The sequence below is a fragment of the Lissotriton vulgaris genome, chromosome 7, assembly GCF_964263255.1.
Source record: "Lissotriton vulgaris chromosome 7, aLisVul1.2, whole genome shotgun sequence".
Classification (NCBI taxonomy): domain Eukaryota; kingdom Metazoa; phylum Chordata; class Amphibia; order Caudata; family Salamandridae; genus Lissotriton; species Lissotriton vulgaris.
The window spans coordinates 58,518,229-58,590,317 of record NC_141695.1 but is presented as its reverse complement, the minus strand read 5'-3'; the positions used below and the strand labels follow the sequence as shown (position 1 = coordinate 58,590,317).

General features: G+C 42.5%; 1 protein-coding gene across 1 annotated transcript; it reads left to right on the top strand.

The window, feature by feature from the left end:
• Positions 1-32,142: 32,142 nt before the first annotated feature.
• On the top strand, positions 32,143-67,304 carry LOC147700716 (olfactory receptor 5J3-like). The gene is made up of 3 exons (XM_086929194.1): positions 32,143-32,233; positions 65,651-65,719; positions 66,517-67,304. Exons 1-3 carry the CDS (start codon positions 32,143-32,145, stop codon positions 67,302-67,304), a joined length of 948 nt encoding a protein of 315 aa, XP_086785320.1.
• The last annotated feature ends 4,785 nt before the right edge of the window (positions 67,305-72,089 follow it).

Sequence of the window (72,089 nt, the reverse complement as noted above, 5' to 3'; positions counted from 1 at the left end):
ACGGGGAAGAGGGACCGAAACGTCCTTTGGCTGGAGCAGCTCTGGGAGGAAAAGGCAAGAGGCCCAGAAGGGGAGCAGCTGGGGGAGACATCCCGGTTCCCTGTTCCCCACTCGAAGAGCCAACTCCGGTGCCGGCAGAGGGGAATCCGATTCCCGTGGTAGTCACCCCCGTGTCCGGGGAGGATATGCCGCCCGAACTGGCAGCACAATTAGCAGCGTGGTTGGGTAAAGATAGCAAGGGCGCCACGGCTGACGACGCACGGGTGTTGATGAGGCAACTGCGTGAATCGAGGGAGGCGGCGAAGGCAGCATCGCCAGTTATCACGCCGGCTGCGGCAGTAGGAAAACCACCTGGGACAGGCTCAGCCGCAGATACAGCTTCCGGTTCAGGTAAGCAGCCATTGCCGATTGCGAGGGATGAGTCTGCACCTTCACGAAGGGAAAAGTTGGGTCAACATGTCCCTCTGGCTATTAAAGAGAAGATATGGGCAGATGAGTATGTAAACATCTTCTCGTTGCTTACCGATCATTATGAGATGGAGCACGTTAAGAGCCAAAAGGACCTCATGCATCCGAGTGTTTGGCGCGCAAAGATGGCCGCCTTTAAGGTAAATGAAAACATTGGCAATTGGGGCAAGGCGTGGGGGATTTTTACATCCATCCTGGGCGAACGTAGGCCCGAGTTGCTGTCTGAATTGCCGATTTATCAGTCACGGATCATGGGGTATTCTGTGTCATATGGGGGCAATCAGTGGTTCTGTTACGATAATATTTTCAGAAAAGCGAAAGAACATGATAAAAACTTAACTTGGGATTGTTACGATTCTGTGTCATGGTCAAAAATGGAGGATACTGGTATGTTGAATTTGCCATTGGTAGGGAGTAGTGTGGGGGAATCCTCCCGCCAATATGCTGGGACGCCTTTTCGATCAGGTACGAGTAACGACTACCACCCATGTGCAGAGCCAAAACGGGTGAAAACGGGGGTAGAGGAGGCGCCAAACAGGTCTGAAATAGTCCGAGGGGCGCCTTTACCTACTCCAATTGATACCATGGCAATGATTCCTTGGCTCAGCGAATTCCCGGATCACGCTTCCGCTGGGGTGTTGCGGAACGGGTTTTCGTATGGTTTCCGCATCCCAGTGGGGGAGTTTCAGGGTGTAGCGAAATGTAAAAACCAAATATCAGTCTTGCAACATACGACCGTGGTACAGGAGAAGATTGGGAAGGAGGTGGCTCGAGGTTGAGTCGCCGGTCCGTTTAATGTGCCACCGGTTGCTAACTTTGTTTGTTCCCCTTTAGGGGTGGTCCCCAAGAAGGACCCGGGTGAGTTTCGGCTGATACATAATTTGTCAGCCCCACGTGGTCTTTCCGTAAACGATGCGATAGACCCGGAAGTGTGTTCAGTGCGGTACGCATCCTTCGATGAGGCCGTAGCCATATTGAATCGCCTAGGGCCCGGTGCGCTGATGGCGAAATCTGATATCGAGTCAGCGTTCCGGTTGCTCCCGGTACATCCAGACGATCAGCGTCTTCTTGGTTTCATGTTTCAGGGTCACTATTACATGGATAAATGTATGCCAATGGGGTGCTCTATATCTTGTGCCTATTTTGAGCAGTTCAGTTGTTTCCTGCAATGGGCCTTTCCCAAGGAAGACGGGGTTTCATCAGGTTATGCATTATCTCGATGACTTTTCGTTTCTGTGGGCAGCCGGGGATCCGGAATGTGGTCAGGCTTTGAACGAATTTTGTGTCTTGATGAATCATTTTGGTGTGCCATTGGCACCAGGTAAGACTGTGGGTCCTTCGACTTGCCTCGAGTTTCTGGGGATCGAGCTCGACTCGGAGGAAGGTTGTTTTCGTTTACCAGGAGACAAAGTCCTAAGGTTCAGGGCATCCCTGGAAACGTGTATTAGTCAGTCTAAGGTTAAGCTACATCAATTACAACAATTGGTGGGACAGTTGAATTTTGCCCTAAGAGTAATACCGATGGCCCGCCCCTTTTCCCGCTCGATCGCTCAGGCCATGGTCGGCCTGAAGGAGGGTCATCATCGCACGAGGCTTTCGGCAGAGGTTCGCCAGGATATGCGCATTTGGTTGGCATTTCTGGCGGATTTCAATGGTCGAATTGTCTGGAACAAACCGGCGGTGTCCTCCGAGGAGCTGGGGCTGTGGACAGATTCGGCAGGGAGCATTGGTTTTGGTGCCATATTCGGCACACAATGGTCGGCTCAAAAATGGCCGTCATGGTGGCATGAGGGCGGGCTGACAAGTAACATTGCTTTTCTTGAACTTTTTCCCATTCTGGTGGCCCTGAAAACTTGGCCCGAGGGGTTCAGAGATCACTCTGTGGTGTTCTGGTCTGATAACATGACCGTGGTTGAGTGTATCAATAGCCAGGCAGCACGATGCAAATGGATTCTGAGACTACTCAAAGAAATTGTGTTATTATGTATGCAATTGAATGTGCTATTTAAGGCAAGACATGTGCCGGGGGTGATGAACCAAGCGGCTGATGCCCTTTCTCGTTTTCGTATGCAGGCCTTCTGGGGTTTTCTGCCCACAGCGGACCCGGTGGCGGCACCCTTTCCCGAAGCTCTCTGGTCTCTCGGTGCCCCGAACTACGAAACCTCGTGGGAGAGAGTTTAGCACCCAGGACGAGGAAGGCATATGAAGGGGCGTTCCGTTCCTATTGGGCCTTTTTGGGGGCTGCTAGGGGGGAGCTTTGGGGCCAGGAGGAGTTGGTAGTAAAATTTCTGCTGTCTTTACATCAGGCAGGCAAATCAGTGGCTACGGCCCAGAGGCATCGGGCCGCCATTTCCTTCGTGGCAAGGGCTCATGGGATCCAGGACCCGACAGCGTCTTTCGTTGTGCAAAAAGCGCTACGTGGGTGGCAACGCCTTGAGGGTCGCAGAGTAGATGAAAGGCGCCCGATAGGTCTGGATAGGTTGGCCCTGTTATTATCTGTACTCCCTGCAACGTGTTCATCGCAGTATGAAACAGTGTTATTCCGAGCCGCTTTTGCGCTGGCATTCCATGGGGCTATGCGGGTAAGCGAATTAGTGGCGAGGAACAAGCAGGATGCGATGGGGGGACTGTGCCGAGAGCACGTTCAGGTCAGAGGGGAGACAATGACTGTCTCGTTTGTCAGGTCCAAGACCGATCAGGGTGCGAGGGGGGACTGCATAATCATACAAAGGATTCCCGGGTCCTCCATGTGCCCGGTGAGTTGCGTAGAGGAATATTTAGCGCAAAGGGTGGCATCATGGGGGGGGACCTTGTTGAGACACGCTGACGCCACCCCACTGACGAGGTTTCAGTTTCAGCGGGTGCTTGCGATGTCGATTTCCGCCGCGGGCTTGAACCCCGGCGAGTTTGGGACCCATTCCTTTCGGATAGGGGCTGCTACAGAGGCTACAGCCAGGGGTCTGAATGTCGAACAAGTTAAACGTGTGGGGCGTTGGTCCTCGAACTGTTATAAAAGGTATGTGCGGTTGCACATGTTGTGAAGCTGTAATGATGTACTCACGCTTCTTGTTTTTGTTTGGTTTTCAGTTGCGCAAGCCTACGAGGCGGGGCGGACTGTGCAGTCGACCCAACACCGGGCCAGCGGTCAGACATCACCGGCTGTGAAAAAGGAGGTGTGGGTCGTGGGCCACTCATACGTGAGGCGTGCCGCGGACGTATTCAAAGCAGGTGACATGATTCACGTGGCTGGGGAATACGGGTACAGTGTGTCCTTCTACGGAAAGGGCGGGCCCTGTATTGACCAGTTTCGATCATTTTTTGAGGGTTTGTTAGGGCGGACGAGGTCACCGCCGGCTATAGTCATAGTACATCTTGGGGGCAACGATTTGGTGACCACTGGTAGACGACTTCTTCTTGAGGCGATGCTTTCCACTGTAAGTTGGTTAGCGAGAAGAGTTCCAGGGTGCACAATCGCATGGTCCCATATGATCCCACGAAAAGTGTGGCGGGGGGCTCTTTCAGTTTCTGCTCTGAATCATTCAGTAAGGAAGATTAATAATAAAGTGAGTAGATTGTTCCGTTCAAGTACACTGCATTCTATTTCGCATGGTTGTATTAAAGGGGACAGTATGTATTTGGGGGATGGTGTTCATTTGTCCCGGGTGGGGAACGAGTTGCTCATAGGAGACCTGATAGCTTGGTTGAGGACGTTATGACATGACCTTTAGGTAGGAGTGTGTGGGGGGTCCGGATAGCCGGTCAACTATCCGGCCTGTGGCGGTAAGGTCATGATCGGTGAGCACTAATTGGTAGATCCCTATGAGTGGGCGTCACCCATTACGGATGGGAGCGCTCGAGGGAGGTGGCCATTGGCCCCTCAACGGGTAGGCGGTCCCTTCTAAGGATGGGCCGCCGAAAGGAAAGGAAAGGCGGTCAAGGCCCCTTCCTGGGTAGGAGGGGCTACAGCCCCCTCCTGGGGAATTTCCCGGGGCCAGGATATCTGCGACGGCAGATGTGGTAAGTTGTGTGGGGTTTGGGAGGGGGTCTACGCTACCTTCTAGATACCTCACACGAGTCCTCGGACGACCTTTAAGTGGCGTCGAGTTTATTGGGGCCCCCGTCAAGTCAAGGGAAATTGGTAGTTGCACTTGAGGTACACCTCTGTGCGGTCGCCCCTCACAAGTGAGGGGGATATTTCTGGTTTAGGGATCTTGACACCGGTTACGACCTTGCCGTTGGCCCTTAAACGTTAGGATGTACAATTTCAAATTTTCAAGTTAATGTTTTGTAGGATGTTAGTTCGGCTAGGAGAACCTTTGTATTAGAGAATATGTTAAGGTTAGCCAAACATCGCAATGTGGTAATGAAATTGTACATAATATGAAACTGTTATTTTAATGTTTTAATTTTGTTTCATATTTTAATAAATACGGCCGGGAGGGTCACTCCCTCCCGTCTTCCAAAAGTTCAGAACTGTTTCCGGTTTCCCATCCTTGGGGAGTGTGTTGAGAGGGGGTGGCGGGTATCTCAGCCATATGGAAAGGGGCGACCATTCGGTCCCCCCGAACGTATGGCGGAGTACCACGAGCCCCCCGGGAAGCCATTTTGGGGCGGGAGGCGAGCCTCGGCTGGTATGCCCGAAGCGGCGTAGCCGGGGCGCGCTTTTTCCCGCCCTAGAGTGGGCTGGCCTAGACACTGACGCGGCCGGCCACGCCCTAGGGGCAGGCAGGGGCGGGTTTACGCCCGCCCTGAAGACGGATAAAAGGAGCAACAAGCCAAGAACGCATCCTCTTGTTCCTGTGCTCTGAAGCTGCACCTCTCGCTGCACGTGAGCTCGAGACGGAACGAAGAGCCAATTTTGACCCGCCCACCAGCCCCTGAGGACAGCAAGTGGTTTTTTGAATAAAGTTGATGTGCTAACGCGATTTCTTGCAGGTTGTGGTGATTATCGTGGTAATTCTGATTCTGCAATAAAGAATGGTCATTTCGTAGTATGTTCTCAAATAAAGTAATCCTGCACTAGTGTTGATCCGTGATCTTACGTGTCGATAAGCTGTAATTGTGTACTGTTTTTTAGGAATTTAGTCATGTTAGTAATTTAGCATTTTACTAATTTAGATAAAATTGTCGTATTTATTTTGGTCGGGCGGTAAGGTCATGATCGGTGAGCACTAATTGGTAGATCCCTATGAGTGGGCGTCACCCATTATGGATGGGAGCGCTCGAGGGAGGTGGCCATTGGCCCCTCAACGGGTAGGCGGTCCCTTCTAAGGATGGGCCGCCGAAAGGAAAGGAAAGGCGGTCAAGGCCCCTTCCTGGGTAGGAGGGGCTACAGCCCCCTCCTGGGGAATTTCCCGGGGCCAGGATATCTGCGACGGCAGATGTGGTAAGTTGTGTGGGGTTTGGGAGGGGGTCTACGCTACCTTCTAGATACCTCACACGAGTCCTCGGACGACCTTTAAGTGGCGTCGAGTTTATTGGGGCCCCCGTCAAGTCAAGGGAAATTGGTAGTTGCACTTGAGGTACACCTCTGTGCGGTCGCCCCTCACAAGTGAGGGGGATATTTCTGGTTTAGGGATCTTGACACCGGTTACGACCTTGCCGTTGGCCCTTAAACGTTAGGATGTACAATTTCAAATTTTCAAGTTAATGTTTTGTAGGATGTTAGTTCGGCTAGGAGAACCTTTGTATTAGAGAATATGTTAAGGTTAGCCAAACATCGCAATGTGGTAATGAAATTGTACATAATATGAAACTGTTATTTTAATGTTTTAATTTTGTTTCATATTTTAATAAATACGGCCGGGAGGGTCACTCCCTCCCGTCTTCCAAAAGTTCAGAACTGTTTCCGGTTTCCCATCCTTGGGGAGTGTGTTGAGAGGGGGTGGCGGGTATCTCAGCCATATTGCATGTGCTTTGGCCTACGCCCACTTTGCATGTCAGTAACTTACTGTGCGCAACATATTCAAAGTGGTCTTACGGCAGGCGATGTAATGCCGTTTTCAAGAAGGTGCATCAGAATATTTTCAAGGATAGGTAAAACATTAACGCCGCTTTTATCGGCAGAAAAGTGCAGATATAGCGCCGATAACGGAGTTGATAATATGCTCTATGAATTGCAATCGAATCTAATGTTAGATGTAAAGACAACTAACGTAGGTTTTGGTTGCAATTCATAGATCATATTATGTAAGCTATTATCGTCGTTATATCGGCAGTGTCCTGTCGATGAAACCGACGATAATGTATTACGTCTCCTTCATAATATGTCCCAAGTATCGTCGCTTTTTTGCATAATTGTCCCGAAAAAAAGCATCAATACTTCAGCTTGTGAATAGAGCTCTTTTTGGTACAATGAGTTAGTTCTGAAAAGAACTTTTTTTTTTTTTTTTTTTAAACAAGTGTTATATTGTTTTTAATTTTTAAAACTTGCACTGAAATTTTTAACTGTAAAACTGTGACACAGGATCAAAATGAAATGAAAAAAATTCTCTTTTGTCGGAGCATTGATGACTCTCAATTTTTATTTTAATAAGAGTGAGGCTCTGCTCTTCGTATAGAAGAATTTCTCCACACAAGTTGCATTTCATATGCACCTTTGAGAAATATGGTCTCAAGTCCATCTCTGCACTGGATGGAGATGGAGGTCGTCCACCAGAAGATGTGCTGTCCACCTCTGATGGTAGTTGCGTGGCCAGAGCTCTTGTCGATGCCTGTGCAAATTTCTCAGGATGCACTTGTCTCACATGCCTCATCATGGTATGTATGGAAAAGGAATACTTTTTTGACGGATTTCCTCTTGAAAGAAATGCGTCACATATTGTGCAAGTAACTTTTGGCGCATTCACTTTTTTTTGATCCTTAGGATAAGTGAAAAATTGCCAGATGAAAGATTCCTTCCTTTTTTTTAAAGGTAGTCGATAATTTTCTTCAGATTTGGAAGATGAATTCGGTGCGGCAGCCATTTCACCAAAGTCTTCGGCAAGATGTAAAACCGTGTTCTCCCTTGAGAGTACAAAAGATAGTGAGGGAAGTGGGTGGAGTGGTCCGTGAAAATTCCAGAATAGAAACTACTAAGAACCAATTGGAAGTGTTGTTTTCGAGTCACATGACTTCACATACGCGCATTAGGACGTGTACGTGCTGAGGGAGGGAAGTGGGTGGGATCTGTGAAAATTCTAGAACAGAAACTACTAAGAAGCAATTGGAAATGTTGTTTTCAAGTCACATGACTTCACATGCGCGCATCAGGACGTGGACGCGGTGACAGTATCTGGTCATGTACGTCATTTGGAAGTAGCGGTCTAATTTACTGAAGTTTCAAAACGTGAAAAGGAGTAAACGTAAACACATCCTGATTTTGTACATCTTCTGAGGGGGATTCAAGCACAAAATTGTTAAAGTATAAAATGTTTTATGTTTTTGAAAAAATACGGGGGTGTGTGCATCCGGTCACCCACGAAAGTTTAAAAAGATGTTCGGCTCCATTTACTGAAAAGTTTCAAAATAATAAAAAAGAAGGCTAGGTACAGTCTCTTTGACATACTATAACTTCTTTGAGGGGTCTATGAAGAAACTCAATGAGTTGGAATTGCAATGTTTTCTCAAAATATATAGGAGGGTGCGCGCACCCGGTCGCGCACGAAAGTTTACAAAGGCGATCTCCATTTACTGACAAATTTCAATACGTTCAAAATAAGGCAAGGTGGAGAGGGTGCGCGCATCGGTCGCGCACGAAAGTTTACAAAGGCGATCTCCATTTACTGACAAATTTCAATACGTTCAAAATAAGGCAAGGTAGAGACTTTCTAAACCACTAGCGCTTTACAAGGAGGCCCTATACAACTCTGACAGTCAAGAAAACTGTTTCTTTTCGAAAAAAATATTTGCAGAAATTCATTGACAAAAGTATAGGTTGCATTCACGATATAGTTCAAAATTAGCATTTAAAAAACCTATGAAATTCACTGAAAATAGTTAGTATGGCTGAGATACCCGCCACCCCCTCTCAACACACTCCCCAAGGATGGGAAACCGGAAACCGTTCTTGAACTTTTTGGAAGTCGGGAAGGGAGTTACCCTTCCCGGCCGTATTTATTAAAATATGAAACAAAATAAAAACATTAAAATTAACAGTTTCATGTTATGTACAATTTCATGAACACATTGCGATGTTTGGCTAACCTTAACATATCCTCTAATACAAAGGTTCTCCTAGCCGAACTAACATCCTACAAAACATTTACTTGAAATTTTGAAATTGTACATCCTAACGTTTAAGGGCCAACGGCAAGGTCGTAACCGGTGTCAAGATCCCTAACCCAGACATATCTCCCTCCCTTGTGAGGGGCGGCACGGAGGCATACCTCAAGTGCAACTACCAATTTCCCTTGACTTGACGGGGGCCCCAGTAAAACTCGACGCCACTTAAAGGTCGTACGAGGCTCGTGTGAGGTATCTAGAAGGTAGCGTAGACCCCCCCCCACACCCCACACAACTTACCACATCTGCCGTCGCAGACGTCCTGGCCCCGGGAAATTCACCAGGAGGGGGCTGTAACCCCTCCTACCCATGAAGGGGCCTTGACCGCCTTCCCTTTCCTTTCGGCGACCCATCCTTAGAAGGGACCGCCTCCCCGTTGAGGGGCCAATGGCCACCTCCCCCGAGCGCCCCCATCCGTAATGGGTAACGCCCACTCATAGGGATCTTCCAATTAGTGCTCACCGATCATGACCTTACCGCCCGACCAAAATAAATACGACAATGCTAACTAAATACTAAATGACTACATCTAACCAACAGTAGCAACAACAACTTTATTCAAACGCATGCGTACTGATGAACACTAAGGCAGAATTACTTTATTTGCAAAACATAACGCAAATCGACCATTCTTTATTGCATACTCAAAATCTTCACGATAATACCACAACCTGTAAATGAAAAATCACAGTTATCCATCAATCTTTATTAAAACCACTCGCTGTCTTCAGGGGCTGGTGGGTGGGTCAAAATTGGCTCTTCGTTCCGTCTCGAGCTCACGTGCAGCGAGGAGGTGCAGCTTCAGAGCACAGGAACAAGAGGATGCCTTCCGGTCTTGTTTCTCCTTTTATCCGTCTTCAGGGCGGGCGTAAACCCGCCCCTGCCTGCCCCAAGGGCGTGGCCAGCCGCGTTAGTGTCTAGGCCAACCCACTCAAGGGCGGGAAAAGGCGCGCCCCGGCTACGCCGCTTCGGGCATACCAGCCGAGACTCGCCTCCCGCCCAAAATGGCTTCCCGGGGGGATCGTGGTACTCTGCCATACGTTCGGGGGGACCGATTGGTCGCCCCTTTCCAGAAGTAGCATTCAAAAAACCTATGAAATCCACTGAAAAAACCAAAGGTTTTACACACGTTATAGTTAGGAAGTAGCATTTACAAAACCTATGAAATTCACTGAAAAAAACCATAGGTTTGACACATGTTATAGTTAACTGGACATTTTACTCATATAAAACTAATGAAATTCCCCCGTTATAGTTACTTCAGCTAACTATAACTCGCGCGCCCGCAATGCACTGCTGATGATGTCACATATTACATCACTCATGACATGGTCAGTGACATCACTTATGACATCACTGATGATATCTGAAATGACGATTCAGAAAAGGGGGTGGTGATGAACAGAGTGTCTGAATTGAGCAGACCACTCTTACCCAGTCCAAAGATCAGGGCTTGATCCATCACCGATATTTATCTCACTGCCCCATCCCAGCTCAGAACCTGGCTATATGCAAATCAGTCTGTCCCTGGCCCAGTGCATCATGGGAACAGGGCAGACTAAACTACCAAGCCAATTCTTCACCAGAAAGGAAACAAGCTACCGGGGACCGGTTTCTGGCATTTCAGCCGTCTTCGGCCCGGCTTGCTTGAATCCTGATGGAGCAGTGAGAAAGGGACTCATGTCTGAGTATACCCTGCCACACCTATAGTGGCCAAAATCGATTCAGAAAAGGGGGTGGTGATGAACAGAGTGTCTGAATTGAGCAGACCACTCTTACCCAGTCCAAAGATCAGGGCTTGATCCATCACCGTTATTTATCTCACTGCCCCATCCCAGCTTAGAACCTGGCTATATGCAAATCAGTCTGTCCCTGGCCCAGTGCATCATGGGAACAGGGCAGACTAAACTACCAAGCCAATTCTTCACCAGAAAGGAAACAAGCTACCGGGGACCGGTTTCTGGCATTTCAGCCGTCTTCGGCCCGGCTTGCTTGAATCCTGATGGAGCAGTGAGAAAGGGACTCATGTCTGCGTATACCCTGCCACACCTATAGTGGCCAAAATCGATTCAGAAAAGGGGGTGGTGATGAACAGAGTGTCTGAATTGAGCAGACCACTCTTACCCAGTCCAAAGATCAGGGCTTGATCCATCACCGTTATTTATCTCACTGCCCCATCCCAGCTCAGAACCTGGCTATATGCAAATCAGTCTGTCCCTGGCCCAGTGCATCATGGGAACAGGGCTGACTAAACTACCAAGCCAATTCTTCACCAGAAAGGAAACAAGCTACCGGGGACTGGTTTCTGGCATTTCAGCCGTCTTCGGCCCGGCTTGCTTGAATCCTGATGGAGCAGTGAGAAAGGGACTCATGTCTGAGTATACCCTGCCACACCTATAGTGGCCAAAATCGATTCAGAAAAGGGGGTGGTGATGAACAGAGTGTCTGAATTGAGCAGACCACTCTTACCCAGTCCAAAGATCAGGGCTTGATCCATCACCGTTATTTATCTCACTGCCCCATCCCAGCTCAGAACCTGGCTATATGCAAATCAGTCTGTCCCTGGCCCAGTGCATCATGGGAACAGGGCAGACTAAACTACCAAGCCAATTCTTCACCAGAAAGGAAACACGCTACCGGGGACCGGTTTCTGGCATTTCAGCCGTCTTCGGCCCGGCTTGCTTGAATCCTGATGGAGCAGTGAGAAAGGGACTCATGTCTGAGTATACCCTGCCACACCTATAGTGGCCAAAATCGATTCAGAAAAGGGGGTGGTGATGAACAGAGTGTCTGAATTGAGCAGACCACTCTTACCCAATCCAAAGATCAGGGCTTGATCCATCACCGTTATTTATCTCACTGCTCCATCCCAGCTCAGAACCTGGCTATATGCAAATCAGTCTGTCCCTGGCCCAGTGCATCATGGGAACAGGGCAGACTAAACTACCAAGCCAATTCTTCATCAGGATTCAAGCAAACCGGGCCGAAGACGGCTGTAATGCCAGAAACCGGTCCCTGGGAGCTTGTTTCCTTCCCAGTGTAAGAATTGGCTTTTGTAGTTTGGTTTGCCCTGTTCCCATCATGCACTGGGACAGGAACAGACTAATTTGCATACAGCCAGGTTCTGAAACTGGGATGGTGCAGTGAGCTAAAAAACGGTGTTGGATCTAGCCCTGATCTCTTAACTGGGTGAGAGCTTTCTGCTTAATTCAGAGACTCTGTCCCTCACCACCCCTTGTTGTAAATATTTTTGTCTATCTTAAGCGTGGTAGGCTATTCTCAGATGTGAGACCCTTGCTCATTGCACCATCAGGATTCAAGCAAACCGGGCCGAAGACGGATGTAATGCCAGAAACCGGTCCCTGGGAGCTTGTTTCCTTCCCAGTGTAAGAATTGGCTTTTGTAGTTTGGTTTGCCCTGTTCCCATCATGCACTGGGACAGGAACAGACTAATTTGCATACAGCCAGGTTCTGAAACTGGGATGGTGCAGTGAGCTAAAAAACGGTGTTGGATCTAGCCCTGATCTCTTGACTGGGTGAGAGCTTTCTGCTTAATTCAGAGACTCTGTCCCTCACCACCCCTTGTTGTAAATATTTTTGTCCACCCTAAGCGTGGAAGGGTATTCTCAGATGTGAGACCCTTGCTCATTGCACCATCAGGATTCAAGCAAACCGGGCCGAAGACGGCTGTAATGCCAGAAACCGGTCCCCGGGAGCTTGTTTCCTTCCCAGTGTAAGAATTGGCTTTTGTAGTTTGGTTTGCCCTGTTCCCATCATGCACTGGGACAGGAACAGACTAATTTGCATACAGCCAGGTTCTGAAACTGGGATGGTGCAGTGAGCTAAAAAACGGTGTTGGATCTAGCCCTGATCTCTTGACTGGGTGAGAGCTTTCTGCTTAATTCAGAGACTCTGTCCCTCACCACCCCTTGTTGTAAATATTTTTGTCCACCCTAAGCGTGGAAGGGTATTCTCAGATGTGAGACCCTTGCTCATTGCACCATCAGGATTCAAGCAAACCGGGCCGAAGACGGCTGTAATGCCAGAAACCGGTCCCTGGGAGCTTGTTTCCTTCCCAGTGTAAGAATTGGCTTTTGTAGTTTGGTTTGCCCTGTTTCCATCATGCACTGGGACAGGAACAGACTAATTTGCGTACAGCCAGGTTCTAAAACTGGGATGGTGCAGTGAGCTAAAAAACGGTGTTGGATCTAGCCCTGATCTCTTGACTGGGTGAGAGCTTTCTGCTTAATTCAGAGACTCTGTCCCTCACCACCCCTTGTTGTAAATATTTTTGTCCACCCTAAGCGTGGAAGGGTATTCTCAGATGTGAGACCCTTGCTCATTGCACCATCAGGATTCAAGCAAACCGGGCCGAAGACGGCTGTAATGCCAGAAACCGGTCCCTGGGAGCTTGTTTCCTTCCCAGTGTAAGAATTGGCTTTTGTAGTTTGGTTTGCCCTGTTCCCATCATGCACTGGGACAGGAACAGACTAATTTGCATACAGCCAGGTTCTGAAACTGGGATGGTGCAGTGAGCTAAAAAACGGTGTTGGATCTAGCCCTGATCTCTTGACTGGGTGAGAGCTTTCTGCTTAATTCAGAGACTCTGTCCCTCACCACCCCTTGTTGTAAATAGATATCTGAAATGACATCACTGATGATATCACTGATGATATCATCCTTGTGAAAGAGTGGTAGACCTCCTCTCAGTGTAATATAACCTTTGATACACACATTCAAAAATAGAGACTAAAATGTTCAAAGCATGAGTGAAGTACTATGTGACGTCATCAGCAGTGCATTGCGGGCGCGCGAGTTATAGTTAGCTGAAGTAACTATAACGGGGGAATTTCATTGGTTTTATATGAGTAAAATGTCCAGTTAACTATAACATGTGTCAAACCTATGTTTTTTTCAGTGAATATATATATATATATATATATATATATATATATATATATATATATATATATATTACCTACTGGCGGTCGCCAATAGGTATATATAGTTAGGATTTTTTTCCTATGGGATTTCTGAAAATTCTATGTCGAATAACTTTGGTGTTTGTGGACGGAATTGGCTGAAATGTTCAGGAAAATGGCACATTTTGTTTCTGACCAGCCCATTAAAATTTGGGGGGGTTTCGTCAAGGGGGGGGCCGAGAAAAAAGGAGGTCCCAAAACGCATTTTTCCCATGCAATTTTTCATAGGGCGGTTGGAATCACTTTTAGCTCGAACGGCTGAATGGATTTGCACAAAACTTGGCAAAATTGTAGGGACTGATAGCCCGATGTGCCTTTGCTAGGTCTCAAGATATGTGCTCCAGTGGATTCTGAGAAATTAACGTTCAAAAAAATATATATATCTGTGACAGCGTCCTGGTTAGCGTCCTGGTTCGCGTACCTGACGCGTAACGGAACTTTGCGAGGAGAAGCGGATTGGTTCCCCGGTGACTGTCAACATTCTAAACAGTTCGGTGTGGCCGCCATCTTGTCTCTCGGTAGGATCGAGAGACAAGAGGTGGAAAAAAACGAAGGGGGAAATGAATAAAAGGGGGCAAGGTACACCACTCTTGACCCCTTAGGATTGATGTGGGGCCTATTGAAGGGGCTCGCCGGGCTAAAAAAATGAAAACAAAATGTTTTCAATTTTTCGCGGTGGAAGCGCTACCCGGTACGCGAACCGGGTAGCTTACCGGTAGCGTAACGAGAGTCCGCCATCTTGCATTAAGGTCTAATTTGGACACAAGATGGATGCAAAACAATGCTGGGATTCTGTAAAAGGGAGCAAGAGAGACATATCCTGACCCCCTAGGTTTTGGGAGGGTGGATGGTGCCCCGGATCCCTTCCGGGGTGCTGCGCTTCGCGCCTCGGTTCGCGTTCCAGAGCACTTCAGGGTGCGCTAACGCGGCGCGTCATGAAATGGCATCGCGGCAACGCGATACTTCGCGCTTACGCGACGCGTCACGATGTTGATTTCTAGCATGGCAGTTGCGGAACGTTCACCGGTTCGTGGACGGGGTCGCGGCACCAAAATGAGCTAACGGGAAGCTACCCGGTGCGCGGACCGGTAGCGAAACAAAAAAAATGTATTAAAAAAAATATATACATTAAAAATTATAATAAAAACATATAAAATATATTTTTCCCTTAAAATAAGAATACATTTTACAGCTTTTGATATTTGCTATTAAAACACCATTGAAATTCACTGAAAAAACCATAGGTTATAGACCATATATAGTTAGGAATTAGCATTTACAAAACCTTGAAAATTCACTGAAAAAAACATAGGTTGTAGACCATATATAGTTAGGGATTAGCATTTACAAAACCTTATTTTACTCACACAAAACCATTGAAATTCGCATATATAGTTAGTTGCACTAATTATATATCGCGCACCCGCAATCCACTGCTGATGATGTCACATATTACATCATTCATGACATGGTCAGTGACATCACTGATGACATCACTGATGACATCATCCAGTGACTGTATGTTTCTGTAAAGTTAAAATATGTCTTACATATTGAAGAATGAGTGGATGTATAAGTGTCTGGATGAAGGATTTAATAGGTGCATGACTGACTGTATGAGAGAGTGATTAAATGTGTCTCACTGAGTGCATGGGTTAGTGACTAAACTGTCTTAATTTTTGCATCATTATATCTGTTGTTCTGTATACTGCTGCATGTGTTGATCAGTAGCTATATGAGTAACTATATGGGTTATTGATTGGTTGCCCAAGTATTTGTATGGGAGAGTCAGTGTGTGTGTGTGGGTGTCTGGGAGGTGTGTGACTCTGCATAGATGTGTGAACAGTTGATTCACTAGATGTATGGGTTCAAAACTGCATGTGGAAACAGCTGTATGGGTGGTTGACTGTGTGCATGAGTGTATTGGTGAGTGAATGGATATCTCAGTGCTATATTTCAAAGTAAGTACATATGTAAAACACAGTACATGTGAGAGTTGACATATATAAATTACTGTGTATAAGAGCCAGTGAAAGTGTGAGTGGCTGTATGGATCATTGTGAACTTCTATCAGTGATTGTATAAGAGAGTAACTAAGTGTTAGTATATGTTTGAATAAGTAAGGTGTGTATAACTGTATAGATGAGGAAATAGAGGTGTGATTGATTCTTTGCATGACTGACTAGGTGTATGAGTAACTCCATGAATGAGTGACAGTCTGTGAGTGTCTGTTTACACTGATTGTATCTAAGGTTATATTAGAGTCTGAATAGGTTCATTGTATTATCACATAAATGATATCATCAGTGATATGATCAGTAATGTCAAATGAGATGTCATCAGTGATGTCATCAGTGATGTCATCAGTGATGTCATTTGAGATGTCATCAGTGATGTCATCAGTGATGTCACTGACCATGTCATGAATGATGTAATATGTGACATCATCAGCAGTGGATTGCGGGTGCGCGATATATAGTTAGTGCAACTAACTATATATGCGAATTTCAATGGTTTTGTGTGAGTAAAATAAGGTTTTGTAAATGCTAATCCCTAACTATATATGGTCTATAACCTATGGTTTTTTCAGTGAATATATATATATAAATTTAAGTAAGAAGTGACTCAAACAGATAGATTCACCAAAGAACAAAAATATATTTCCACTACAATTTTTCAGCTTCCGCCTTCCTCAGGTAGTTTCAAGATGGTAAGCTCAGTGGCTGCACAGATGACACAGCTGAATTTTCAAAAAGCATCATGAGTGAAGATTCCATTTGGAATGTGGAATCAATGCAGTCCTGAGAGTTCTTGAGATATGCAGTAATCAGGTTGTATTGTCAGTAATGTTCAGTCCATCTGGATGCAATGATTTTAAACGGTACATCCAGAAGTTTTCCCTGGAGTCCAGTAGTTCTTCCTTTGAGACACGTCGAACGGGGAAAATCTTCAAATCTGATAGTGAATGATCCACAGGGTTAAAATTATTGGCTACAGGCTGGTCAGTTTTCTTATTAATTATTGCTGATTTGTGGTTCCTGAATCGTGTGCGGAGGTCATTCACTGTTTGGCCTACATATTGTTTTTTTACAGCTTTGCCGTTGGCTTGGAATCACATAAATAATGCATGTTGAGCGACATATAAGATGCTCCCTTATTGCATAGGTCCTTCTGGTAACATAACTAGTAACTGATGATGTTTGTAAAAGGCATTCACACGTGATGCACCTTTTAGAGTCACAGCAATGAACCCCTGCATTTGTTACAGCTTGCTTGAGTTCAGCTCTCACAATAAGAGATCTTAAATTTGGAGCTCTGCTGTAAGCAATGACTGGCGGTTTTGGAAAAACCTTTTGCAATTTTTCACAAGTGGACAGTAAGGGAAATGTTTTTTGCATTATCTTTCTGTAGTTGGGAGCTGATGGATGATAGTCAACTACAAATGGAGTTCTGTCACTTTTGTTTCTGGTGTTGGTATTCCAAATAAATGCTTCTCTGGGTAACTGCAAAGACTTGTCAATGTGTTTCTGTATGATATACAGAGGATAGCCTCGTCTTCTAAATAATGTAGCAAGCTCCTGTAAATGGTCTTTACAGGTTTCCTCATTGCTGCAGATGCGTCTTATTCTGAGTGCTTGGCTGTAGATGATGCTCAGTTTAGTGTGATGTGGGTGACATGAAGTCCAGTTTAGATACAAAGGAGCATCTGTAGGCTTGTGGTACAGATCAGTTGTAAATTTGTGTTCATGAATGGTGACTAGCACATCCAGAAAAAGGAGATGTTGCTTCGGTTTGGTATTGCTGCTGGTAAATTTGATGGTAGGATGGATATTGTTGATATTAGCTGTAAATTGTTCCAATGTTCTACTTCCTGCATTCCATATTATGAATATGTCATCAATGTATCGTAGCCATACCAGTGGTTTGATGCTAGAAGTAGCAAGTATACTGTTCTCTAGTTTGCCCATGAAGATATTTGCATAGGATGGAGCCATCCGAGTACCCATGGAAGTACCTTGTATCTGCAGATAGTGTTTACCATTGAATGTAAAATTGTTGGATTTAAGGATAACTCTAGCAAAGTTGGTAAGCACATTTGTTGATGGTTTTTTCACAGTTCTTTTACTAAGAGCTTCATGTGGTATATTGGTGTATAATGATGTAACATCAAATGTAGCCAGAAGAGTATCATCATCAAATGCGTAGGTTTGGTTTAATTTTTCAATAATCTGAAGGAAGTGACTGGTATCTTTAACAAATGATGGAAGTTCCTGTACAATGGGCTGGAGGTTCAGGTCAACAAATAAAGATAGTCTCTCAGTGGCGGTGTCATTGCCAGAGATGATGGGACAGCCAGGATTGTTCATTTTGTGAATTTTGGGAAGCATATAAAATCTCCCAGGTCTTGGTTTGGGATGAACAAGTATATCTGCTGTTGTTTCATCAATGAGGTTTAAGCACCTGTACCTTACAACCATGTTTTTAATTTCTTTGTTCAAATCTTCAGTCGGATCAGTTTCTAAAGGTTTGTAAGTGTTGGTGTCTATTAGTTGTCTCATTCCTTCATCAATATATTCACTTACTTTCATGGCAACCACTACACCACCTTTGTCTGCCGGTTTTAAAATGACATCCATTCTCTGTTGAAGGAGGTGGAGAGCTTTTCTTTCTTCTTTGCTAATGTTATCAAAAATCCTTTTAGGTGTTGATTCCTTGATTAGTTTGTTGATGGATAAAATGTATGTATCAAGAAGAGGATTTCTACCACATTGAGGAGTCCATGATTTGGGATGGCGGAACTTCTTAAATGGATCTGGAAGGTAGCTTGGCAGACCAACATTAGAATTATTGTAAAAGTATTCTGCGAGTCTGCATCTTCTCTCGAAGGTTTTTAGGTCTCTCATCATGTTGGCCGTATTATGGTCCTTCGGTCCAGGACAGAAATAGAGGCCTTTGCTCAAGAGGTTCAATTCACCTGGTGATAGTAGCTCTCCAGTCAAGTCAATAACTGAGTCAGATGTCTGGGAGGGTTGAAGCTGGCTGATGCTATGCAGTCTTTTTTGTCTTATAAATCTTCTGTTCTTTTTATGGTGTTTACTCACAGGGCTTACACTGACAAGAAAATCTCCAAAAACAGAATGATTTACGAAGTGGTTAGTTGGAAGAGAAGGTATATGAAATCTTAACATATCTCTGTTTAGTTTTTTAGATTTAATTTTAATAGAATTCCTGGCAGTCATCTTTTTTACTACTGCAATCCTCTGTAGTATGTGTGCCACTTCAGAGTCACTGTTTGTGTTCTTTAAAAGTTCCGGTTCTTTTTGTAGCTTGGCTTTAAGCATCTGCATTTTTTGAATGGTTACTTTAATAGATACCAATAGTAGGGCCATTGATGAGTTATGCAGTAAAATATTCCATGTAGCGGACCATTCACAACTAGTTAGTTTAAAAGGTGGCTTAGACTTAATCTCCAACCCCATAGGATAGATGTTTTTTATTGGTTTGTAATCTGCTATTGTAAATTGGCACTTACTGATTTTCTCCTGGATGAACAGCGCATATCTAGGATGTAGATTTGTTCTTGACATGGTGGTTGCTTCTGGCTTGAGTGTTGGATCCAGGGAGGATACAGGTTTGTAATTATTGTTCTGGATGAAGCAGATAAAATAGTCAAATAGGATTAGGTTATCCTTTATAGAAGACCGTTTGATGGTTTCGGAGTATGAATGAACCTTATCCATTGAGCATATAAGCCTTGAGAAAGTTACTTTGTAACAAAACACGTGTTGGCTGCCGATTTAACGCTCAACAAGAGGGTGCCTGCCACCATCGCAATAAAATGCTATTAGAATTCTCACTTCTGAATTTATTGTACTTATGATATTGCCAAAACTGTGTACTTTTTGTGCATTAAAAATATGACTAAACAGTGAGCTATGGTTGTTTGAAGATTGCCTAAATTGGTTTGCGTATAAAAGGACAACTATTCATGAATGCATATTTGAATTAATTAGAGTGCCGAGGTTCGTTTTATTGTTTGATATGAGCACTGAGTTCGACAGAACTACAGTGGACTGACACCTGAGGTAGTAGGGTGCGTGTTCTCAATCTCGAGGGGCAAAAAGACTACAATTCAATCTTTATTTACACAAATGCTGATGTGCTACCATTAAAACCACCACTACCTTCTGTAAATCATCTTATTTTGCATGTTGCAGAGTCCCCTGACTGCCCTCTTTACCCATATCACCTCGAATTCTCCAAACTAAGGGACTTAATTACAAGTCCACTGTGCCGCCGGTGCATCACTTTTTTTGATGCAACAGCAGCACAATGTGCCTGCCCATATGTACAAGTTCACCTAAAGCCACCCTTTGTGGCTTTTTCATGACCTTGTATATATGGCCCCTTTCCATGCATTACTCTGTGTGAAAGGGGAGTTCAATGGGTGTTGCTGTGGGTGTTTCTACTTATCATTCATGGAACCTGACACAGTCCCAGATTTACAAGGTTTTGTAAACCTGAAAATGCATCAGATTCCTATGCCTCCCAAGGGGCGGTGAATGGGAGTTGCAACAAGGAGAAATTCCTTTATTTCTCCCCGTTTTTTTTTCCTTTTGTGTGTGTGCTGCAAAATGCGCAAAACACCTCTAGTGGTTGTTTTGTGCAGCTCTACAGTACAGACATTCTTGCACCGTGACACAAGGGTGCTTGCACTGGCAGCTCATTGTGCGCCAGCCAGAGCAGGGGAAAAGTACAGGAATGAGCCTTGAGCCTTATCTTGTTGATATGGTGCATTCTGGCCCTCTTCATTTGATGCACAGCAGCACAGCAGGAAGTCCTGCTGCGCTGCCTTACATCAAAACATGAGGCCCTACGTTTTTATGGTTTATTTAAACTGCCTGAATGGTTGAGAAATATTGTATAGGTGCCAAAAAAGATGTAACGAACCCAGGCATGCACAATAATGTGAATCAGAGCCATTAGTAAAATAAAAAGAAAAGAACTTTAAAAAGCATATTTGATCTTGCAGGTATTTCTCACACCTATATATTATTACTCTCAAATCCACAAGATAAAAAAAAAAATTCTTAAATGCATAACCCAAATTCAGCTAATGTCACACTGAGAATGTATATTTCACCACATTTTATGATTTGATCCTGGCAAACTTGATTTTGTGGTACGTACGTTTTCACACTCACCCACCCACTCTTGCCAACATAAGAGAACTCCCCAGCTGGTTCTAGATTTTAAAGCAAGAACACTGGGCATTCGTGAACTTGGAGTTTTATGTTTAGCTTTTAAACTTGGCATCAGACATCCTCTTTGGGTGGTGCTGTTGATAAAACGACTGGAATGACTGATGTGTCACATATGACATGTTGCCAGTTGGCACCTGTGCATACTTATCCCTTCATACTTCTTCACATGTTTTGTCACATACGCTTGCTCCGCTGCTGTGGTATTCTGCCTGTTTGGGTGAGGGGGTGCTTGCACAGCTGCTGCTGCTACTACTACTAGGTGAAGGTGGTTGCCAATGCTTACTGTTTTCCATGGTGTTTCGCATGTGTGAGAGATGTTTGCTCACATTTTTCATTTTTAGTGCAAAAGATAACTGCACATCCGCTGCCCATGCTGGACCTATTGCACTGCTGCTCACTGCAATGCACTGATGTAGGAGTGAGTTGAATGCTGATGTCTGTCTTGCACCTTTTTTATGCCAGGAAAGTTTGCTGAGCTGTTTCTTGTGGTGTGCCTGTTCTTTGTGTGAAGGAGGCTTGGATAGAGGTTGGCTCTGCAAGGCCTGTTTTGCAGCATGGAAGCTCTGTGTGATATTTCTCTATTGTTTGAAGAAACCTTTCACCAGTACTGCATGCGTATAATATGAATAGAGAAATTCTACTCTCCTTTGCAATTCTTTTACCTGCGTAGAATCCACTGTGGGTGTGTGAGTGAAGGTTGCACTGTTGCTACCTATGGGCAGCTTCTTGCAAATGTGAGAAACTTGGTCTGCACCTGTTGGTAAAGTACCTGGGGTTTGGGGAGATGTTTGCTCGATTGCTGCTTTGGCTATTGCATTCTATTGCAAGTTTTGATAAGAAACCTATGCACTTAGGCAGAGGGTCATGAATAACCCAGTGAAGAGAAGAATGCGGACAGAACTGAGGGCCTAATTTACGGGGTGTTGGCGCAGGTTATTGCCGCAAGGAATCTTGCAGTGCTACCCTGCATCAAAAGAACAGGGGAGGAATATGGAGTATCTTGTAGACATGGTGCTCCTACACTTTTCTTTTTCCCCTGTGCTGGCGCACAATGGGGTGCCATGCACCAACGCAGGGAACTTTGCGCCATGGTGCAAGGGTGGCTGCTTTGTAGGGACAATTGTTTTTGTACAGGAAGGGTCACCTTCAGACACAAAAACAATCACAAAAATAATTTTCCTCTTTTTAGAGAAATAGTGTTGTTTTCCATTGTTGTGCCCCCCCCTAAATCCACCCAGGTGGCATTAGAATCAGAAGAATTCCCAAGTTTACGATTCCTTGTAGATCAGGGAATGCTTCACATTCTTTGGGTGTGGCATGGGAACACCCACAGCAACACCAAGGGAATACCCCTTTCATGCAGTGTTCTCCGTGAAAGTGGCACATATTTACAAGGTCATGAAAATACATGGAAAGTGACTTTGCATGGACTTGAAAATATGCTGCGGCACATTGCACCACAGGAGCATCAAAAGAGTAACACTCCAGTGGCTCTAATGTGCTGCTCGGGTCCTCATAAATGAGGCCCTTAGGGTATAGGATTTAGGAATCAAGCATGGTGAGGAGAAAGATTAGAAAATAAGAGTTAAAAAAAGGAAGGAAGAAGAAAAGGAACTGTCAAGGAAAAGGAACAATGAAGTGGAGAGATAACAAACAGGGAAAGGAAATGCGAGAGGTAGAGGAAAGAAAAAGATTGGGAAACACCTCTAGCGGAGCAAATGAAAAAGGAATGGGAATAACACATGAAAAGCAAAAGAAATATAAGAAAGGTGGTATTAACTAAGAAATGCAAGATGAGGAAGAAATGAGAAAAGAAAAGGAAAGGGACTGGGAAATACACATCCAGAAAGGAACTGACTGGAAAAGAACGAAGGAGTTGCAACACTGGAAGTAAGATGCAGAAATAATTGTGAGATATTTTGTGGTCAAAGGTAAGATTAAGTGTGAGAAAGAGAGTGGGTGTTATAGATATTAGTGTGGGATATGCAAGTTAAAGATAAATATGAGAAGCGAGTTGGGAATACGCAGTATGGATTGCAGTAACACTGGGAGAGATATAGGTGAGCATGAAAAGTTAGAGATCTAGTTTAGGGAATGGGGCCCCCTTGCTGTACATTGCAGTGGGCCTTCTATGTTTTTTTAGACAACTGTGTCCAGATTGCTAGGTTTCTGGTTCTAATCAGGCTCTGCAGTAATTTTGGTTCATATGTTCAAGTTCGATTCATTTGTGGCACCTAGGTGCACAGGAACTTTTAAATATAACGTATGGCTATTGTGTTCCATGTTTGTTGAAACACAAATATAATAACCCATGTTTATATTTCCTTGCAGGTGTTAGTATGTAGGTCAAAAATTGCAATGTGCTGGAGATGCAAAGTTTTAAGTCATCAATGTACAGGAGTGAAGAAAAGCCTCTATCTGTTGTGGTGGAGGCCAGTCTTCTCCCTGTGTGGGCCATGAAGGCTTGGGAAGAAAAGCAAAGTTCTGGATGATGTATTCTCAGATACCCGAGCGTGCATGGACTTCCTTTCACCTCCGTACAACGATAATAAGCTCACAAGCGAGGGCAAGCGGATTTGCTTCCCTGCTTTTTCCGACCGCGCACCCGGCGGAGTTTCCCACATACCTACACCACCCAGACGCATTAGGAGCACCCACTTCAAGCGTCTATTCTTGTTTACACCTGATTAGGCCCGGGTTGGAATTATCACCGGTCCGACGACACAGCTCTCATCCCATTATTCCTCAGCCCTGAAGAGTCACGGGTTTACCCCGGTTTTGACGAAACACGTGTCGGCTGGTTTTGTTGTGAAACAAATACTCACACTGGATGAATAAACACCTAATAGGTTATAAACATTGGAGTTGGATCTTATCCTTTGAATTGATTGATTATAAAACTCAGTTTATAAACTGATGCAGGTTGTGTGCGCTTGACATTGCTTTTCTGGATGTGAGGTAGCTCACATCTTTCTATACCATGTCCAGGGAAGATAATTCATGTGAGGGTCTAGTTATTGCAGGATTAGGTCATAGTAACAGTAGGGTCTCTTGAGGGAAAAAGGACAGAGTATTTGCGAGGGTAGGTTAGGTTTGTGGACACCTTGTGGGAGGCTGTCACAAATGCTGAGGTTAGGTAGTAACAGGTCTTGACTGAGTGCAGCACTGATGGTGGCATTGTTCTTGCAAAAATTACAAAAAACCTTTGATTGACTGCAGGTGGAAAATAGATATTTATCCATGCAATAGGAGGCCTTTGGAGATTGTACCTGCCAGGTGGTACAGAGACACAGGCCCCATCAATGCAATATGGGAGGAATCTTGTACAGGTTCTGCATAGAAACAAACATTTCTACTGATGAAAGATCTGCCCAAATGTGGTCGATTAGGATTTTAAACTTTTAGTAATCTCTGGCACCAATTGAAAGCCATGGACTGTGTACAAAAGCTAGAGACTCACTCCAGTGCACAGAAACCTCCAGCACTTCCTGACCATGGAACAGTGAACTGCTGCTTCCTCAAGGTTAGGACTAAGATTAATGCACAGAGTCTCCTGCTGACCTTGCACAGGGAAGAACCAGAGTTTCAGGGAAATCCAACCCGACCTTTCTAATACTCCCCAGAGATTGAGAGGGTCATAAGAGTCCAGCTTGGTTCTTGGGTATGTTCTTTCCTCCTTTTTGTCCAATCCCATAGTTACCACTGTTCTCTGTCTGACCCCTTTGAGTACTAAGATCTGCCTTTCTTTTATATGTAGCTGTTGAGTAGGTGGTTCCATCTGTTTCATACACATGATATGCAAATTTAAAGGGACTGTGAATGCACTCCTTCTGCATTTCTTACATTTCCTCTTCCTAGAGATTGTGATCAGTTAGTGGCCTTGAACAGTGTAATAGGAGTCACAGTTATTGGGATGAGGCTCATGCTCCTTGTGGCCTTCACACAGGACTGTGAGTTACACAGTGATGATGATCAACATAATGAACCTGAGCAGCTTATTGTGATTGCAATCTAAGTACAGTGTTGGTAATTTTCGTAACTGATAATTTTTAGTCTATTGTGTTTACATATTCTATGTTTAACGGTGTACACATCAATATATTACCATGATGTTATTATAGTTATGTTACACCTGTGATTACTGGATCTTACTGCATTGAACCTCAAACACTTTATCTCTCACTTTAAGCTATGTATTGATTGATCAGCTAGAGCTGAGAGTCCAGGAGGCTTTGGAGAAAAACTATATATTGCACGACAAGTGTCAAGCAACCTGGTCAGTATGGAACACTTACGCTCACACCTCTGATTATATAACTTTGTGTCCCTGCACCTACATGGATATGGAGATAACCTCATAGTCCTTAATAATCCTCTACCAATGATAATATTAGGATCAGGAGTGTATGAGGGAGGTACATTTCTGCCTCAGTTTGAGTTATTCTCACTCCTCTATACACCCATGGGTTAATGCAAGTAAATGGCCTCACCTATGTTATAGCAATGGGAGCTTTGGACATCAACCAAGGGAGGTATCATCTTGGAAACTCACTGATATGTCACATGTTCATCCAGGGGATGTCAGTTTCAGGACCTGTCACAATAATTCATGTTTCCCCTACACACAATCAATACAGGTGAGCCCTACCCTAAGACAATTATTACTTAATGATTGTAAACATAACCATTGACTTCAGAACATCATGTGCCTTCTGTCCTGAGAATTGTGCATCAACGACAAGGACACATCATGCTAATTCTTTAAAAAAAATAATGACTATAATAGAAATGTTTTGCAGTTGTAGATCTGGCCCTTGTAACTCCAGGGACTGTGTCTCTGAAGAGCTACTGCAGGGTGAATGCTGCCTCCAGCTTCATAAAAGCAGGAGAGAGAAGAAGGCAGAGAGAGGATGGAAAACACATCATGGTGAATGCCATGGATGCTGTCGATCCTCTTCTGTAGTGTACAAGTTTACAAGTATTGTTAGTCTTCTTCTTCTTCTTCTAAAAGCCTCCTCATCCTCCGAAGTTGTACAACTTACCAATATTTTGATGACGGTGTTCACACAGTAAGTGCTTTGAATCTATTTTAGCCTAACCTTCTACAACATGCATTATTTACAAGTGGTAATAACAGTAGTGTTCAGGGAGCGGTGTCAAGAGTTATTGACTGTTGCACAGTATTATGTCTGTACCCACACGCGTCATGCAGATGGCCTCCCACCAGCTGCAGGGCTTCCATGTCACCAGTAAAGTCATGTTTGGCTCATGCTGGAACAGGTTCCTGTCCAGCAAATGCACTGATGCTATCAATATGCTGGATATTAAACACAAATTCTGTTAACCTCTTCAAACAGATGCAGCACACAAAAGGCATTGGTTATCAGATAACGCCAAGAAGATGTGTCAGTAGTTTATTCCAGTGTTGTGATGTAACTGAAGTGTAAGCCGTGAGACATTGCAATCTGTTTACAAGTGACACATTATGTACAATGTCACCTCCAGCTGCTGTTGTGAATGAAACCAACAGAACATGCAAAGAAAAGGCTGTCATGCAAGGTAATCTCTCTGGCACATATCTTCACAAAACATACAACAATGATCTTGGGACATGTGCACTACAGGGTTCATGCGTTGTCTTCCAAGGCTTGAGCAACAATCAGATTTATACCATTCTTTTCTAATGGTACCTGCATATGGACTTTCAGTAGAAAAGAATGTGTACTGGGGAAATGAAATGAAATGAAATGAAATAAAATGAAAAATTATATTTGTATAGCGTGTAACTACCCGGAGGCCTCGCAGCGCTTTGACTGATTAATGTGGCAAGCTACAGGGTAGATTAACACGCTTTTGCAAACAGATGGGTTTTCAAAGCTTTCCTGACTGCCATCCAGTTATTATTCTCTCTGAGATCCAGAGGGAGAGAATTCCACATTCTCGCAGCTGTGTGCGAGAATGAACGGCCGCCCCATCGGGCCTTGTTGATTTTAGTTGTGGTTGCTAGATGCAGTGCACCAGAGCAGAGGGCTCTGGAGGGAGTGTAGGGCACAACTAGAGGAAACAAGATGGCAGGGCCTGTTCGATGGAAGGATTTATGCACAATGCGCATGGCCTTAAAATGTACTCTGGCAGCCACTGGGAGCCAGTGTAGTTCTTTTAGGGCTTTCTTGGCTGACTGCCAACGGGGAATGTTGAACAGTAATCGGGCAGCGGAGTTTTGAGTGACCTGGAGTCTGTTGGTCACTGCTGCCGGGGCTCCTAGATATAAGGCATTTCCGTAATCCAGGCGGGAGAGTATTAGGGCCTGAACCATGATTCTCCTCGCCTGGAATGGAAGTAGAGGGAGCACTTTCCGGAGCATTTTCATTAGCCTGACACACGTGGATGCCGTTCTGATGGCCTGGACAGAGAAGTCTAGCGCTTTATCGAGCCAGATTCCAAGGCTCTTTATCTGAGGTTTGGGGGGAGGAGGAGCGCCGAGACATGTGGGACAGATGGAAGCCAGGGTGGTCGGTGCAGGGTTGCCCAGTGTGCTTCCTCCGTAGTCCCTGTAGCTGGGATTCTTTGACATTCAAGATGAAGGTAAATAGATTCAATGTTATGTGCATGTAGTTGATGCTTTGGCCAAGTGTCTGATTGAAGCAGCACAGAAGTGATTTTATTGTACACAATCAGATCACACAGTGATCTCAGTTTTGAGTTCCCTTTAACTCAGCTTGGCGATACCGGCTGGTGTCTCACTATGTGTTAATGAAAATCATGAGTTAAACTCCACCAAAATGGGGAATAACCTGCTCAATCAATATTTACTAGGTTCTTTAATGTCATTGGGGAGTTTATCTGAGACATTTTTGGTGTGTTTGACCTGGGGAGAGAGTCTGACGGGCTCCAGGGTGGGGAGGGCATGGGCCAGGTTTATTCCATTGCCAGCAAATTCTGCCCCTCCCCCTACCCCTAACATGTGCAGATCGACACCAGGTAACATTGGCCTTGGTGATTCTGGAACCTGCCATTTCGGGTCTGGAAACACCTGGCCACTTGCAGTTGCACGTTAAAACAGTATCCCCCCTTGGATACCAATCTGGGCAATTTCTCTTTGGACATGTAACACTGTGCTACTCAACAAAAGCCTATGAGCCGTGGACTATGCTGCTGTAGGTTGTAGTGACTTGCTTCAATAGCAAGCTTGTGTCTCTCCTGTGAAGTTGAGACTGCCCAGGATTTCCATATTTTTTTTAAACTGGAACCTGAAAATCATTGAGTACTGTGACCAGTGGAATTACACATCACTCCCTCTCTTGTATTGTTGCGGGGATTCTGCTCAGACACAGTACTGTGCACAGAGACTTAGGACCTCAATGAATTAGGGTGTGCCAAAAACTCACCTTAGTACCCAAAATCCCCTACCAGACTAGCAATCAGTGTCACATTAGCTCCTCGTCCTATAGCAAAGAAACCAATGATTAGACAACCTAGAACATGCGACTTAGAACCATCTCAGGAATGGTGGGAAGTGAGAGCACTCTTTTGTTATACACTCATACCAGTCCACGACAGGAGTAAATTAGAGACACAGTAAGGTTAAAATATTTATTTTAACAACGTGAACTCAAGCGCAGTATTTTAGTCAACATAAGCATACATATGATTAACAGTAATATGGTCAGCATGGTTACAATTCCATAAAATACAAAAGGAGGAATCATATTATAATGATAGTGCAAACAGGTGATAAAAGTGCCTAGTTTAAACACCCTCCCTATCTAGTAACTATGTATTATAAAACTATGGAAGGTCTCTTGAGCTTTATTAGGGAGACTCCATTACCTGTCCGCTCAGTAAGTATAAATTACATCAGGACTGGGTAGTCTCTCTGCATTCTTCCAAGTGTGTGAAATTATAGCAAGTGTGCTATGATAAAGGCGCCAAAATCTTGCTCGGCTCGCTGCTGCCAAAATGTTGTATCTAGAATGTGTTACACGGACATGCTCATAAACAGGCTCACACGTTATGATAACCTTGATGGCTCAGCACTCACTGTACAGACTGGGGGCACAATATATGTCTAGAGATGTCGAAAAACAAGCCTTTTCCCATGCATAGACCTCCGAAAAAGCTAACTTGCAAAAAAAGCTAAAAGCAGTGTTGTGTGCAAAAATGCAGCCAAAGGTAAAATGGCGTTTAAACTTCTAATAAGTCATGCTAACATAACAAGCACGTTCAAGGAGGCCCTAAACCATACTACAGTATGTGTAGGATGGACTCCATCAGGACGTGATGCCAGGAGGCTGAGCACTGAATATTATCATAACGTTATAATTTCCAAAATGACAACCAAAATGTAGACAAGGTAAGTGTACATTATTAATAGAATTTCTTTGTAAATATACTATGACGAAATATACATTTTCAAGGTATCCAGATAGGAACTTTAAATTAATACTTAGCAACGTACACTTACTACCCTCAATATTTTTGTTGTCGATGTTTGTGTATCATAATATTTACTAGTTGATACATTGAGAATACACCCCATCACACTCCAAACTGTTGACCAGATTTATCAAAAGTTAAATTTGGATTCACTTTCCACCACAAATCTTGTTTTTTAGTGGAAAGTAGTCCTAAAGTGGTGCAAAGTAGCACTGCACATCACTTTGTGCTCGCTATTATTCATGAAGGGGCATCCTATGGGTGGTATATGGTTTATCCCATGAAGTTCCCCCTGCTTTTTGGAGCAAAGCCTTATGAACCAACATTTTCAGACAGAGCTTTGGTCCGAAAATGTAACCCTCCTTGAGGCAGGCCTAAAGTTGGAGAAATATGTGCTGTTGGATAAGCACACATATAATGGTGGAAACGTTTGAAACTATGTCAAAGCATTGCTATTTCTAATGGAAGGGTGCCTTAAAGTGCATCCGTGCAGGGGAAAGAAAGCAACAGGGCTATATTTGAGTTGATTTGGCCATCTCTCCTTTTTCACGCAATGCAGCAACTCTGGTTGCGACACTGCATCACATGACTTTTTAGTAAATTTGCCCCTGCGGTGTCAATGGTCATTGTACTGAAATTTGGGGCCTGATTTAGAGTTTGGAGGACGGGTCACTCCATCATAAATGTGATTGATTATCCATCCACCATATTTCAAGTGCATTGCATCCTCTGGCACTTGTAATACAGTGGTTGGGCTATCCATCGGGCTTGTGATTGAGTAACCCATCTGTCGAACTCTAGATCAAGCCCTTATCCTGGTTGATCATATGTGTTTTCATTTCTGGTCGAAGACCACCACATACAGAGCTGACAGTACCATGCGCAAGTATTGATTCACCACAGCATGCAGAGGTTTGTGCTAATTGATAACCTCATAACCAGCCCACCAATTACTAAATCCATGGATAGTGCTCTTGATGGGGACATTTTACTGCTAATTGGTATCGTTATTTTATACAGTGTAATTCTTATACCTTTGCAAACATCTTGCAATCTTCCTCAGAGAGGTTGCAGATCCCTCTCCCAAGTTCTGACATGCTATTATAGCCTATTTCTCAGGCAAATTGCACTTTTATATGTTATATATATAGTTATGGTAGATTTTAAGGCAATGCACCACCTCTTGGTGTGGTAGCAGACGGCACTACTTTATGGATTAGTTCACCGCCCCCTCTAAAGTTTCCAAAATGTGAAGCAAAACTCTTGGTGATGACTCAGTGCTTGACTGAATACATTTGGGGAGGATGGAGGAGTTTGAGTTCTACCTTCGGATTCTTAAACTGATGATTATGGTTTAAGTGTTCATTGCACCCCGGTGACTAGAGACATTGTTCTTTTATGTATTTATTGGACGTCTCTTAAAAGTGTTTTAAAATTCTTACTAATGTGGTGCATCTTTGCTTTGTTCATTTTTTATATTACAACACAAGTTAGGTAAATACCATCACACATCTCCTACTCAAGTATTTGCACAGGGACATACATTCGAATCTTCCATGTTCAGGACACGTCGTCCTTGTAGGGAATCCTTCTGTCTGCCAAGGGGTTCATTGTTATGTTTAGGAGATTTACCAGTAGTGTTTCTACTAGAGATCAACACTGTGCATTTTGGTATTAGTAGTTTTTTTTCAGTATGGGCTTCAGAAGCTAGCATGCTGTGTGCTGAAGATAAAAAGTGAGGTCTGACTGAAGGTGCTAAACATCACAAGGGTGAAAATGGCAGCTGTGAAATGTGCATCCTGGGATTGTTAAACTCATATTTATGAAAGAAGAAGTGGGGACAAAAGTCCCAGGATGCTACTTGCGTTTAGTTACAACAAAAACTGTCTGAAGATGTCACACAACAGTGCAACGCGTGGCAGCCATGGAAATGTGGTAAGGAGTTCTGCAAGTTTAGGAGGTCTGCAGTGATTGTACTGTTACCTATATGCCACCAGCGTTCTAGTCATAAGGATGCAATGAGCCACAGGCGAGGCAGGTTCAGCAGCTGCAGGGCCCAGAGCCACTGCCATACTGGGGGACCTTCCTATTGAGTGGAGGCTGTGGTGGCTGCTTTCAGGGTTGGAAGGCCTGCCCTCCAAGCCCTGTAAAGAACCATACATAAGTGTTGCTTCTCCAGCCTATGCCCAACATACATGTACTATACTCATTAAAGACCTGTAGATGGTCAGTGTTTCTCTCCCAGACCTCAAGAGCTCCAGCTCAGGGCCTCTCCCACATCTGCTGTGAGTGAGCCGAACACAAGGGACAGATAAAAGACACAATACCGCAGGTGACAAGTGACAAGTGACATACTGCACATTGGAGAAGAGCGTAGGTAAAGACTGGAGAAAAGGTGAGACAATAGGAGAAGGAGAGGTGTGAAGGTAAGAGCAGGAGAAGTGTGAAAGTAAGAGGAGGAGAGGTGTGAAAGTAAGAGAAGAAGAGGTGTGAAAGTACAGGGAGAAGAGAGGAGGAAAAAAGAGATGCTAAGAGGACAGAGAATGATTAATGATAAGTGAAAGCAAGAAACGTGACAAGATGTAGGAAAGAATATAATGATACAGAAATTGAGTGACAAGAGAATGGGCAATAAACAGTGTGATAGGAGACAGAACACAGAAAGAGTGACAAAAGAACAGGGATCAGAAGAGACAAGAGACCACTAGAAGAGTAAAGTTTAATAACTCATGGGAAAGACCGAGAATAAGACCGAGAAAAAGACAGAAGTGAAACAAAGTGTGAGAAAGCGAACTTTGAGGGACATAGTGAAAGAAAAAGGTGAGAAAAGGACAAAGAAGAAAAGTAAAACTAGAGTAAAGATAAAGGCATTGAAACAGCTGTAGCATGTTCCGGATGCTCTCTGATTCTGGACAGCTGCACATCATCAAGTGCAGGAGGAGCCTCAAATGAGTCAGAACAAGACACATATCTTTAGGGGCCCTGGAGGTGTTTATGGACACTGACCTGAAGATGTTTATTAAAACGTTTACGCACTGCACATGCTGTTGAGAAAGTGATGCATTACATATTGGGGCATTGTAGGAGAGTAGGATCTGCTTACTATGGTTACACCCACTTTTTGCTGATGTTTCACTGTTTTTCGACTTTAGTCTGGTTCGGGCCCCGCTATCCAGGACCCCTACCTTATTTTTATTTTTAACATAATAATAATAATAATAATAATAATAATAATAAATCATTTATAGAGCGCCTGGTTACACATAGAACAGTGTGTCCCCGCGCTGACCACAGATACATTCTACAGAGGAAAGAGGGTAACGGATTTATGAAATGGGGAAAAAGAGTGTTTTTAGTTTCCTCCGAAATCCTATTTCAGATGGCTCCATCCTCAGGTTCAGTGGCAGAGCATTCCAGTATTTGGGGGCTAGGTGCCTAAATGAGTGTCCGCCCATTCTTGCCCTACGAATACGAGGTGTTTTAAACAACATTGCGCCAGAAGATCTTAAATTGCGCGTAGTGCGATGTATTGCCAGGAGGCTCTTAAGGTAGTCTGGACCTTTATTCTGTGCTATGCGATGTGCGTAGCAGAGGACTTTAAATTTAATACGCTTCCTGACAGGAAGCCAGTGAAGCTTAGCCAGGGCAGCTTTCCCTGATGCTCTGCGTGGGAGGCCAAGCACCAAACGTGCGGCCGCATTCTGCACACACTGCAGTTGGTGAAGTGCTTTTTGGGTAAGCCCTAGCAGCAAGGCGTTGCCGTAGTCAAGGTGAGGAGTTACTAGGGTGTGGACAATGGTTTTTCTAGCTACTGCAGGTAGTAGGTCTAAGACCTTACGTAGGACCTTAAGTAGGCCAAAGCATCTCCCTGTGACTTTCTGAACGTGGGTCTTGTACGAGAGGTCGGTGTCCAACATAACACCAAGGTTACGTACCGACTCCCTCGGGATGGGGGGGTCCCCAAGTTCACTGGGCCACCATAGCCTTGACCATGTAGATGTTGCTCTCCCGACCACCAGCAACTCTGTCTTTTCACCATTGAGGCGTAGGCAGTTGTCATTCATCCATACTGCCACTGCTGACATACAGTTCGAGAAGTTGCTGGCGTCTTGACTCCGGTCGGGTGTGAGTTTGAACACCAACTGGGTGTCGTCAGCGTAGCTAACAATGTCCACCCCAAACGCCTCTACCACGCGAGCCAGGGGTTCCATATAGATGTTAAACAAGGTGGGGCTCAAACTCGAGCCCTGAGGAACCCCATGGCTTACCTTGCGTGGGGACGATCTGAAGGGAGGACAGTGTAGCTGTACTGTAATGTTAATTGTAATGTTAACATACCACGATCTAAGTGAAAAAGTTATACACAGCTCATAATCGTAGAGACAAAGCTAACAGGTCAACTATGGAGCGTAAAAAACATCACATGTAAAACAGTATTGTAAGCAGTTATAGAGTTCACGTGAATTTAGCCATGAGGATCGCTTTCACTTCTTTTTTTAATGTGGCCGAGGAAGGGTTCATTCTTGTTTGACTGGGCAAAGCATTCCAGATCATAGGAGCCATCCCATAAAAGGATATGTTATAGGTTTTTTTCTTGGCAAATAGTTTTTAGAAAAAGAGTCTTGGCACTCCTGGAAGCTCTGATGTCCACAGAGAGTACCAGTTTCTGCACTAGGTAGTGTGGGGCGTTGTGGTAGAGGACCATGCACATCATGCAAGCGATTTTCAGATGGATTCTGGCTTCAAACGGTAGCCAGTTGAGGGCTTTCAAGTCTGGGGATATGTGAGAGTTTCTCTTAGAACCCGTAATGAGTCTCGCAGCTGAGTTGATCGTGGCTCTTAGCGGGGCTGTCGAGGACCTTTGGAGGCCACATAAGGTTACCGCCCCATATTCTACGCAAGGCATTACTAAGGCTTGAACTGCTTGTTTGAAATCATAGGCGGGCAGAAAGGGTTTCAGTTTACTCAGGTCCTCAAGTGGAAGTTAGCTCCTTTTGTGGAGGCGCTGATTTGTTTCTGCATGGTTAGGTTACTGTCAAGCATTACCCCTAGCGATTTTGCTGAGTCCACGATGAGAGGTTGACCATTAAGGGCTGTTAGGTGCTTCATCTAATCCAGGATAGTGGGGGTTTTGTTGGGGAGAGCGATTAAGAGGAATTCCGTTTTGAGGGAGTTTAGTTTCAGATGGTTTTCGGACAGCCGCTTTGGGATTTTGGTAGAGTGGAGTTGAGCGATTTGATGTCGTCAAGTGAGTGGATCGTGATGTAGATTTGGGTGTCGTCTGCATACATGTGGAAGTGAATCTTGGCGAGGCTGAGAAGATCGGTAAAAGGTTCCATAAAAATGTTGAAAAGGGTGGGTGAGAGGGAGGATCCTTGCAGAACTCCTAGAGTGACTGGCATGGGGTTGGACAGGGATTGGTTGACCTTGAATCTTTGGGATCTATTTTGGAGGAAAATGGTGAACCAGTTAAATACAGTTCCAGACATTCCCATTCTGTGTTTCAGGAGATCGAGCAGGTTTTCGTGTTTGACGGTGTCAAAGGCTGATGACAGGTCGAGCAGGATTAGTAGACAGGCTTAGTTTTGGTCAAGGATTTTCAGAGCGTCGTCTAACACACGTGTCATGGCTGATTCAGTGATGTGACCTGCTCTGAAGCCTGATTGGAATTGGTTAAGTAGGCTGAATTAATCAATGTGGGTGTTCAGCTGAATGTTAACGCATTTTCCCAGGATTTTGGCTAGCATAGGAATGGTCCGAGGGGTCAGCTGAAGGTTTCTTTAGGATGGGCGAAACCTGACCTGATTTCAGGATGTCTGGGATACATCCTTGACGGAGGGATGCATTAATGATCTTGGTCCAGAGGGGTAGTAACAGAGGAATTAAGTAATTTAGATAATTCGCCGGGAGTGAGTCTGTGAAATGATTAGAAGGTTTCAGAGCGGTTAGCGTCTTTAAAATGGTATCTTCACTGTAGTTGTTGAAGTGGGACCAGGTAGCGTTGTTTTTTAGTTAAAATTTTGGGATGTCCTTAGTTTGGACACCTGCCAAGGGCCGTGATGGGTTCTTTTTCAAGTCTGAGACGGATAGGAGGTCTTTGAGAAGATCTGATTGAATGGATTCCGTCTTAGAAGCGAAGAAGGAGGCAAATTCATCAGAATTGGGTAAAGAAAGAGGTATAGCACTAGGGAGACTTGGTAGGCTCTTGGTTTGGGCTTTGATAAGATTGAATAGCTTTTTGGTGTGGTTCGAGGCTAGGTATAGTTGAGACCTGAAGAAGACAGTTTTATCTTTCTGATCTTACTAAAATAAGTGTTCTGGAGATTCTAAGAAGCTTGAGATGGTCAACTGAGGGGCGGCCCTCCATCGTCGTTCAATAACTCTAAGAGAACGTCTGTCTTCATTTAGTCTCCCATCATACCATGGTTTTGAGTCTTTTGCAGAAGTTCTTTTCAGTTGAAGCGGAGCTATTTTGTCTAAAAGGTTGTTCATGGATTGAAAGTAGTGATTGGTCAGCCCCTGTACATCAACAAGATCTTCCGGGGGATAAAGTTGGTTCGAATTATCTGATTCTATAAGTTCAGAGCCAACGTTATTCAAGTTTCTCTTCCATATCTTAGTTCTCAAGGGTTGTGTTGAGAGTCTTTTAACCATTTCCAAGACTTGAAAAGAGATGATATTGTGGTCAGACCAATCTGAGTGGCGTCAACTTTGGAGATTATTAGGCCGAGAGTTGCACCTTTGTCGTATGTGGGGCTGTTACATATTTGTTTACGATTGAGGTCAGCGAAGAGGCTGTTTACCCCAGAGTCGCTCTAGTCATCCCAGTGCAGGTTAAAGTCCCCCAAGAAAATTTGATTATTTTATTGGCTGTCATTTGACGCTAGAATGTCCATGAAGTGTTCTATGAATGTGAGGTTATCTCCAGGAGGGTGGTAGAAAGTGTGTAAAGAGCATATTTGTTTGTTTTTGGCGATGTTTAAGTGTAGGTACTCACAAGAGGATAAGGTGGGGGCATTGGAGTTGGTCACTGTTAGGCTGATCTGGTGTATGCAGGCTATCCCACCGCCAGGCCTGTCCGTTCTGTCTAGTCTGGTGATGTCATAGTTAGAAGGTAACAGGATGTCCATGATGGGAGTATATGTTTCATTTAAACAGGTTTCCGTCAGGATCAGAATGTCTGGTTCATTAGTGATAAGTAGGTCAGCTGTGTCAGATGCATGTCTGGAGGCGGATTTGCAATTTATGAGGATACAGCTTAGTCTCAGCTTGATTGATACTGTAGAGGGTTCGGTTGTAAGGGGGATTCTAGTGAGGTTGTTTTCCACAATGACTCTGGAGTTGTGTCTGGTGGCTCTGTGTGTGTTGATCGGAATAGATTGTCTGCAGGAGTCTGTATGTGCGATAGCTGGAGGTCCTACGCTATGTGGAGGGTGTGGTAGCTCATAAGAGTGAAGGCGGATCCCTAATTCTAAATCAGATAGGGTGTTCAATAACCAGAGTGGGCGGGAAATGGCATTAGGGAGAGGAACAGTGCTCCAACGTGGGGACAACGGAGCCTGGGAACTTGCAAGACGCGGATGGGTGCGATTTTAAGACTTGGAGTGTGTGGAAGGATTGTATTCATGTACATAGCGAGTGGGCTTGGTTTGTTGTAAAATAAGGTAGTGTAGGAATTGGATGCCAGATTTGACTAGTTGAAGGGCTGATAATATCTTGTCAAGTCTGGGGTCAGGTGTGAGAGTTTCCTTATTGGAAGGGTTGACAGAGGGCGTAGGCGGAGTAGTAGCCTCTTCAGTGTCATTTGAGGGGGAGTCGAGGTTGGTGACAATGCAAAGAGCTCTTGCTGAGTGAATGTCAATGGGGTGGGGGAGTGAGGATGCCGGAAGAGGAGTGGACTGAGAGTCGGCTATGCCAGAGTCGATGGGGGTAAAAGTGGGGGTGACGGGCAGATGGGAGGTGCTGGGAGTAATTAACTAGAGAGGGGAGGGTAGGAGAGGCAGAGCAGGTTGAGGGGTTTGTGAGAAGGCTTTGTCGGGAACTGTTGGGGTATAGGTGGGACTGACGTGCTGATGGGCGGACTTGGAATTAATGGTGCGGGGGAGGGTGGGGGAGGTATAGCGGGGTGAGGTGGGATAGTGAGAGTATTGGTATTGATAGAGTTGTAGAGTGAGGTGGTTATAAAGTGGAGAGCGTTGTTAGGTGTGGTGTCTTTGAGGTCTAGAGGTAATGTCAGAGCAGATGGGGATGGTTGGGAATTCTGACTAACTTCGGGATCCGGATGTGAGTTGAAAAAATCCGAACAATTGGATGGAGAGGAGTGGTGTGTAAGGTCATTGAGGTCTAGAGTTTTGGTGCAGGCTCCTCAGAATAATGTGTTTGGGGCAAGCTCTAAAGAATGTTGTGTGCTTGGTTCAGGCTCCTTAGAATCACATGTGTGTTTGGTGCATGATCCGCAGAATGCCAGGTGTGTTTGAGGCAGACTCCTCCGAATGACGTGTGTTTGGTACAGGCTCCATAGAATCACATGTGTGTTTGGTGCAGGATTCGCAGAATGCCAGGTGTGTTTGAGGCAGACTCCTCAGAAGGACATGTTTGTGGTGCAGGCTCCTCATAATGTTGTGTATTTGTCTGCAGGCTCCTGCTTTGAAAGCAGAACTCCTTAGTCCGGCAAAAGTGCCTCATCAAGCCCTGGGTTTACCTTGGGGTACTTACCCATGTTTTGCTCATTATAAATGCAGGACTCTAATTGCCTAAATTCCAAATAAAAAACAATGCCAGGCAAATGACTGGCACGTGACAAGCAGAGACCTGGACGTGTGTGAATTATTCAGATGGAAATCCCTGTAGACTGTTCTTTCAAGAACCTGGATTTTCTTGTTTATTTGGGTGTTTTATGTAGTGCTAAAATACCATCTTTTTGTGTGCTTAGGAGGGCTATGTTATACAGACAGTATAAATAAAGCTAAGATGACTGTACATGGACATAGTGTGTCCGTTGTAGCTGGTGGCAGTAAATAAAAAACTGCTTGAAGATACAAATTTGACACTAGACAATTAGACCTATGTATGTCATATCATTAGTCAGCTGGGATTTATATTCAACAACACTATGCAAATACACCTAATAATAATGATAAAACTACAGTTCCAGAATGCAACGTGAAGTTTGTAAAATGCCAGGACTGGGTAAAGGTGTACCAAATGGCATAGAACCATTTGACATAGTGATGGGAATAAAACTGAGGCAAACTTGATTTTATTTACAGAGTGGATGGGTGAGGACACGCTCTTAAAAACTCATCTACTCATCTACTCATCTAGCCATACTAGAACTAGCAGTACCCGCTGGAGAGCATGCAGAGAGTGTTGCCACAACAAATGCACTGGTATTAAAGGGCTTTGCTTGTGCAGGGCTCTTTCAGTTCCTGGCTTCAGTCTACAGCTTTGTGTAAGTATTTTCAGTCCATGCTTACAATTCTTAAGGCATGACTACATGTCCCAGAATGAAACTTTCTTTTTTTATAAAGCATGACATGGGTCCATATAGCAGCTTTGCAAGTCAGTGAAATCTGGTAACGCCTCTTGTTGCCCACTCTACATTTCTTCCATGACTCCAATTGTTGCTTTGATAACGTCTTCTAGTGGCATTTTTCAATCCAATGTTGAGGCGTACTGAACTGGATTGATACAGAGAACCATGGACCGAGAGTACTAAAAACCATATTTCGCTCTCTAGGCACTGGCGAAGGGGTCCAGTCCTAAAGTCTGCTCAGGAAAGTCACAGAGCCCTGAGGAAAAGTTACATTTTCAAATGTGGGAGTTGGATTGATGCACAACCACATACACAATAATGCAAGACCATACTGCAGTCTTAGGAAATCCCTCTTACCAGGCTGCTCCTCCTACCTGTATGCCTTTCATCACACTGTGAAGTATGAAGTCTCTTATACCTTCCACACAGTTCTCTGATAGGAGTCAGCACAGCACATACACCGATGTCAGAGCTTGGAGAAAAGGTGTCAGAGCCTTTGAAGTAGGTCAGTCAATCCAGTGCTTAATTTTAGAAAAAAAAGTAAGAACAAGACTACCAGACTATTTGAGGGCCCAAAACTATACGAATGCCTTTTAGAGGGTGGTAATATTTGTTTTTTGTGTATTTATTTATTCATACAGGATTTATAGTGCGCATGGCTGCCACAGCAACGAGGCGTCCCAGCGCAACCAGAGACCAGAGAGGATCGGGCGGGCGGATACAACAAGCGTCCTTTGTTAGACGGTAGGGAACAACCATGTCTTTACAGAATTCCGAAACGTCAAAAGATTGGATATGACTCTGATGTTCGCTGGGAGGGAGTTCCAAAGTTTGGCCGCCAACAGGCCAAACAAGCAGCCCCCCGCCCTAGCTTTTCTTACTCGAGTGACACAGACCAGCCCGCAGTTGGCGGATCTCAGAGCACGCCCGGACAAATAGGGCTTCAATAAACCAGAGAGCCTGATAGGGGCTTGGTGCATCAGGATTTTGTGCGTGATGCACAGCACCTTAAAGTGAATGCGGGCTTCAATGGGCAGCCAGTGCAACTTAGAGAGCACATGAGCCACCGACTGCCATCTAGGATATTGATTGAACAACAAAACTGTTGTTCTGCTCATCTCTAAATAGCACAAACAGCATCACCATGTGGCAGCTGCCATAAGGGCCAGTGTTGATAATTAAGTACCAGAAACTACCAGAAACTATCAGCTCAAATTAGGCACTGTATCAATCTTCCCCCCTATAGAGGGTACTCGACCTATACACCTCACTCACAGGCAATCGATTATAACATGGGAACTGAACACATTTAGATATTTAGGGATCCTGGATTTCCATAAATACAAAGATATACTAGAGGGCAATCTAGGGGCCTCAATTCCTCACAGAGGCCACACGTTGCTTTCTAGCGTATTTTGACTCTTGCCCAGTGGGTTGAGTGGCAGTTGCCAAAATCATCTTGCTGCCCAGATTGTTTTATCTCTTTATTACCCATTCACACTTGAAGAGCTGGATGACCTCTTGAGGAAACTTATATTGGGGCATGGAAGATGATGAATCCTGCTGTCCAAGTTGAAAATACTCCTACAGGAGGACTAGGGGCCCCATATATGGAACATTATTGTCCTAACTCAGTTGGCTAATCCTGTGGCTAGCTGGGCGTAACACTGACGAATGTCAGTACAGACTAGAAACCATATGAAATGGTATTTAGTATGATGCAGAATAATTGCAAACTCACAGCTCACTTCCCAGAATGCTAAAAGTTGCACTACATGTTTGGAGTGAGGCACGTCAGAAAACACAGACAGAAACCCAATATGAACTTGCCATACACCTAAGGAATGGAGTTAGTACAATATTAAAGACATGGCCACAGTGACACGGTAGGTATATTTGCAGTCGGTGACCTATGTAATTTGAGATATCATAAGTCATGTCACAAACCAAGTCATGAGTGATGTAATATATAAGGTCATTGGCAGTGCATTGCTTGGCATAAGTTATAGTTAGCTCAGGTAAATATAACTGCTGAATTTCACTGATTTTGTAACAGTGAAATCTCAGTCTAAAAATAAGGTCCCTGAAACCTTTGCTTTTTTCAGTGGTTGCTAGGGTTCTTTTAAATCCCATTTCCTTACTATAACTTCTTTGTAACCCAAGGATGGTCTAGAGCCAAGGTGGTTTCATCACACAACAAGCAGTGCACAAGGAGACGCGTTTCCAAAGTGGTGGAGAAAGGGGGCATGGCCCCCGAAGACCACACAACAATCATGCTATGTGGGACTTACTGGAGGTAACAGGAGGCGTTATTGGCCGGCAAAGACCATCGGCAGCCAAGGGAATTCATCCCCCTAGCAGAAGTGCAACAGGAGGCGCAATTTAAGAGTATTTGGGAAAGGGGGCATGACCTCCAAAGACCTCTCAGCAATCCCACTGTGTGGGACTTACTGCAGGCAACAGGAGGGAGCTAGCATTGAATTTGGATAGGTGGAGCTGCTAAACATGCAGCTCTTTCTGTCCAAAAGCAGTTCTGCTCTGCTTTCAGCAAGCAAGAGCATTTGTAACATTCTCGCTTGCTGAAAGAGGAGCAGCATTTGCTAAGGCTTGGCGGGAGCAAGAACGGGCCTGCCACGCCGTACGCAAACTGCAATGTCCTGGAGGCAGGCAACTTGGGACATTGCAGGAGCCAATGGGGGAGGTTTGCTGTCCCCAAGGCCAGGTAATATTTTAGGAGTGGGGACCGTGGAGCTCCCCTCCTAACTTAACTAAGGTCCTGCCCAGGGGAGGTTGAGGTCCACAGGGCCAAGAATGGCCCATGCAGCCTTGCAAGCCCTGTTCTTCAAGAAACACTTTGGCCGCATGGAGGTGGTGATCCCCAGGGCCTGGGGGTCTGTGAGGCCTCCTAATAATACAAATAAAAAAAGCCCCAGGGAGGTGGCGGTCCCCGGGGCTGTAGGAGAGGCAATAAGGGCCTCCCCTGCACTTATTCAATGAGTAGCCCCAGGGAGGGGACAGTCCCTGTGGATGTGGGGGGGACATGCGGGCCCGCCACATCAGTTTACTGTTCCTTGCCCAGGAGGTGGTGGTACGCCGGAAGGGAGGGTGTACCAAATGGGCATCCCTGCATAATTAAAAAACATGCCATCTTTTTCTAACCCCTTGCATGCGGAGCACATTTTCACGCTGTGCGGGCGATTTGAATAGTGGCCAGGATTCAGACAGCCCGCGGCCATCCTCCGCACACGCCCACCATGAGGTCGGATGACCGGGGGAGCTGTCCAAAGCATGCAAGGGGTTAAAATCATCCCAAAATATTTACGGGAAAATAAAAAAAAAGGCTTTTAAACCCTAGCCCCTTTTCTTTATTTTTCACAGTTGTTGCGGGACTTAGCTTCAAACCTAGTCCCAAAATGGCTATCTACACCTCCTGGTTGTAGTGTTGGCAGCCAATCAAATTTAAGAAGGATCCACAAGTCAACAGCAAGTAGTCATGTCCCCATATATCTATATTTTTTAAAGTTAAATATATCAAAAGCTGCCAAAAGGGATTTCCATCAAATAGGAGCACACTTTCAGGACCAATATCTAACTTTTTGAAAAATTTGGTGTATCTCAGTTCAGCGGTTCAGGCTGTAGTCACGTTCCAAAAATGATAAATCCCTATAGAGATCATATGGAGAAAACGCGTATTGGGACCCCCCTTTTTTTTGTCCCCTGCTTGTTGGATCACCCTGAAAATTCCAACACAGCAGCTGAACTAAAAATGAAATGTTTTGGGACAATTTAATAAAGATTCATCAAGGCGTCTAAGTGGTTGGCAAAACAAAAAAATATTTTCATATGGAAACTTTGGTCCTAACTATAAAAACCTAGAAAAGTTAGTACCACTCAGAAAAAAGGGGCGCTCAGCAAATCCGGGGTAGGTAATTATCAACTGTCACGTGGTGCTTCCAGGGAAAGGATGCAGTTACCAACATCCACAAGGCTCTACCTCAATAGAACCACAACGCAAACAAATTCATCCCAAGCACTCTATTAAGTAAGTCTTTGATTGAAAAGGTTTCGAACACTCTTTTTTATCTTGATTGACACAAGCACCAAGTCCAAATTCAAATTCCAATATCCCGGAGTGGATGTTCCAACAACTTTTATTTCTTCACATTGAAGTTCAATCAATAGACAACTGGTATCTTCAAACGATGCAGCCAACACGTGTTTCGTCGTGATTATTGTACACACATTGACTTCCTCAGGGCTGCAACCCAAAAGGGAAAATAATATCCATAAATATATAGGACCCCCTCTTCAACCATTGACACTTAGCAAATAGTAAGGTTTAAGAGTAAGTAGTAACAGTAGGTCCCAGTGGAAAATAGAGGAAACTTTGAAAAGAAAAGGAAACCTACACCAATTACCTGCATCACCCATTGCATGTGACACTATAGATTGTCCTTAACCAGACAGACAAAAGGATCATCCACTTTTAAAGTGGTCTAAAATATTTATAAAAATTATGGTCACCTGTTTAATCTGTATATTCCTCATACAAATAGTTCCTTTCGATATTAGGTGCCATCAGAACCTGCAAACGTAATGCAGCATAATCAATTATGTTGCCCAATAATGGCCACATGAGTTAAGACCAAGTCCATCATTGCCAGCCTAGTTCACCATCTAAGAATATTTTAATCCCCACAGCATAGACTTTACCTAAACCCCCTGCTTATATTAAGTCTTGTGTTTGCTTCACCAACACGTATGGAATAACAACTCACGACCACCTGGTGTTTCTAAACACCGTGAACACCCCAAAATATGTTTAAATAATTACCATCTGATCCGTATAATGGTCCAAATCCTGTCTTTACAAATTCAATAATGTTTGGGAATCATCTTATCCACTTCTATATAATGTTATAATCCAAAATCTAAAATGCAAAACCAAAGCAAATTAAGAACACTGATCTTTATTCTTAAATATATTTTTAAATATAATGATTTGGATGGTTAATTTCTGTTTTGTGGTGTGATTTTGAGTCTGTTTACTCCAGAGTACCCAGCTCAGCCAAAAATGCATTTCCTACTTTGCATGTGAAAGAGCTACAACACAGGATACGTAGAACCATAAAGTCACATATCTCATCTAATGTATATGGAACAAAATTATTTTGGTATGACCAAGCATGAGATCAAAGTCTTTTTTGCTGAAAACTTTCAAATGAATAGAGCTCTACTTTATTTTTTATTGTAATTGAGACAGTTTTCCACAGTTTTTAAAGTGAAAGTTGATTTTTAATGATGGCATAGACTGGGATATTGCGCACACGGTAAACACTCAAAATATTGAATTTTAAATAACGATATGGCAAACTATCTAGTTTTAAATATCGAGTTGACATAATATTGACTTTCAAAAATATATTGGTGCAGAATATCGAAATGCAGGTAAAAAATATTGTTTGTCATAATAGCAAAGTTAGTAATATCGACTGTCATAATATAGTTGTTAAAAATATCGATTTTATTTTAGTGTTCTAAGTGTTAATATATGTGTTAAAAGTAAGTATTATTTTTGTAATGTAAGTTTGAATTAATTAATGTTTACGTAATTTAATTCCGTTGCGCAGTGGGGTTTTATAGGGGACTAGGGTGGGAAGTAATTTAATTATAATATATATATTTTTAATTATTTAGAATTAAATATATGTTAATTCATTTTTGCGTAATTTAATTATGTAGCGGGTTGAAGGTTTATAGTGGAATAGGGTGGGAAGTAATGTAATTGAAATTAATTAATGTTTTAACTAATTAATAATTTAATATTTAATAATGTATATTGTTAATTAAGTAAATTAATGTATTATTGATTATTTATGAATTGATTAATAACAATTAATAATTAATTTGTAATTAGGTTCATTGTGTTAGTTTTTATTTTTAATTTGTAGTTAATTAGATATTAATTATTATTAATTAATTTGTAAATATGTTAATTGTGTACTTTTTTTAGGAGTATGATGAGTGTTGATAGGGGAGTAGGGTAGAATGTACTTTAGTTTTAATGTAATTTGTATTATTTTTTATATTACGTGTATTAAATGTTATATTATAGTATTAATTGTGTGAACTAATTTAGATTTGATGGGTATAAATGTTATTGTTAATTGTAATTAGTTAATTAATTATGTTACTTTATTAAAATTTTACAATATTGTAGGTGACGTTTATAGGGGAAAATGCTGGGAGGTGAGTTCATTTTGAAAAAATATTTACTTGTTAATTATTATTATTTATGTTGCAGGAGTGGGTATATTAAATTCCCCTACGCTATCCAATACTTTTCCTACTGTTACACTTGGTGGAGTGGAAATATTACATTATTCCTACCCGCTATCCAACACTTTCCTTACTGTTGCACTCACTGGAGTGGGAATAGTAATCTTTACCCACCCGCTATCCAACACTTTCTTTACTGTTGCACTCTTTGGAGTGGGAATAGTAAATTTTACCCTCCCGTTATCCAACACTTTCCCTACTGTTGCACTCACTGGAGTGGGAATAGTAATTTTTACCCACCCGCTATCCAACACTTTCCCTACTGTTGCACTCACTTGAGTGGGAATCATAATTTTTACCCTCCCACTATCCAACACTTTCCCTACTGTTACACTTGGTGGAGTGGGAATAGTACATTATTCCCACCGGCTATCCAACACTTTCACTACTGTTGCACTCACCGGAGTGGGAATAGTAATTTTTAACCACCCGATATCCAATATTTTCCCTACTGTTGACCTCACTGGAGTGGGAATAGTATTTTTTCCCCACACGCTATCCACAACTTTCCCTGCTGTTGCACTCCCAGGAGTTGGAATAGTCATTTTTACCGTCCTGCTATCCAACACTTTCCCTACTGTACCACTCATTGGAGTGGAAATAGTAATTGTATCCTTTACGCTATGCAACGTCTTCAGTATTGATATATTTAATGCAGTGTAAAAGATTATTTTAAAAAAAAATGATTATTTTAAAGTTTAACTTACTATATTTATTTAATTTGATATTAATATTATAGGTTTATAAATATATGTAATTATATTTAAAATTATGTTTTTTACATTTAATAATTAAAAATATGAATTATTTTTTAATATTAAGTTCATATATATATAACAAAAAAATGCATGTTTATAGTTTTTTTTACATTACATTTATTATTTATTAATTGTAACGTTCTTTAATTATTTTTAAGTAAAATTTACTTAATTATATATATATATATATTTATTTTATTTTACTTTCAAGACATTTAAAAAACTCGATATTTTAGCAAATTAAAATATTGACAATAATATTTAGGATTCGATATTTTTGTACATATCTGTTTGTAGATAGGAAGCCGATATTCTGTCACTCGATATTTTCTCATCGATATTCTGGCAGCTCGATATTCTGCTCCTCGATATTCTGTCAGTCTGTTTCCAGGTATTATGTCCTGGTGCAAGGTGCCCACTAGTATAGAGGACAGCATATGCCAGGCCAACTTCTCACAGGCATTACACATAGAGGAGGAGGAGTGGGTGTTTAAAGACTGTCTGGGTGAGGCTGTGTTCCCGGTCCAAAGTGCAGGTGTTGTTTCACTTACTCCCCTCCGAAGCTGCCTCTAAAAGAATGTAACTTTATCTGGCATTTCAGAATGACATGTGTTTGATGCAGGCCCCTCAGAATAACATGTGTGTTTGATGCAGGCTCCTCAGAATACCTTGTGTGTTTTATGCAGGCTCCTCAGTATAACATGTGTTTGATGAAGGCTACTCAGAACAACATGTGTGTTTGATACAGGCCCCTCAGAACAACGTGTGTTTGATGCAGGCTCCTCAGAACAACATATGTGTTTGATGCAGGCTCCTCAGTTTAACATGTGTTTGAAGAAGGCTCCTCAGAATAACATTTGCTTGATGCCGGCTCCTCAGAATAACATGTGTGTTTGATACAGTCTCCTCAAAATAACAAGTGTGGTTGTTGCAGGCTCCTCAGAATATTGTGTGTTTGCTGCAGGCATTTTGTGGCACACTTGCTCTGGACCCGGTCGGCTTCATACATCACAGAGTATGTTTCCTCGCTGAGAAAGCCTTCCCTCTGCCCCCTCGAAGCCTTTGAGACCCACAATAGGAGTAAGAATCGCTCCTCGTGAGACTTTGTTTGCTTGTGTGTTTGTTTTGTTTGTTTTGTGTTACAACTCTAAATGCATGCATTTACGTCCAGCTCACAATTATGTTTGTGAGTCTTGAGAGTCACCTAGCCAAAAAATATTGGAGTGTGAGTGACACTTTCTGAAAAATGTATAATATGTTTGCCTCCGAACACAACCTTTATTGATCAATGTGTTTGAGTGAGCCAAAGTGGGCTATAAGACAGCACCTTAAAGCTAAAGCGTTTCATATACAACAAACCAGCACCTTATTACAGAATACAAGTGTGTATTCGTCTGAGGCACAATTTGGTTTGTTCTGTGTTCATAATGGGATTGACATGAAGCATGCAGACATGTGAGAGTCGACACTACGTTACAGGCACGTAAAAAATGTTTGATTGTGACTCTTTCTTCCTCTGTTCCTCCAACAGGTTTTTTTTCCTCGCCTAATTCAGGTTTGAGATACTGCCTTTTGCCGATTTTTGCAACTAGGCCTCACTAATCTAGGTTTGGATGCACGTTAGTGTGTGTAGACCATCCATTTTCCTTTTTCTGGTCCTGATGAAAACCTGGGATTTACCTCGTAAAGGTTGAAACATGTAGACCATTCGCATAGATACTTACGGTCATAATCTCCCATCAGTATCTTCTCAGTGTTTTTATTGTTGTCCAGTTGCTTATGAATAAAGTTTTTTTCAAAAAAGCTATACCAGGACAATTTTTAACGCCACTTTTTTTGCACTAATCACTCAAAAAACCAGCTCCACTGTAGTTCAGGTGTCGTAGCACACCCTGATGGCACTCGGTCGTCAGGGTGGACCCCAATGATGAAGCATGTCACCGACCAGGTCGGTGAGTGAGGGGTTTTTTAACGAAAGGTTAATACCCCTTTTTGTTCTAAGCACATCCCATTCAGAATCTTCTTTAAGATTTTGATGCAGGCTCCTCAGAATAGAATGTGTGTTTTGTACAGGCTCCTTAGAATACAATGTGTCTTTGGTGCAGGCTCCTCAGAATAATGTGTGTTTGGTTTAGGCTCCTCTAAATAATGTGTGTTTGGTGCAGGCTCCTCAGATTAATGTGTGTTTGGTGAAGGCTCCTCAGAATAATGTGTGTTTTGTGCAGGCTCCTCTAAATAATGTGTGTTTGTTGCAGACTCCTCAGAATAATGAGTGTTTGTTGCAGGCTCTAAAGAAGGATGTGTGTTTGGTTCAGGCTCCATAGAATCACATATGTGTTTGGTGCATGATCCGCAGAATTCCAGGTGTGTTTGAGGCAGACTCCTCCGAAGGACGTGTGTTTGGTACAGGCTCCATAGAATCACATGTGTGTTTGGTGCAGGATCCGCACAATGCCAGGTGTGTTTGGGGCAGACTCCTCAGAAGGACATGTGTGTGGTGCAGTCTCCTCAGAATGTTGTGTATTTGTCTGCAGGCTTCTGCTTTGAAAGCAGAACTCTTTAGTCCGGCAAAAGTGTCTCATCAAGCCCTGGGTTCTGCTTTACATTGGGGTACCTACCCATGTTTTGATCATTATGAATGCAGGACTCTAATTGCAAAAATTCCAAATAAAAAACAATGCCAGGCAAATGACAGGTGCTTGACAAGCGGAGACCTGAACGTCTGTGAATTCTTCAGATGGAAATCCCTGTAGAGTGTTCTTCCAAGACCCTGGGTTTTCTTGTTTATTTGGGTGTTTTATGTAGTGCTAACATACCATCTTTTTGTGTGCTTAAGAGGGCTATGTTATACAGACTGTATAAATAAAGCCAAGATGACTATACATGGACATAGTGTGTCCGTTGTAGCTGGTGTTGAAATGATGGCAGTAAATAAAGAACTGCTTGAAGATACGATTTTGACACTAGACAATTGGACCTATGTATGTGTTATCATTAGTCAGCTGGGCTTTATATTCAACAACACTATGGAAATACACCTAATAATAATGATAAAACTACAGTTCCAGAATGCAACATGAAGTTTGTAAAATGCCAGGACTGGGTAAAGGTGTACCAATTGGCATAGAACCATTTGACATAGTGATGGGAATAAAACTGAGGCAAACTTGATTTTAATTGGATGGGTGAGGACACGCTCTTAAAAACTCATCTACTCCTCTAGCCATACTAGAACTAGCAGTACCCGCTGGAGAGCATGCAGAAAGTGTTGCAACAACAAATGCCCTGGTATAAATGGGCTTTGCTTGTGCAGGGCTTGTTCAGTTCCTGGCTTCAGTCAACAGCTTTGTGTAAGTATTTTCAGTCCATGCTTACAATTGTTAAGGCATGACTACATGTCCCAGAATGCAACTTTCTTTTTCTATAAAGCATGACATGGGTCCATATAGCAGCTTTGAAAGTCAGTGAAATCTGGTAACGCCTTTTGTTGCCCACTCTACAATTTTTCCATGTCTCCAATTGTTGCTTTGATAATGTCTTCTAGTGGCATTTTTCAATCCAATGTTGAAGCGTACTGTACTGGATTGATACTGAGAACCATGGACCCAGAGTTCTAAAAACCATATATCGCTCTCTAGGCACTGGCGATGGGGTCCAGTCCTAAAGTCTCCTCAGAAAAAAGACAGAGCCCTGAGGAAAAGTTAAATTTGGCAAATGTGGGAGTAGGATTGATGCACAACCACACACACAATAATGCAGGACCTCAGCGCATGGTATTCACCAGACTGCAGTCTTAGGAAATCCCTCTTACCAGGCTGTTACTCCTACCTGTATGCCTTTCATCACACTGTGAAGTTTGAAGTCTCTTATACCTTCCACACAGTTATCTGATAGGAGTCAGCACAGCACACACACCGATGTCAGAGCTTGGAGAAAAGGTGTCAGAGCCTTTGAAGTAGGTCAGTCAATCCAGTGCTTAATTTTAGAAAAAAAAGTAAGAACAAAACTACCAGACTATTTGAAGCCCCAAAACTATACGAATGCCTTTTAGAGGATGGTAATATTTGTTTTTCATGTATATTGATTTAACAAAAAAACAGTTGTTCTGCTCATCTCTAAATAGCACAAACAGCATCACCATGTGGCAGCTGCCATAAGGGCCAGCGTTGACAATTGAGTACCAGAAACCACCAGAAACTACTAGCTCAAATTAAGCACTGTATCAATCTTCCCCACTATAGAGGGTACTCAACCTATACACCTCACTCACAGGCAAGCGATTATAACATGGGAACTGAACACATTTAGATATTTAGGGATCCTGGATTTCCATAAATGCAAAGATATACTAGAGGGCAATCTAGGGGCCTCAATTCGCACTGAGGCCACACATTGCTTTCCAGCGTAGTTTGACTCTTGCCCAGTGGGTTGAGTGGCAGTTGCCAAAATTATCTTGCTGCCCAGATTGTTTTATCTCTTTATTAACCATTCACACTTGAAGAGCTGGATGACCTCTTGGGGAAAATTATATTGAGGCATGGAAGATGATGAATCCTGCTGTCCAAGTTGAAAATACTCCTACAGGAGGACTAGGGACCCCATATATGGAACATTATTTTCCTAACTCAGTTGGCTAATCTTGTGGCTATCTGGGCGTAACACTGATGAATGTCAGTACAGACTAGAAACCATACGAAATGATATTTAATATAATGCAGAATAATTGCAAACTCATAGCTCACTTCCCAGAATACTAAAAATTGCGCTACATGTTTAGAGTGTGGCATGTCAGAAAACAGACAGAACCCCAATATGAACTTGTCATACACCTAAGGAATGGAGTTAGTACAATAATAAAGACATGGCCACAGGGACACAGTAGGTATATTTGCAGACGGTGACCTATGTAATTTGAGATATCATCAGTGATGTCACAAACCAAGTCATGAGTGATGTACTGTATAAGGTCATTGGCAGTGCTTTTCTGGGCATAAGTTATAGTTAGCTCACTGCTGAACTTCACTTATTTTGTAAGAGTGAAATCTCTGTCCAAAAATAAGGTCCCTGTAACCTTTGCTTTTTTCAGTGAACTGCTAGGGTTCTTGTAAATCCCATTTCCTAACTATAACGTCTCTGTAACCTTTGGTTTTTTTCAGTGAATTTCTAAATTTTTTCAAACTTTTTTCCTAACTACAACGTTCCTAAGTGAAATTCTATGTTTTTTTAACTAGTAGTCGCGTTTGCAGAGTGTTGGAGAAAATGGGTGGTCCCTCTACCTGCTCTCAGGAATCCTACTGTAAGAGACCTATTGGAGGAAAACCGGAGGGCTTCTTGGCCTCCAAAGGTCCTTCAGCAGCCAAGGAGCCTTCATCTTCCAAGCAGTAGTGTGTCAGGAGGTATATTTGCAGAGTGGTGGAGAAAGGGTGTGGCCTCTGAAAATTTGTCAGCAATCAGGTTGTGTGTGAATTACTGGAGGTAACAGGAGGGCGCGTCGGACCCCAAGGATTGTCTAGAGCCAATGGGGTTTCATCACCCAACAAGCAGTGCACAAGGAGACGCGTTTCCAGAGTGGTGGAGAAAGGGGGCATGGCCCTTGAAGAACTCTCAACAATCATGCTATGTGGGACTTACTGGAGGTAACAGGAGGAGTTATTGGCCCGCAAAGACCATCTGGAGCCAAGGGGACTTCATCCCCCTACCAGAAGTACAAGAGGAGGCGCAATTTAAGAGTATTGGGGAAAGGGGGCATGACCTCAAAAGACCTCTCTGCAATCCCACTGTGTGGGACTTACTGCAGGCAACAGGAGGGAGCTAGCATTGTTTTTGGACGGTCGGACCTGCTAAACATGCCGCTCCTTCTGTCCAAAAGCAGTTTTACTCTGCTTTCAGCAAGCAAGAGCATTTGTAACGTTCTCGCTTGCTGAAAGAGGAGCAGCATTTGGTAAGGCTTGACGAGAGCAAGAATAGGCCCGCAACGCCGTACGCGAACTGCAATATCCCGGAGGCAGGCAGCCGGGGACATTGCAGGAGCCAATGGGGGAGGTTTGTGGTCCCCAAGGCCAGGTACTCTTTTAGGAGTGGGGACCATGGAGCTCCACTCCGAGCTTAACTAAGGTCCTGCCCAGGGGAGGTGGAGGTCCATAGGGCCAAGAATGGCCCATGCAGCCTTGCAAGCCCTGTTCTTCAAGAAACACTTTGGCCCCATGGAGGTGGTGATCCCCAGGGCCTGGGGGTCTGTGAGGTCTCCTAATAATGAAAATAAAAAGCCCCAGGGAGGTGGTGGTCCCCAGGGCTGTGGAAGAGGCAATAAGGGCCTCCCCTGCACTTATTCAATAAGTAGCTCCATGGTGGGGGGGACATTCGGGGCTGCCACATCAGTTTACTGTTCCTTGCCCAGGAGATGGCGGTCCGCCGGCAGGTAGGGTGTACCAAATGGCCACAAGGCTCTACCTCAATAGAACCACAACGCAAACAAATTCATCCCAAGCACTCTATTAAGTAAGTCTTTGATTGAAAAGGTTTCGAACACTCTTTTTTATCTTGATTGACACAAGCACCAAGTCCAAATTCAAATTCCAATATCCCGGAGTGGATGTTCCAACAACTTTTATTTCTTCACATTGAAGTTCAATCAATAGACAACTGGTATCTTCAAACGATGCAGCCAACACGTGTTTCGTCGTGATTATTGTACACACATTGACTTCCTCAGGGCTGCAACCCAAAAGGGAAAATAATATCCATAAATATATAGGACCCCCTCTTCAACCATTGACACTTAGCAAATAGTAAGGTTTAAGAGTAAGTAGTAACAGTAGGTCCCAGTGGAAAATAGAGGAAACTTTGAAAAGAAAAGGAAACCTACACCAATTACCTGCATCACCCATTGCATGTGACACTATAGATTGTCCTTAACCAGACAGACAAAAGGATCATCCACTTTTAAAGTGGTCTAAAATATTTATAAAAATTATGGTCACCTGTTTAATCTGTATATTCCTCATACAAATAGTTCCTTTCGATATTAGGTGCCATCAGAACCTGCAAACGTAATGCAGCATAATCAATTATGTTGCCCAATAATGGCCACATGAGTTAAGACCAAGTCCATCATTGCCAGCCTAGTTCACCATCTAAGAATATTTTAATCCCCACAGCATAGACTTTACCTAAACCCCCTGCTTATATTAAGTCTTGTGTTTGCTTCACCAACACGTATGGAATAACAACTCACGACCACCTGGTGTTTCTAAACACCGTGAACACCCCAAAATATGTTTAAATAATTACCATCTGATCCGTATAATGGTCCAAATCCTGTCTTTACAAATTCAATAATGTTTGGGAATCATCTTATCCACTTCTATATAATGTTATAATCCAAAATCTAAAATGCAAAACCAAAGCAAATTAAGAACACTGATCTTTATTCTTAAATATATTTTTAAATATAATGATTTGGATGGTTAATTTCTGTTTTGTGGTGTGATTTTGAGTCTGTTTACTCCAGAGTACCCAGCTCAGCCAAAAATGCATTTCCTACTTTGCATGTGAAAGAGCTACAACACAGGATACGTAGAACCATAAAGTCACATATCTCATCTAATGTATATGGAACAAAATTATTTTGGTATGACCAAGCATGAGATCAAAGTCTTTTTTGCTGAAAACAAACGTTCAAACTTTCAAATGAATAGAGCTCTACTTTATTTTTTATTGTAATTGAGACAGTTTTCCACAGTTTTTAAAGTGAAAGTTGATTTTTAATGATGGCATAGACTGGGATATTGCGCACACGGTAAACACTCAAAATATTGAATTTTAAATAACGATATGGCAAACTATCTAGTTTTAAATATCGAGTTGACATAATATTGACTTTCAAAAATATATTGGTGCAGAATATCGAAATGCAGGTAAAAAATATTGTTTGTCATAATAGCAAAGTTAGTAATATCGACTGTCATAATATAGTTGTTAAAAATATCGATTTTATTTTAGTGTTCTAAGTGTTAATATATGTGTTAAAAGTAAGTATTATTTTTGTAATGTAAGTTTGAATTAATTAATGTTTACGTAATTTAATTCCGTTGCGCAGTGGGGTTTTATAGGGGACTAGGGTGGGAAGTAATTTAATTATAATATATATATTTTTAATTATTTAGAATTAATTATATGTTAATTCATTTTTGCGTAATTTAATTATGTAGCGGGTTGAAGGTTTATAGTGGAATAGGGTGGGAAGTAATGTAATTGAAATTAATTAATGTTTTAACTAATTAATAATTTAATATTTAATAATGTATATTGTTAATTAAGTAAATTAATGTATTATTGATTATTTATGAATTGATTAATAACAATTAATAATTAATTTGTAATTAGGTTCATTGTGTTAGTTTTTATTTTTAATTTGTAGTTAATTAGATATTAATTATTATTAATTAATTTGTAAATATGTTAATTGTGTACTTTTTTTAGGAGTATGATGAGTGTTGATAGGGGAGTAGGGTAGAATGTACTTTAGTTTTAATGTAATTTGTATTATTTTTTATATTACGTGTATTAAATGTTATATTATAGTATTAATTGTGTGAACTAATTTAGATTTGATGGGTATAAATGTTATTGTTAATTGTAATTAGTTAATTAATTATGTTACTTTATTAAAATTTTACAATATTGTAGGTGACGTTTATAGGGGAAAATGGTGGGAGGTGAGTTCATTTTGAAAAAATATTTACTTGTTAATTATTAATATTTATGTTGCAGGAGTGGGTATATTAAATTCCCCTACGCTATCCAATACTTTTCCTACTGTTACACTTGGTGGAGTGGAAATATTACATTATTCCTACCCGCTATCCAACACTTTCCTTACTGTTGCACTCACTGGAGTGGGAATAGTAATCTTTACCCACCCGCTATCCAACACTTTCTTTACTGTTGCACTCTTTGGAGTGGGAATAGTAAATTTTACCCTCCCGTTATCCAACACTTTCCCTACTGTTGCACTCACTGGAGTGGGAATAGTAATTTTTACCCACCCGCTATCCAACACTTTCCCTACTGTTGCACTCACTTGAGTGGGAATCATAATTTTTACCCTCCCACTATCCAACACTTTCCCTACTGTTACACTTGGTGGAGTGGGAGTAGTACATTATTCCCACCGGCTATCCAACACTTTCACTACTGTTGCACTCACCGGAGTGGGAATAGTAATTTTTAACCACCCGATATCCAATATTTTCCCTACTGTTGACCTCACTGGAGTGGGAATAGTATTTTTTCCCCACACGCTATCCACAACTTTCCCTGCTGTTGCACTCCCAGGAGTTGGAATAGTCATTTTTACCGTCCTGCTATCCAACACTTTCCCTACTGTACCACTCATTGGAGTGGAAATAGTAATTGTATCCTTTACGCTATGCAACGTCTTCAGTATTGATATATTTAATGCAGTGTAAAAGATTATTTTAAAATAAAATGATTATTTTAAAGTTTAACTTACTATATTTATTTAATTTGATATTAATATTATAGGTTTATAAATATATGTAATTATATTTAAAATTATGTTTTTTACATTTAATAATTAAAAATATGAATTATTTTTTAATATTAAGTTCATATATATATAACAAAAAAATGCATGTTTATAGTTTTTTTTACATTACATTTATTATTTATTAATTGTAACGTTCTTTAATTATTTTTAAGTAAAATTTACTTAATTATATATATATATATATTTATTTTATTTTACTTTCAAGACATTTAAAAAACTCGATATTTTAGCAAATTAAAATATTGACAATAATATTTAGGATTCGATATTTTTGTACATATCTGTTTGTAGATAGGAAGCCGATATTCTGTCACTCGATATTTTCTCATCGATATTCTGGCAGCTCGATATTCTGCTCCTCGATATTCTGTCAGTCTGTTTCCAGGTATTATGTCCTGGTGCAAGGTGCCCACTAGTATAGAGGACAGCATATGCCAGGCCAACTTCTCACAGGCATTACACATAGAGGAGGAGGAGTGGGTGTTTAAAGACTGTCTGGGTGAGGCTGTGTTCCCGGTCCAAAGTGCAGGTGTTGTTTCACTTACTCCCCTCCGAAGCTGCCTCTAAAAGAATGTAACTTTATCTGGCATTTCAGAATGACATGTGTTTGATGCAGGCCCCTCAGAATAACATGTGTGTTTGATGCAGGCTCCTCAGAATACCTTGTGTGTTTTATGCAGGCTCCTCAGTATAACATGTGTTTGATGAAGGCTACTCAGAACAACATGTGTGTTTGATACAGGCCCCTCAGAACAACGTGTGTTTGATGCAGGCTCCTCAGAACAACATATGTGTTTGATGCAGGCTCCTCAGTTTAACATGTGTTTGAAGAAGGCTCCTCAGAATAACATTTGCTTGATGCCGGCTCCTCAGAATAACATGTGTGTTTGATACAGTCTCCTCAAAATAACAAGTGTGGTTGTTGCAGGCTCCTCAGAATATTGTGTGTTTGCTGCAGGCATTTTGTGGCACACTTGCTCTGGACCCGGTCGGCTTCATACATCACAGAGTATGTTTCCTCGCTGAGAAAGCCTTCCCTCTGCCCCCTCGAAGCCTTTGAGACCCACAATAGGAGTAAGAATCGCTCCTCGTGAGACTTTGTTTGCTTGTGTGTTTGTTTTGTTTGTTTTGTGTTACAACTCTAAATGCATGCATTTACGTCCAGCTCACAATTATGTTTGTGAGTCTTGAGAGTCACCTAGCCAAAAAATATTGGAGTGTGAGTGACACTTTCTGAAAAATGTATAATATGTTTGCCTCCGAACACAACCTTTATTGATCAATGTGTTTGAGTGAGCCAAAGTGGGCTATAAGACAGCACCTTAAAGCTAAAGCGTTTCATATACAACAAACCAGCACCTTATTACAGAATACAAGTGTGTATTCGTCTGAGGCACAATTTGGTTTGTTCTGTGTTCATAATGGGATTGACATGAAGCATGCAGACATGTGAGAGTCGACACTACGTTACAGGCACGTAAAAAATGTTTGATTGTGACTCTTTCTTCCTCTGTTCCTCCAACAGGTCTTTTTTCCTCGCCTAATTCAGGTTTGAGATACTGCCTTTTGCCGATTTTTGCAACTAGGCCTCACTAATCTAGGTTTGGATGCACGTTAGTGTGTGTAGACCATCCATTTTCCTTTTTCTGGTCCTGATGAAAACCTGGGATTTACCTCGTAAAGGTTGAAACATGTAGACCATTCGCATAGATACTTACGGTCATAATCTCCCATCAGTATCTTCTCAGTGTTTTTATTGTTGTCCAGTTGCTTATGAATAAAGTTTTTTTCAAAAAAAGCTATACCAGGACAATTTTTAACGCCACTTTTTTTGCACTAATCACTCAAAAAACCAGCTCCACTGTAGTTCAGGTGTCGTAGCACACCCTGATGGCACTCGGTCGTCAGGGTGGACCCCAATGATGAAGCATGTCACCGACCAGGTCGGTGAGTGAGGGGTTTTTTAACGAAAGGTTAATACCCCTTTTTGTTCTAAGCACATCCCATTCAGAATCTTCTTTAAGATTTTGATGCAGGCTCCTCAGAATAGAATGTGTGTTTTGTACAGGCTCCTTAGAATACAATGTGTCTTTGGTGCAGGCTCCTCAGAATAATGTGTGTTTGGTATAGGCTCCTCTAAATAATGTGTGTTTGGTGCAGGCTCCTCAGATTAATGTGTGTTTGGTGAAGGCTCCTCAGAATAATGTGTGTTTGGTGCAGGCTCCTCTAAATAATGTGTGTTTGTTGCAGACTCCTCAGAATAATGAGTGTTTGTTGCAGGCTCTAAAGAAGGATGTGTGTTTGGTTCAGGCTCCATAGAATCACATATGTGTTTGGTGCATGATCCGCAGAATTCCAGGTGTGTTTGAGGCAGACTCCTCAGAAGGACGTGTGTTTGGTACAGGCTCCATAGAATCACATGTGTGTTTGGTGCAGGATCTGCACAATGCCAGGTGTGTTTGGGGCAGACTCCTCAGAAGGACATGTGTGTGGTGCAGTCTCCTCAGAATGTTGTGTATTTGTCTGCAGGCTTCTGCTTTGAAAGCAGAACTCTTTAGTCCGGCAAAAGTGTCTCATCAAGCCCTGGGTTCTGCTTTACATTGGGGTACTTACCCATGTTTTGATCATTATGAATGCAGGACTCTAATTGCAAAAATTCCAAATAAAAAACAATGCTAGGCAAATGACAGGTGCTTGACAAGCGGAGACCTGAACGTCTGTGAATTCTTCAGATGGAAATCCCTGTAGAGTGTTCTTCCAAGACCCTGGGTTTTCTTGTTTATTTGGGTGTTTTATGTAGTGCTAACATACCATCTTTTTGTGTGCTTAAGAGGGCTATGTTATACAGACTGTATAAACAAAGCCAAGATGACTATACATGGACATAGTGTGTCCGTTGTAGCTGGTGTTGAAATGATGGCAGTAAATAAAGAACTGCTTGAAGATACGATTTTGACACTAGACAATTGGACCTATGTATGTGTTATCATTAGTCAGCTGGGCTTTATATTCAACAACACTATGGAAATACACCTAATAATAATGATAAAACTACAGTTCCAGAATGCAACATGAAGTTTGTAAAATGCCAGGACTGGGTAAAGGTGTACCAATTGGCATGGAACCATTTGACATAGTGATGGGAATAAAACTGAGGCAAACTTGATTTTATTTGGATGGGTGAGGACACGCTCTTAAAAACTCATCTACTCCTCTAGCCATACTAGAACTAGCAGTACCCGCTGGAGAGCATGCAGAAAGTGTTGCAACAACAAATGCACTGGTATAAATGGGCTTTGCTTGTGCAGGGCTTGTTCAGTTCCTGGCTTCAGTCAACAGCTTTGTGTAAGTATTTTCAGTCCATGCTTACAATTGTTAAGGCATGACTACATGTCCCAGAATGCAACTTTCTTTTTCTATAAAGCATGACATGGGTCCATATAGCAGCTTTGGAAGTCAGTGAAATCTGGTAACGCCTTTTGTTGCCCACTCTACAATTTCTCCATGTCTCCAATTGTTGCTTTGATAATGTCTTCTAGTGGCATTTTTCAATCCAATTGTGACTCTTTCTTCCTCTGTTCCTCCAACAGGTCTTTTTTCCTCGCCTAATTCAGGTTTGAGATACTGCCTTTTGCCGATTTTTGCAACTAGGCCTCACTAATCTAGGTTTGGATGCACGTTAGTGTGTGTAGACCATCCATTTTCCTTTTTCTGGTCCTGATGAAAACCTGGGATTTACCTCGTAAAGGTTGAAACATGTAGACCATTTGCATAGATACTTACGGTCATAATCTCCCATCAGTATCTTCTCAGTGTTTTTATTGTTGTCCAGTTGCTTATGAATAAAGTTTTTTTCAAAAAAGCTATACCAGGACAATTTTTAACGCCACTTTTTTTGCACTAATCACTCAAAAAACCAGCTCCACTGTAGTTCAGGTGTCGTAGCACACCCTGATGGCACTCGGTCGTCAGGGTGGACCCCAATGATGAAGCATGTCACCGACCAGGTCGGTGAGTGAGGGGTTTTTTAACGAAAGGTTAATACCCCTTTTTGTTCTAAGCACATCCCATTCAGAATCTTCTTTAAGATTTTGATGCAGGCTCCTCAGAATAGAATGTGTGTTTTGTACAGGCTCCTTAGAATACAATGTGTCTTTGGTGCAGGCTCCTCAGAATAATGTGTGTTTGGTATAGGCTCCTCTAAATAATGTGTGTTTGGTGCAGGCTCCTCAGATTAATGTGTGTTTGGTGAAGGCTCCTCAGAATAATGTGTGTTTGGTGCAGGCTCCTCTAAATAATGTGTGTTTGTTGCAGACTCCTCAGAATAATGAGTGTTTGTTGCAGGCTCTAAAGAAGGATGTGTGTTTGGTTCAGGCTCCATAGAATCACATATGTGTTTGGTGCATGATCCGCAGAATTCCAGGTGTGTTTGAGGCAGACTCCTCCGAAGGACGTGTGTTTGGTACAGGCTCCATAGAATCACATGTGTGTTTGGTGCAGGATCCGCACAATGCCAGGTGTGTTTGGGGCAGACTCCTCAGAAGGACATGTGTGTGGTGCAGTCTCCTCAGAATGTTGTGTATTTGTCTGCAGGCTTCTGCTTTGAAAGCAGAACTCTTTAGTCCGGCAAAAGTGTCTCATCAAGCCCTGGGTTCTGCTTTACATTGGGGTACTTACCCATGTTTTGATCATTATGAATGCAGGACTCTAATTGCAAAAATTCCAAATAAAAAACAATGCCAGGCAAATGACAGGTGCTTGACAAGCGGAGACCTGAACGTCTGTGAATTCTTCAGATGGAAATCCCTGTAGAGTGTTCTTCCAAGACCCTGGGTTTTCTTGTTTATTTGGGTGTTTTATGTAGTGCTAACATACCATCTTTTTGTGTGCTTAAGAGGGCTATGTTATACAGACTGTATAAATAAAGCCAAGATGACTATACATGGACATAGTGTGTCCGTTGTAGCTGGTGTTGAAATGATGGCAGTAAATAAAGAACTGCTTGAAGATACGATTTTGACACTAGACAATTGGACCTATGTATGTGTTATCATTAGTCAGCTGGGCTTTATATTCAACAACACTATGGAAATACACCTAATAATAATGATAAAACTACAGTTCCAGAATGCAACATGAAGTTTGTAAAATGCCAGGACTGGGTAAAGGTGTACCAATTGGCATAGAACCATTTGACATAGTGATGGGAATAAAACTGAGGCAAACTTGATTTTATTTGGATGGGTGAGGACACGCTCTTAAAAACTCATCTACTCCTCTAGCCATACTAGAACTAGCAGTACCCGCTGGAGAGCATGCAGAAAGTGTTGCAACAACAAATGCACTGGTATAAATGGGCTTTGCTTGTGCAGGGCTTGTTCAGTTCCTGGCTTCAGTCAACAGCTTTGTGTAAGTATTTTCAGTCCATGCTTACAATTGTTAAGGCATGACTACATGTCCCAGAATGCAACTTTCGTTTTCTATAAAGCATGACATGGGTCCATATAGCAGCTTTGGAAGTCAGTGAAATCTGGTAACGCCTTTTGTTGCCCACTCTACAATTTTTCCATGTCTCCAATTGTTGCTTTGATAATGTCTTCTAGTGGCATTTTTCAATCCAATGTTGAAGCGTACTGTACTGGATTGATACTGAGAACCATGGACCCAGAGTTCTAAAAACCATATATCGCTCTCTAGGCACTGGCGATGGGGTCCAGTCCTAAAGTCTCCTCAGAAAAAAGACAGAGCCCTGAGGAAAAGTTAAATTTGGCAAATGTGGGAGTAGGATTGATGCACAACCACACACACAATAATGCAGGACCTCAGTGCATGGTATTCACCGGACTGCAGTCTTAGGAAATCCCTCTTACCAGGCTGTTACTCCTACCTATATGCCTTTCATCACACTGTGAAGTTTGAAGTCTCTTATACCTTCCACACAGTTATCTGATAGGAGTCAGCACAGCACACACACCGATGTCAGAGCTTGGAGAAAAGGTGTCAGAGCCTTTGAAGTAGGTCAGTCAATCCAGTGCTTAATTTTAGAAAAAAAAGTAAGAACAAAACTACCAGACTATTTGAAGCCCCAAAACTATACGAATGCCTTTTAGAGGATGGTAATATTTGTTTTTCATGTATATTGATTTAACAAAAAAACAGTTGTTCTGCTCATCTCTAAATAGCACAAACAGCATCACCATGTGGCAGCTGCCATAAGGGCCAGCGTTGACAATTGAGTACCAGAAACCACCAGAAACTACTAGCTCAAATTAAGCACTGTATCAATCTTCCCCACTATAGAGGGTACTCAACCTATACACCTCACTCACAGGCAAGCGATTATAACATGGGAACTGAACACATTTAGATATTTAGGGATCCTGGATTTCCATAAATGCAAAGATATACTAGAGGGCAATCTAGGGGCCTCAATTCGCACTGAGGCCACACATTGCTTTCCAGCGTAGTTTGACTCTTGCCCAGTGGGTTGAGTGGCAGTTGCCAAAATTATCTTGCTGCCCAGATTGTTTTATCTCTTTATTAACCATTCACACTTGAAGAGCTGGATGACCTCTTGGGGAAAATTATATTGAGGCATGGAAGATGATGAATCCTGCTGTCCAAGTTGAAAATACTCCTACAGGAGGACTAGGGACCCCATATATGGAACATTATTTTCCTAACTCAGTTGGCTAATCTTGTGGCTATCTGGGCGTAACACTGATGAATGTCAGTACAGACTAGAAACCATACAAAATGATATTTAATATAATGCAGAATAATTGCAAACTCATAGCTCACTTCCCAGAATACTAAAAATTGCGCTACATGTTTAGAGTGTGGCATGTCAGAAAACAGACAGAACCCCAATATGAACTTGTCATACACCTAAGGAATGGAGTTAGTACAATAATAAAGACATGGCCACAGGGACACAGTAGGTATATTTGCAGACGGTGACCTATGTAATTTGAGATATCATCAGTGATGTCACAAACCAAGTCATGAGTGATGTACTGTATAAGGTCATTGGCAGTGCTTTTCTGGGCATAAGTTATAGTTAGCTCACTGCTGAACTTCACTTATTTTGTAAGAGTGAAATCTCTGTCCAAAAATAAGGTCCCTGTAACCTTTGCTTTTTTCAGTGAACTGCTAGGGTTCTTGTAAATCCCATTTCCTAACTATAACGTCTCTGTAACCTTTGGTTTTTTTCAGTGAATTTCTAAATTTTTTCAAACTTTTTTCCTAACTACAACGTTCCTAAGTGAAATTCTATGTTTTTTTAACTAGTAGTCGCGTTTGCAGAGTGTTGGAGAAAATGGGTGGTCCCTCTACCTGCTCTCAGGAATCCTACTGTAAGAGACCTATTGGAGGAAAACCGGAGGGCTTCTTGGCCTCCAAAGGTCCTTCAGCAGCCAAGGAGCCTTCATCTTCCAAGCAGTAGTGTGTCAGGAGGTATATTTGCAGAGTGGTGGAGAAAGGGTGTGGCCTCAGAAAATTTGTCAGCAATCAGGTTGTGTGTGAATTACTGGAGGTAACAGGAGGGCGCGTCGGACCCCAAGGATTGTCTAGAGCCAATGGGGTTTCATCACCCAACAAGCAGTGCACAAGGAGACGCGTTTCCAGAGTGGTGGAGAAAGGGGGCATGGCCCTTGAAGAACTCTCAACAATCATGCTATGTGGGACTTACTGGAGGTAACAGGAGGAGTTATTGGCCCGCAAAGACCATCTGGAGCCAAGGGGACTTCATCCCCCTACCAGAAGTACAAGAGGAGGCGCAATTTAAGAGTATTGGGGAAAGGGGGCATGACCTCAAAAGACCTCTCAGCAATCCCACTGTGTGGGACTTACTGCAGGCAACAGGAGGGAGCTAGCATTGTTTTTGGACGGTCGGACCTGCTAAACATGCCGCTCCTTCTGTCCAAAAGCAGTTTTACTCTGCTTTCAGCAAGCAAGAGCATTTGTAACGTTCTCGCTTGCTGAAAGAGGAGCAGCATTTGGTAAGGCTTGACGAGAGCAAGAATAGGCCCGCAACGCCGTACGCGAACTGCAATATCCCGGAGGCAGGCAGCCGGGGACATTGCAGGAGCCAATGGGGGAGGTTTGTGGTCCCCAAGGCCAGGTACTCTTTTAGGAGTGGGGACCATGGAGCTCCACTCCGAGCTTAACTAAGGTCCTGCCCAGGGGAGGTGGAGGTCCATAGGGCCAAGAATGGCCCATGCAGCCTTGCAAGCCCTGTTCTTCAAGAAACACTTTGGCCCCATGGAGGTGGTGATCCCCAGGGCCTGGGGGTCTGTGAGGTCTCCTAATAATGAAAATAAAAAGCCCCAGGGAGGTGGTGGTCCCCAGGGCTGTGGAAGAGGCAATAAGGGCCTCCCCTGCACTTATTCAATAAGTAGCTCCATGGTGGGGGGGACATTCGGGGCTGCCACATCAGTTTACTGTTCCTTGCCCAGGAGATGGCGGTCCGCCGGCAGGTAGGGTGTACCAAATGGGCATCCCTGCATAATTAAAAAACATGCCTCTGGAATTTTGGTCTTCCCAAGAGCTTCTTTTAAAAGATGCGCTGGTATCCACGCATATTTTTTCAACCCCTTGCAAGCGGCGCACGTTTTCACGCTGTGTGGGCGATTTGAATAGTGGGTGGGATTCGGACAGCCTGCATTCATCCTCCGCACATGCCCACCATGACGTCAGATGACTGGGGGCGGTCCAAAGCATGCAAGGGGTTAAAATCATCCAAAAATATTTATGGCAAAATAAAAAAAAATGCTTTTAAACCCTAGCCCCTTTTCTTTACTCTTCACAGTTAGCTTAGACTTAGCTCAAGCCTAGTCCCAAAATGGCTATCTACACCTCCTGGTTGTAGTGTTGGCAGCCAATCAAATTTAAGTAGGATCCATAAGTCAACTGCAAGTAGTCATGTCACCATATATCTAGATATTTTAAAGTTAAATATATAAAAAGCTGCCAAAAGGGATTTACATCAAATAAGAGCACACTTTCAGGACCAATATCTAACTTTTTGAAAAATTTGGATTAATTCAGTTTAGCTTTTCAGACTCTAGTCACATTCAAAAAATGAAAAATGTAGGACCCTGCTTGACGGATCACCCTGAAAATTCCAACACGGCAGCTGAACTAAAAAGGAAACGTTTTGGGACAATTTAATAGATTCATCAGCTAAGTGGTTGGCAAAACAAAAAAAAATGTTCATATGGAAACTTTGGTCCTAACCATAACTACCTACTGGTTATTCACTGAGAGAAAAACAAATGTTAAAGTTACCTTATAATTAGGTGGAATGGCTTCTTAAAACACAACATAATAAAAAAAACTGTGAAATTCCTCAGTTATAGTTATCTGAACTAACTCTAAATGCACCTCACCATGCACTGCTTATAATCTTACATATTACATCACTCATGACATGTTCAATGACTTAATTGATGACATCACTGATGACATCTCAAAATATATCATTTATTACATTAGTTATGGCAGCACTAATGATGTCATCCACTATTCTGCACAAACAAGTGCAAACTTTGCAATATGTAAATAGGTAGCAAACGCTATACATTCATGTAAGCATAAACTACATTCATACTGTTCTCACCTTCTTAAAGGCTTACTTTCATCTGAACATCAGAGCTCGTAATGTATTGCATTAAATCTCTCAAAGATCTTTCTCCCTGGTGGCATGTGTGCCTAATCGGTACTTCAAATGTAAATCGTTATGTCAGACCCACAGAGTGACATATGTTGTCAAGATAACAAGGAAAGATAGAGACAGGAGGCAGAAGAATTCACAAGCAGACTATACATGTACAGGATACAAGTACAGATCAGGATAAGACTCAAGAGTACACACAGTGTATTTCCTAGGATTCTCTGTTCTAACTGCCCAGCTATATGGCTGAGAACAGAGGCAGCGGTACGCTATATACACCGCATTCAGGCAAGCACCTGGCAGGTCTTGAGCACCATAAGACATAAGATCCAAATTGATGATAATCTTTCTCCTCCTACAGGTACACCAATTGATGTGGCCATGCTTTCCAGTGCAACACAGACACATGGATGTAATGTGGAAGGCACAAGTATGTGCATTGAAGAGCACAGTGAGCAGTGCTAGAGAGACCCTGGAAAGTTGCATGTTTTCTCTTCTTTTGGGAAGGTGAGCATCTGACAACTTCAATAGAGTGAGGAACAAACAATGCAGCACTTCACCTGTTAGTGTGGAGGAGCACACACAAATGTTAAGACTGTGAGGCAAGAGAATAAGACTGGTGCAGACATTCACATGGAGGTAACTTTGCATTTGTTGATTTGGTGCAACTGTCACTTAGTGTGGGCAAGGACATGCCAATATAGCCTATCTATGTACAATATGTACAATCATAATTCCCTTTTGTGAGTTTATTTCTTTTAGCCTGCTGATCCACTTATTTGTCCATATTTTATTTAAGCCACACCTAGCTTCATGAGGCTTGATTAAGAGTTCCGTGTGACTAAAAGTCCGCCATATTTTAGGTTGTTTTGATGACTAATAAGCAGAAGAATTGTCTCTCTTGACTTCATAATTCTGATTAATAATGTTAGAAATAGTCATTAAATTTAAATTTACAATGTAATCATTTACTTGCTGACTCTCATGCAAAGTACCCAAAGTCAATCTACTTTAAAACTTGTCTCATCTTTCATTTTAGACTTTGTAACCAATAATGTTTTATTTATTTTCAGATGGGAGATATCAATCAAAGTTACGGGGCAGAATTTGTTCTTGTAGGGTTCTCTGATCTTTCCAACTGGCGAGTTCCCATCTTTGTTGGATTCCTGGTGTTGTATCTAATAGCTGTTTCTGGTAACCTTACTGTCATATCTGTCATTTACTCAGAGTCACAACTTCACACACCCATGTACTTCTTTCTTACAAACCTGTCTTTTGTAGACATCTCTTACGCTTCTGTCACGATCCCAAAAATGCTGGCCTGCTTCTTTGTTTCAAAAACACGAATTACTCTTAAGGAATGCCTGCTGCAGGTGTACTTTTTCATAGCCATGATTGCAATAGAATTCCTTCTGCTCACCATCATGTCTTTTGATCGCTATGTCGCTATTTGCTATCCATTACAGTATACAATGATCATGAATAGATCTGTGTGCCTGCGTATGGCCACCGGAGCATGGATTTTAGGCTTCCTGGAGCCAATATTTCACACTGTTCTTTTATCCACATTCTCCTTCTGTAAGACTCATGAAATTAACCACTTCTTCTGTGACATTGCTGCCCTGCTGACACTTTCCTGCACCAGCACTCGTACCATTGAAACAATGACTTTCATCCTTGCCGTGATATTGGTAATATTCTCATGGATTTTAATTATCAGTTCATACATCAAAATCATCTCAGCTATTCTGAAAATGCAGACCACTACCCAGAGGCAAAAGGCCTTCTCCACCTGTGCCTCTCACCTCACAGTTGTTATTTTATTTTACGGAGCCCTCATGTTTGTCTATGTAAGGCCAATCTCGATGTACTCAGTAAGTGAGAGCAAACTGTTCTTCTTGGTCTACAATGGAGTAGTCCCTTTGTGCAACCCCATAATCTACACTCTTAAAAACAAAGAGTTCAAAGATGCTTTGAAAAGAAGAACAGGTGGAAGATCACAGAATAAGAAATGAGCCTGAGATACAATTATATTGTGCAATATATTTATTGCATATTTATTTGTTATGATTTTTGTTTTACACTCAAAATACATGGATCAATATTAGGATTTATGGGTTATAAAGGTTTGTTCTAGCCTAACAGGCCAGGGCAGGCATGGGTGCATACATAACTTCAGGCATTGCATAATGGGAGGCAGTCTGTATATTAAATAAGGGCTCATATTAAAAGAGAGGTCTATCTTTTTCCTTATGTATGGGTTAGATTTGATGCTCACAGTTGTATTTTCTAAATTAGTAATGAACATCTGAGTGGATATTGCCAAAGACAAGGCTTGCATAGTTTAAAGTGTACCATGAGGACAGTAGGTTTCAGGTAAATACATTAGAACATGTGTATACAATGGCATGTGTTTCTGTTCTTAAAATCAACACTAAACATGGCTCTGCATGTGCACCTTCTAAATTACCATCCTGAACACAATAGACCTGATTCACAAACTGCACTTTTGTAGTTCATTTTATAATACTACCTAATGTACAACAAAGCATACTACGTTTTGCAGATTTTGCCTATACTTCTATGTGCTGTGTTGTCTTCCCCATCTGCTCCTGTAAGTATAGATTTAAATCACAAATGTAAGGTGGACACAGGGGAGTGGGTAAAAAACAGAAGAATACTTACTACCAAATGGGATGCTATTAGAGAGGAGTAGGAAAGGGTTAGGTGGGCCAGCGAAGGGTTTAGGGAGGGACGTCACCCAAGAGTAAGTAACTTGCATTACTCTGGGGCTAGAGACATATACCTTAAAATTTTTAAAGTAATTGTATTGTAATTTGTGAGTAGAATGCTGAAAGTATTAAACTTACTTCAAAGTATAAACATACTCAATAGTGACTCAGGCCCTGTAGAGAGATGAACAATGTTTACTCAAATCTGCAAATAACCTTAGTAGGACAAGGAGAAGTTGACTTCTGCAAACTAGTTAAGTAAAAGGTTGCAGCAACTATTGATTATAAAATATATATTGTTTTTCACAGATGTATAGAGTTTTAGAAAGGAGAATCAGGCTCATGCAAATCAGAAAATGTTTGTGGATAGCACTGAATAAACTGCATCTGTTTAACCGACATTTCTGTAAATAGGTTGCAGGGTCCCTAATGCGGATTGGGGAACTGGCTTGGAGAGTCATATCCCTAATGGTGGGAGGTACACTCTACTGAATTTAGGTATGAGGGACATAGAGTGAAGTTCTTCAATGGTAGAAACTATAGTAGGGAGGTATCTATACAACCCAGAAGAGTGTGGGTTGAGTTGCATGGACAGTTGGATACTGTCTCATCAGTATCAGGAGGGTGATGTGGGATACTTTTGCAAGCCAGAGAATTTTGGAGTGAAGGGTAGCTTGGTTAACACATGTGCTGGACTGTGTGACCTGATTGGTGGAGAGCATAAGATAACACCCAGTGGAGTATGAGTTACCTAACCCTGGGGAGCTTGCACTGTAAGAAGCATATTTGGTGTATTCCAGATGGTCTAATGAGGGTTTTGGGGGTGATTCTGAAGGGGGGGGGGCTGTGTCCTAGGGTGCCCAAATCCCAGTTCCACGAGTGAGCATCAGAGGGAGGCTTAGTCTATACCGGGTTGCTATCCCCTGACAGTTGCCAGTGGAAGGACCAATTGGTCAGGAATTGCCAGCTCTGGGGGAGGACTGACCATAGTGAGGCCACTTCTGGCTGGGTTTTGTTCATTCACTGTTAATTGGACAGGAAGCTGGGGGTCTAGATCACTGACAAAATATCGAGGAACAGAATATTGAGGTATCAAAATATCGACACAAAAATATTGAAGTAAAGAATATCAACATCCTATCTACATCATGGTAAGTACAAAAATACCAGGGGAAAAAAATCGATGTCTGAATTATAGTAGAAAAAAATATTGTTTTTTTTAATGTTAAGAAAATAATGTAAAATAAAGTAAATAATAAATATAATTAAATGAAACAGTTAAACATATTAAAACATGTTTAAAAATAATAACTAATACTATTCCCACTCCAGTGAGTGCAACAGTAGGGAAAGTGTTAGATAGCGTGGGGGTGAAAATTGCTATTCCCACTCCAGTGAGTACAACAGTAGGGAAAGTTATGGATAGTGTAGGGGTAAGAATTACTATTCCCACTCCAGTGATTGCAACAGTAGGGAAAGCGTTGGATAGCGTAGAGGTAAAAATTACTGTTCCCACTCCAGTGAGTGCAACAGTAGGGGACATGTTGGATAGTGTAGGGGTAAAAATGACTATTCCCACTCCAAAGAATGCAACAGTTCGATATTAACAAAAACAACATTTCTTATCTTCAGGTCGATATTCTGGTCTTCGATATTCTTGATGTCGATATTCTGTCCCCACAATATTTAAAACTCATTTTTTTTTCTTGTCTCCCTTCTCCAAAACGGCTTCTCAGCTGCGGCATAGCTTGTGGTTGGAGGCAGCGGTCCAACTCAGGCAAGGTTGGCATGCTGACGCCAGAATCAGATTCCGAGGCAGCGGAGGTGGGAGCTGTGATTCGGTTTGCATACTAGAGTGCAGCCCGGACTGTATTGGAGAAAACATGCGTTCTAAAGTTAAAGAAAATAAAAAGGAAAACAAATTGACAAGTCCTCTATAACACCTCTAATGACTCCGGTAAGAGGGGGGAAGGGTTAAAAAATAAATGTCCTTGGTGGGGGTTTAAAATCCCTAAGAGTTGTTCCGAGAAAGGGAGAGAGTGAAGTTTCCACCAGTTCTATTAATAGATACACCCTGAGAAGCCGAAACTTTACGGGCCAATACCCTGTAGGTCCTTTAACTAATAAAGCAACATCATTACCCTCCAAAAAAGTACAGGATAAAGAAGGATCTATTTGTTTTCAGTTGGTCCCTCCAGATAATACCACAAGGGATTCCCTGGCAGATAGATCGACACCGGGACCGGGACTGGGACCAAGGAAGAAGCGATCTAAGAGAAACCCTAATTGTTTAACAATCACACCTTCACTCTGCTCGTACTTCAAAGTTCAATCCCAGATTGTGAATTTAACTCCCCTCTACCTCAGCATTCACATCTACACCCTTAGATTCAATACAAACCTCTAACTCCACAGTCCCTACAAATATCATGAATTCGGATGGTACCAGTGGCACAGAGACCATGGATAGTGCTTTGTGTTTGGAAAATAGGTTTAGTCCTTTAGCTGCAATAGTAGAAATTGAGTTGGGCGCACAAACAGAGACCATCTCGGTAAACATCATTAACTGGTTTCTAGAAAAAAACTCTGCGCTGGTTAAAAAACCAGATCAGCCAGAATTATCTGTCCAACCAGGAATAGAAAAGCCAATATTTACTTTACTAATGGAAGTTAGAGAAAAGTTTGCTGTTTCAGAGATAAATCAGCAGAAGACCCAGAGTACTTGTAAGACCTTAGAAGGCAAGATTAATAGCTTGATTGACAGAGTTGGAATAATGATGAGTTCCCTGGAAGAACTTACAAAAAAAGTTGACCTAAGTAAAAGTGAAATTGTTAAACTAAAAGACAGCGATAAAGAACTTAAGACTAAGCTGGAGGTCCTTGAAAATAACGCCAGGAGAAATAACATTAAGATTTTGACTGTTCCAGAGGGTCTGGAAGGGGAAAACATAAAGGGTTTTACAATCAGACTCCCAAAATAGTTTAATATAGATATTGAGGAGCGTAACCTGAAGGAAGACATATAGAGAGTCCACTGAGACCCTTATCTTAAAAGACCAGGAAAAAAAATCCAAGGAAAATTCTGGTTAACTTTAAATCATATTCCCTCAAGGAGAGCATTCTAGCAGGGGGCCTTAAAGCAAACACATATAAGAAGGGTGAATGATCTTTCAGAGTCAGATTAGACATTTCACGTACAACTCAAGATAGATAATGGGAGATGGAGAAATTCATCCAAGAGTTCAGAAGTTTGGGGGCTACTGGCAATTTATGCTTCCCAGCTTTCTTAAAAGTGATGCACAATTTCAGGGACCCAACCGAAGTCAGCAATTTCATCCAACAAATTAAGGCACACCACCAATAATTTGTTTTTTTTCTGCCTGTTGCAATGTAGCTCGAATAAGAGGTATCCATCCAGATACCTCTCGTAGTGTTAGGAGGGCTTGCTGGGGTGGGAAGGAAGAGAAAGTGGGGTCACTGGCAAACAAAAAGAAAATACAAACAAAAAGATGATTTAGTTATTTGCACTGGGTGGGGAAAATCTAATCTGTCAACACGGTTCAGCCTTTTTAAAGAACTATCCGAATCAAAGAGAGGGGTTCTATGTAAACCACAAAGGGAATGGAACACCCAAGTACTGAAAAGTAAACAAAAAAGGTTTCCCTTTTGGTAGTAATATCAAATCTCCTTACACCACATCCATTCACTCGTCACAAGTAGTCTACTATGATCTCAACCAGATTGGGAAGCACTTGCAAAGAAAATATACACTAAACCATGTTACAAATTCGGATATTTATTTCGCTCTTTTTTTAAAAAACATTCATCAGAATGTACAGATATATAAAAACACAATATTATAAAAAAATAAAAATACAGTTCATACAATCTAAAATAAAGACTAGACACAATCGAGGAAGAGTACAATTGAAAGAGAGAGTCAATACACAATGGAGATAAATATGCCAAGACAATTAATTCTGTCTTTCTGATGTTAATTAAGGTTAACTAGGTACAACAACAGGCTGAATTTATCTTTTCTTGATAGCCCTTTTCCTTTTGCTGACC

Bases quoted from the DNA above. Each gene is read 5' to 3' on its own strand.
- LOC147700716 (XM_086929194.1), top strand. From the start codon at position 32,143: ATGGGAAAGACCGAGAATAAGACCGAGAAAAAGACAGAAGTGAAACAA. The intron at 32,234-65,650 runs GTGAGAAAAGGA...CTCCTCCTACAG, and splicing joins GGACATAGTGAAAGAAAAAG to GTACACCAATTGATGTGGCC. The intron at 65,720-66,516 runs GTATGTGCATTG...TCATTTACTCAG, and splicing joins ATGTAATGTGGAAGGCACAA to AGTCACAACTTCACACACCC.